Here is a 69626-nt window from a genome sequence, read left to right as displayed (position 1 = left end):
AGAAAAATGTTTAGATGTCCAGAAATAAGCTTTCTTAACCTGTTGCTGCATATCCTTCCAGTCTTCTTTCTAGGAAGGTCTAGTTATTCATACACTGACTAAACTTTTACTGGGACTCTCCTATGTGCAAGATGCTGTAGAGGGACCATGGTCTCTAGTGCAGGGAGGACCAGATTATTAGGCAAGCCATAATGATAGTCTGCTAAGTGCCAATACTGGCAAGTGCTTAGGGCACTCAGAGCAGGGACGTTTCACCCTGTCTGGAAATCAACCAGCTGGAAAAGATGCCCTCCCCCACCCCCTTTCAAGTAGGCTTCATGCCTAGGATGGAACCCAATGCAGGGTTTGAACTCACGATCCTGAGATCAAGACCTGAGCTGAGATCAAGAGTCTGACACTCAAGCGACTGAGCCACCCAGTCTTTTTAACTCTTGTGCAGTTTAGTATTTCATCATACAGAGATATTGTATTTTATTGAACCCACCTCTTAATACTGAACTTCTTTTTTTTTTTTTTTAAGATTTTATTTATTTATTTGACAGACAGAGATCACCAGTAGACAGAGAGGCAGGCAGAGAGAGAGAGAGAGGAGGAAGCAGGCTCCCTGTGGAGCAGAGAGCCCGATGCGGGGCTTGATCCCAGGACCCTGAGATCATGACCTGAGCTGAAGGCAGAGGCTTTAACCCACTGAGCCACCCAGGCGCCCCTTAATACTGAACTTCTATTCTAGATTGTGAATTTTTTTCCCACTATCATCAATAATTCTTCATTAGATACTTCCATAATTCATAATTTATGTTGATTCTTCAGAATAAACTTTGAAAAGCAGAATAGCATAGTTAAAGATTATAGTTATTTGAAAGGAGCTTTTTTTTAAAGTTTTTTTTAAAATTTATTTATTTGGCAGATAGAGATCACAAGTAGGCAGAGAGGCAGGCAGAGGGAGAGGGGGAAGCAGACTCCCCGCTGAGCAGAGAGCCCGATGTGGGGCTCGATCCCAGGACCCTGAGATCATGTCCTGAGCTGAAGGCAGAAGCTTAACCCACTGAAGCCACCCAGGGGCCCCTTGAAAGGCTTTTGATACATACTCAGGCTAAGCTGCAAATTTTACCTACATGTTTTTCTCCAATACTTTGTACAGTTTTTCAGTGTCCTGCAATGATGGCTCTAATGATACAAAGCAAGTCATGTGCTTTAAAATGATTCTGGAGAGCACATGGCAGGGAGCTCTGTCCTCTGATCTCTTTCCCAAGTCAGGATTTTAAAGCTTTCTTGTGCAAGGCCTATGACGCCCTCAGTGCACCTCGTGTAAATAGGAAAAGGTGTCCCTCTCTCAGTGAACCCACAGTGAGACAAGCAGAAGGTACTTGCAGAAACAAGCTCCTTTTCTCCGGGCACCTGGGTGGCTCAGTCAGTTAAGCGTCTGCCTTTGTTCAGGTCATGATGGGTTCAGGTCATGATCTCAGGGTCCTGGGATTGAGCCCCACTTCAGGCTCCCTACTTAGTGGGGACTCTGCTTCTCTCTCTCTTTCTGCCCCCCTCCACTTGTGCTCTCACTCTTTCTCAAATCAATAAATAAAATCTTAAAAAAAAAAAAAGAAGCTCCTTTTCTCTATTAAAAAAGGGGGGAAATGGAGATAGCATACAATTACTAAACATTGTAACTCAGAGTCTTCCATTTTCCCTCTGGGAAAATGAAACTAGGGTGTATGACTTGGCCAGCAAAAACGACTATATTTTCAGCCCTCAGACCTTTTTCAGCAGGTTGCCTTCCACAGTGCACAAACTGTACAACTGTCCACAGCAACCCTGATTTTCCTGTTTCTTCTCTGATCTCGTCCCCCTTGCCTGGAACAAGTATCCTCTCCCATTCTCTCTCAGCCCATCTAGAAAACTTCTACTCATTCTTTAAGACACAGCTCCAAAGTCACCCTGTGCAGCTTCCTGTTTGCTTTCTTAACCCTAGTCGTCCGGGCTGCACCTTGAGAGCAGGAAAGTATCATTATTACTGCTCTCAACACCTTATGTTTTCATAAACTTTTGTTCTGACTTAGAAAGAAAGTTTTTTTGTAAAATATTCATATCGATAGAAAAATTTTAATTCATATTAATATATAATTATGTATGTAGCAAAATATTATATGAAAACATAAAATCATTCATAACCAAGTAGTCCACCAAATATGAACTCCGCTTTAACATTTGGATGTAGATCCTTTTAGATATTTTTGATTTGTCTATAAGTAGTAGTATATTTTATTCTTACAAAAACAGAGTCATAAAACACTTCCTGTTTGTGAGATTCATTTTTAGTTAACAGATCAGAAATAGCCCTCTATAGCCATGTTTATAGATCTGTAATTTTTTTCTCTTGCAGTGGTTTAATAGTTTTCAATCATGTGGTTTTGCTGTAATTTATTTCCTTGATTTTCCCCAAATGCTGGCTATTTAGGTAGTTTGGTTATGTTACCTTTCTGGTGTTTATTACTATTATGGAAATGCAATAATAGTAGGTCCTGTGCGCTTTGTTCATTCAATTTAATATATTCTTAAACAAATTCTTAGAAATGGAACTTCTCAAAGGGTATGCTCATTTACTTATTTATTTTTAAGCTGTATTTATTTATTTGAGTGAGAGCCAAAGAGAGAGCACAAGCAGGGGAAGCAGCAGAGGGAGAGGGAGAAGCAGACTTCCTGCTGAGCAGGGACTCCCCACTTGAGGCTCAATTCCAGGACCCCGAGATCATGACCTGAGCGGAAGGCAGCCACTCAATCACCTTAGCCACCCAGGCACCCCAGGTATGCCCATTTAAATTGCTTTTTATTTATTTTTTTAAGATTTTATTTATTGACCAGAGAGAGAGAGAAAGCTTGCGCACACGCACAAGCGGGGGAGGGGCAGAGGCAGAGAGAGAAGCAGGCTCCCCACTGGGCAAGAAGCCCAACTCAGACTCCATCCCAGAACCCTGCGATCATGACCTGAGCTGAAGGCAGACGCTTAACTCACTGAGCCACCAAGGTGTCCCTTAAATCACTTTTTAATATACATTGCCAAGTTATTTCACAGTACTGTGGACACCTACCTATATGTGCCTCTATCCTCCAGCAGAGTAGGGTTCAGTGAGGGGAGGACTTGTATTTTATTAATCTTTCTATCCCAGTGCCTGGTTCAGTGCTCAACAAATATTAGAGGCTTAGTGTTTGTTGAATGAATACGGAATTGGATTATTCAAATAAGCAGGCCTTTACTACATGGGCAAAATCTTGCTGGTGTGGCCATAGAAGTCTACAGTTGGTACTCTTGTTCTTTTCTGAGTATCTATAGCCTAATTAGTAGTAATATTTTAAATGTTCATTTCTCAGAAGGAATTGTTTTCTATGCCATTTAGAAAACAAGACAAAAAAATTATAGAGTTTTCCTTAAAGCATGGAGGATGATAAGTGATAAAAATACTTATGTTATCAGGCTTAAAACTAGGTTTAAATTTATGTTTATAGGCTTGAAACTAGGGTCAAGGGCAGTGAATGTGTGTGTGTGTGTGTGTGTGTGTGTGTGTGTGTGTGTGTGTGTGGTATTTCAGAAATCTGTATTCTTTAAAAACAAGATAGAACATCTTCCAGCCCTGGTGATTTCTAGGGGAGCCAAGCTAGGCTATGGTTTCATGATTTACACTCTGTAGTTAATTAAACATGTGATAGGGCTGGGCATGAGATATGCCAAAGAAAACAGGGAAGAAAAAATGCAGGGCTAATCAATGGGAACAGAGTTTGAACCTAGAGCCTAAGTAGGGAATTTCCCTTGTGCTGAATTTCTTATTCCTGGTTAACATTTTAGTTTCCTTTTCAGACATAAATGTATAACTGTTTTCTTTTTTAGTATTCATGCTTTCCAGATATATACATAATCCAAATTCTTTCCAATATCATTGCTATTAGCTTTCTACTGAGTATACTGAGGCACAAAATTAGGTGACTCAACTAGATTAGTCAACAGATTGGGAATCATAGAGCAGAATACTATCTCAATCTAATAAAAACAAAAAGAATGCCCCCAGGAATATCTTAAAAAAGAAGAGTGCAATGGTGGGTAACTAGCCTTTCTGGATGTTAAAATATACTGAAATATACTGTTATATATATATATATATAATTATATATATAATCTACTGTAACTAAAATTGCAATGCATAAATCCAGAAGATAGAATGCTTGTGAGAATTTAATATATAATAAAGTTAGCATTCTACATCAGGGAAGACTATAGACTATTCAATGAATGTTTTGAAACAACTGGTTAACCATGTGGGAAAAAATTAAGTTGAAGCTTTAAATTTCAGATGTATTTCATATCTAGTGTAAAGAATTAAAAGAATCCAAAGGAAATATGGCAGATTTTTTTTCAAGTTTTGGGGCAAGGAAGGACTTTATAAGAATAAAACAAGATTCAGAAACCAAAAATAAAAGAATTAAAAATTTGATTGTACAAAAAAGTTAAATTCCATAATGGAAAAATAAAACTCAATAAAAGACAAATGGCAAAACATTGTGTGTGGGGGGGGCACCTGGCTGGCTTAGTCAGTAGAACATGCAACTCTTGATCCCAGGGTTATGAGGTTGAGCCCCACACTGGGGGTAGACATTACTTAAACGAATAAATAAATAAAAATCTTGAAAAAAAAAAAAACGTGTGTGGGAAAGAGGACATTTGTAAGACAAGAGACAACAGACAAAGGGCTGTTATATAAAGAGATCTTGTATATCAATAAGGAAGAGGCAAGTGACCCAATGGGAAAATGGGCTATGATTATGAACATGTAGTTCACAGAAATAAAAAGGCTTATACACATTTTCTTAATGCTTGGCATTATTCAGAATTACTTGGGCACCTGGGTGGCTCAGTGGGTTAAAGCCTCTGCCTTCGGCTCAGGTCATGATTCCAGGGTTCTGGGATCGAGGCCCACATCGGGCTCTCTGCTCAGCGAGGAGCCTGCTTCCTCCTCTCTCTCTGCCTGCCTCTCTGCCTGCTTGTGATCTCTGTCTGTCAAATAAATAAATAAAAATCTTTATAAAAAAAAAAAGAATTACTTAAACACCAATGAAACAACAAAATGAGACACATTTTTCACCTGCCAAGCCTGACAAAGAGAGAAGTGTTTCATATTATGTGGTGTTAGCAGGTACTGACTCATTTGTAGGTAGTAGGAGTGTAAATTGGTGCAAAATCTTAGGACATTAATTTGGCAACACATGTCAATTTAAAATGAAGATATCCTTTGATGTAAGAGTTTCACTACATACACACAACACACAGATGCACACTCATGCTTATATATATGTAGATTTCTGGAATGATGAAACGCAAGTTCTTATTAGTGGTTGCCTCTGTGAAGGGTAAAGGTCCGGGGTGGTAGGCAATCTCCTTTTCATCTTATGTACTTTTTTATGGTTTGAATTTTTATTAAGTACATTAGTTTTCTATTGCTGAATAATAAATTAGTACAAACTTAGTGACTTAAAACAACATGTTTCTTTTTTTTATATGCAGCATTTTTAAAAGTTATTTTTTTTAACATAGAATGTATTATTTGCCCCGGGGGTACAGGTCTGGGAATCATCAGGCTCACATACTTCACAGCACTCACCATAGCACATACCCTCCCCAATGTCCATAACCCAGCTACCCTCTCCCTATCCCCCAGCACCCCTAAAATCTCTGTTTGTTTTGTGAAATTAAGAGTCTCTTATGGTCTGTCTCCCTCCCGATCTCATCTTGAACAACTTTTATTTTTTTATTAGTTCACAGTTTCCATGGGTCGGTCAAGTCTGACCTAACCAGATCATCTGATAAACATCTCACCAGGCTGCAATCAAAGGGTCAACCAGGGCCCCAGTCTCATCTGAGGCTTAGGCTCCTTTCCAGGCCCATGGGGCAGCTGGCATTCATTTCCTGGCAGTTGTTGAACTCATGGTGATTTCTTCTTGGTCAGCAGGAGAATCTCGGATCTCCAGATCACCTGATTAGAACAGGCCCACCCAGGATAATCGCATCTTTGATTCACTTAAAGTCAACTTTAAGGACTTTAATTACATCTGCAAAATTCCTTCTTTGTTGCCACATTCTATTGGTTAGAATCAAATCACAGGTCCAGCCTGCACTTAAGACAAGGGTATCGGACAATGGCGTGGGTGGATACCGGGAAGCACGAGTCCTCAGGCTCTTCTTAGAATTCTGCTTACCACACCCATAGGGCCACGTATAAAACCACTATCACCACCGCACTGGTATCTAATACTTATGTAAAGCTTATTTTGTAGTAGGCACTGTTTCAAACATTTTGTGTATATTATTAGGTCACTTAATGGTCAGGACAAGCCTATGAAGTAGGAACTCTTCCTCCCTTTTACAGGTAAGGAAACAGAGGCACAAGTTAAATCGTTTCCCCAGGATCACAGAGCTTTCCCAAGTGATGGAGCCAGCAATGCAAGCCAAAAGCAGTCTGTGTGCAGAGTTCTGCATTCCATGCCACACGCTGCATACATTTGGCAAATACAGACGGTGGTAAAAAAGAATTTAACGTCCCAATGTCTGAGGCTAAGCAACAAATATACCAACATTTGTAGCTTAAACTACTACAGCATTTGGTTTGCTCATGAGTCTGTTTTTCAGGGAGAGGATGGTTCACATCTGGTCCACTCAGCATCCCCCTGAATGGTTCCAAGCTGGAAGTTAGAATCATCTTGAGGGGCTCACTCACTCTTGGACAGGTAGTTGATGCTGGCTGTTGGCCAGGAACCTTAGTTGTTCCTTACATGCACCCCTCCATGGAATGAGTTTGCCTTCCTCGCAGCATGGTGGTGGGTTTCCCAGGGCAAACGCCCCCTGAGGGAGAGAACGAGCCAGGTAGAAGCTGCATTGCCCTTCATGACCTATCTTGGAATTTATACCGGTTCACTTCTGTGTTGGATTAATCTGGACAGTCAAAAAGTCCTACCGAGGTTGAAAGGCAGGGAAAATAGACTTCACCTCTCAGTGGTGAGTGGTAAGATTCTAGAAGAACATGAGGACCTAAAATACTGCTGTCAATATTCCGCAAATTGTCGATCAATTGACTCTACTATCTCAGAGCTAGTCTGTTCTCAAACCATCCCAATAATTTAGCTATTCTTTTCTTCAAAAGCATCAAGAAAAAGGTCCACAATCTGAAATAATAAAACAGTAATGTCTATCTTTTTTTTTCCTGTTTTTATACTCCTAGCTCACCTTTCCCCCTTACATTTCCCTTAAGGTGGAGAAAAAATGAAATTTTAAGCTCCTATCAGGTCTTTGCTGCTGGCTTTGAACCTGAATAATTTTGTTTTCTTTCTTTTGGCTGATATTTCAGGGAAGATTCCTGAGGTAGAACTATCTAGGACATGTCAGCTCTTATCTTCTAAAAAAATAGGGAAGGATGAAGTAAACATAACCATCCAGTCATTCATTTATTCAACAGAATGTTTGAGTTTCCACCTTGCACTGAGCACAGCCCTACGGAAGAGATGTAGACAATGACCCTGCCCTCAAGAAACCCATGCTGGTGGAGGAATAAAGAAAGAGAAACAACCATTTCAATATTACTTCCTGTGGTAGGGTCGGTCCATCTTGCTCTGTCCCTTAGGATGAGTCCTTTGTTATTCGCTCAAGTGGGGCAAAGTCAAGACAACCCCTTACAGGTCTCCAGCTGGGTCTTGGTCTTGTCAGGGAAGGATGTTTCCCAGCACCACAGCCCTCAGAAAGAAGGCTGCCATTGCATTTAAATTACTAAGAAATCCTAAACTGTGTACCCAGGCACCCCAGGGTGCTAAGGTGAACTCTTAGGGGTGTTGTGGGATATTCTAAATTATTGAGGGAAACTACGGGTGTCTGTTGGACACCACTCAACTATTCTTAAGTGATTTGGATCAAACTAAACAACAGGAGCTGTTTGATATTTCTTTTGGCCTAGTGGTACGGGGGAAAAATCCCGGACATTAAGAACCCCAACTGTAAGCCCAGAAAGTCTAGTAACCTCTGGAGTCACTTGATCTATCAATCTCCCTGGTACTTCCTCACATTCTTCTTCAAAGTGAACACACACCGTGTGAGCCATTCTTTCTCAGGACAAGGCCTTGTTCCCCAAGCCTCCTGTGGGGCCTTCTGCCTGGGTCTTCAGAGGGATCCTCGGGCAGGCGTCATTTGCCATCTTTTCCTGCTTCTGCCTCCCTTTTGGTAACCTTCTCCCCAAAGCATGCCTTCACCCCATGCTCTGCTCTGGCACCTTCCTACAGAAATAATCATGTCTCGAGCCTCACAGGTGCCTTGCGTCCCTGTCCTTGCCTCCCCTGCCCAGGTATTGCTACTCAGCAACCAGTAAGGTTGGGGAAGAATGGTTCAGCACCCGAAGATTAATTCCCATTGGAACTGCTGGGGTGATGAGAAAGTCCCATCCCTTCCATTAACATATCTCTGCACTGGTTGCTCCATAACCAATATCCTGGGGCTACTATCCCAAGCTATCATTTGCCTCAGCTGAGCATTTTACTTTAACTGATTGTAAGTGGTAATTGCCCAAATATGTCCTAATGCATTTTACTTTTTAAGATTCACTTATTTATTTGAGAGACAGAGAACATGCAAGGCAAGGAGCAGAGGGGGAGGGAGAGAGAGAATCTCGAGCAGACTCCCCGCTGAGCAAGGAGTCTGATGTGGGACTCGATTCCAGGACGCTGGGATCATGACCAGAGATGAAAACAGACGCTTTACCCACTGAGCCACCCAGGCAACCAGAACATTACTTTTTAATAAAAGGCCTGCTATTGAGTAGAAACATTAAACACTTGTTCAGGGACCAACTGAACCAGTGTTGTATGAGGGCAAGTACTGTATCCATTTTTCCCAAATGAACTATGGATGCTTAATTGGCCAAGGCTTTTACAAATTTAAATCTTTTTTTTTTTTTTTCATGGAGAATAGAGAGTTTGTACAAAGATTCAAGAGTTCTACATGGAGAAAATGGATGACAAATAGAACCGTAGTGTCAATAGCAAAGGAAAAGGGACATTATTTTCCCAAGAACAAACATAACTCTGGTGAGACAAGTTGGCGGCTATCTCCCCAGAACAGAGGAGCCATTTTTGGGACAAGAAGCTGGGGTTATAGAAGGTTAGAGCAGGAAGAGAGTCTTGGAAGGCATTTGGCCCGTTTCTCATTGGCTCAAAAAGGACATGGGACTTGTCCAAAGACATCAAGGCTAGATTCTGGTCCAGTGCACAGGATTCAGGAGAGCAGTCTTAAGTATGTGAGAGGTGTTCCGCCAGCTCATGTTAAACAAAAGCACCAGCAACAAAACAATAGTTAAAAATCTCTAGGGATAAGCAGAAGAATGGCCCCCAAAGATCTCCACATCTAATCCCTGGGACCTGTGACTAGATTACCCTACATGGCAGCAGAGGCTTTGCAAATGTGATAAAGAACTGTGAGATGGGGTGCATCGCCTGGATTAACCAGCTGGGACCAAGCTAATCACACGCGTCCCTAAACCAGAGAATCATCCCAGCTGTGGCCTGAGAGAGAGGTGACAATGGAAAGATGATCAGAAAGACACACGTGAAGAAGAAAACTGACCTAACATTGATGACTTTAAAGTCGGAATAAGGGGGCCACTAGCCAAGGGCTGTAGGCGGCCATCTAGATGCTGAAGGATCCAAGGTACGGATTCTTCCCTAGGAATTCAGATGGACCTCATCCCTGCTGATGCCTTGATTTTAACCCACGGAGGCCTGTTTTGGATTTCTGACATGCAGGACTGTAGATAATACACTTAGTCACTAAATAAATGGTAATTTGTTACAGCAGCAAGAGTAATTCGAGACACACACAGGCATGCACCCTATAAACCCTGAGCAGGCCGAGTGGACAGGCTTTCCATCTCTCTTCTTCTCACTCTTTTGTAGTATTTTTACCTTTTTGAAGGTTCCCCTGAGGCTTACTTTAATCCCATCTCCCTAGGATCAACAGGTGAAGATGGAAGCAGAGGGCTTGCAAAGGGATTAGCTCTGGGTCTCACACCTGAGAAATGGCAGAGCCTCTTCCAGAAGGATTAGTCTGGGCTCCATGCCACCCTTCATGAAGCCAGACTGACAAAGAGCCGTCCTGTGCCAATCTGCTTAGCATCTAGAGAAACCCTAGAGTCGCTGCTGGCGAGGAGACCAGGCCCAGCACTGAGGAACGATTGTTGCAGACTCTGGGCAAACAGCCGCGGCAGTCCAGGAAGCTAGAAGGGTGGTATTTACACGCAGGTCTCCAAGAAGAGCAGAGCCTCTAGAGCACACAAGGAGGCCCTTATAGCAGGGTCTGTCATGATGACTCTAAGAAGCTCCAAGCATTCCTTGTGACCGCGGGCAAAAGCCAAGGGTAGTAAGGTATGCCCTGTGTCATTTAGGCATGTTATACCTGAGTGCGGTCAGTCTCATAACCACTAGCCCACATATTATACTTGATTTAGCATCACCCAGAGAGCTCGGGAGAATGTTCTCTCTGTCTTCCTTTCCATGTTATGTGCATGGCACCAATGTTGCTGACTTAGGAACCTGGGTGGGGCTTGAATTAAGTCAAAGGAACACTTGAGAAATGATTCTCAAATATTGATAATAATAGATAAATAATGAGAAAGTGTGTGTGAATTCAGATGGGTGTTTTCTTTGAAAGCTCAAAGAGAGTACTGAGGGGGATCGGAATGAATGTTAGAGCTTGAATTTGACATCCCCTTCTTGTTGCCAGATGTTGAATCAACCTTACTTAGCGCTGCTGGGTATGTAAGCCAATAAACTCCTTGCAAGGTCAAAGAGCAAAATGCCTCAGAAACACTTAAATTAGCATCATTATTCCTGGGAAGTAAAGAAATGTCCAGCTCAGTGGAGAGCCTGCTTCTGCCTCTCGCTCTGCCTACCTTTACTCTTTATCTCTGTGTCAAATAAATAAATAAACCTAAAAAAAAAAAAAAAAAAGAAAAGAAAAGAAATGTCAAGGGGACACACGTGGCAATGCCGTGGGTTTATGCAAAGTGCAAATTAACTGTGGAGATTGACTATCAATAGGAATTTCTCAGATCAGTGGAATGCTGTGAGCTTCCTGGCTCGGGCTGGATCTAATAGGGGCAGATATTCTGAGACTCGTCCCTTCTGGTACCATATTTGAAAAAAAAAAATTGTTTGGTAGTGAGCAAAGTATTATTAAATCCACAGCTGAAGTTAGGTAGCAGGCTGAGTCAGCAGGGTTTTGTAACAACTTTAGAGACGTGCAGCCTCAAGTAGAACTAGGGAAAGCAGACTATATGGATTATTCTGGGTAGGCTAATTGGATAGTGCACGAGGACAGCTGGGCATTGGAATGTTGAAACAGTAAACGGTGACCTCCAGCACTGCATAGGTAAGACAGGAAGACAGTTAAATGTACCTAGCACAGGACTGGACGGACCTGGGGGCAAAAGAAGGCTAGGAAAAATGAAAGAAATTGATAAGGCAAAGACTTTGCTCAAGAAAGAGGAGAAACGGAATGAAATTAAAGAAACAGGATGGGGGTGCACCTGGGTGGTTCAGTGGGTTAAAGCCTCTGCCTTCAGCTCGGGTCATGATCTCAGGGTCCTAGGATCGAGCCCCATATAGGGCTCTCTGCTCAGCAGCAGGACTGTTTCTTCCTCTCTCCCTCTCTGCCTACTTGTGATCTGTCAAATAAATAAATAAAATCTTAAAAAAAAAAAAAAGAAAGAAACAGGATGGGTCTAGAGTCATGGTATTTAAAGTGTGGTTCCTGAACAGCAGCATTCTACGGCCAACCTAAAATTGTCAGGAGGCAATAATTAAGAAAGGATGTTTATTTGGGATTAAATAATTACAATTTGAGGTACACAAATTGGGATAGTAACCCAAATAGTGTCCCATTAGAAAGCAAAGTCAGGTTTTTAAAGCAAAAAAGTAAAGTTTGTATAGGTTGTTTACCAAAATTTTTTTATTGGTTTTGAGGGCAGAAAGCTACTCTTGACTCAATATAATTGGTTACTAAGGCTATCACTAAGCAAAGTCTCTAACTATAGCAAGCTGCAGGTGTTCAGGCTGAGTCCTTGGAATATCTGCTGTCTGGCCCAGTTCAAAAGTTCATGGTTCCACCAGTAAGGATGTGCAAAAGGCCTACCTCCTTCATGGACTCCCGGCTGCATTTTAAACCCCCCTGACACAAGGGACCCCATTTCATTTCACCTTCCACAGTATCAACTGGGAACTTGTTAGAAATGCAAGTTCTTGGGACCTATGGAGTCAAAACTCTGGAGGAAGGTTTCAAGAACTCCTGTTCTAACAAGTCTTACAGATGATTCTCATGTATGTTAGAGTTTGAGAACCAGTGACCTAGAAAAAGTCAACATCTGAGATCTCAGAAATTAGCAATGTCCTCCAAAGAGGTATGGAGGACTGTTGTACTGGTGCATGGCTGATGTGATGCGGTGATGAGTCAGTGGTTAGAAGAAGAAGGGAATTTTTAGGTGAGTCATCTGATGACTGAGGGTAAAATCAAGGGTTGGAATAAAAGGAAAAAAGAGATCCAGCTGCTCATATCATCAAAGAAAGTGAAAGTGAGTCTGAGAGAGTAGCCTGTGAGGATAAGATTGAGAATGAGTAATATATTGGGATATCAAATGAAAGAAAACTGATACCTACGGTGGATAAAAGGTTTAGCCATGATAGCAGTGAGCCAGGACCAGAATAGCTCCTATTTCCGCTCCTCTTTAGTTGGGAAAATGGGAAAAACTAAGTAATTGTCAAAAGGAAAAGGAGCTGGGGAGTGTCCGCCTGATTGGAGGTGGTGACGGTAGCTGCCCAGGTTGAAGACAGGAGGTGAGGGAGGATACGTGGGAGTTTCAACTCAGCCCACCACTTAAAGGAAACTAGGCTTGAGGATGAGTGGAAAACAGTTCAATGGGTGAAGTTCTTCTGAGGAGTTAGCGTAACTAACATGCCTCAAGAAAACAGTAGATTGTAAGGGCAGGTCAGTGGACCAGCCTCCATTAAGCGAATGGAGGACATCTAGTGGCTAGAGGAAACACCTACATGCAAACCAGATAGAATCCAATTTTCAATATCATGTTGTATTGACACAAACTTTTTAAATAAGAAAAAAAAAAAAAAAAAAAAAAGGAAAATGGTGGCATGGGAAATTGGCTGTTCTATTTCTAGAGGATACAACCACAGCTTTTATAGACCATTTAGAGGACAAGGAGCATTTCTGACGGTAGAGAAAGGAACACGGATAAACCCACACTTAAAATCTGTAGTTATTGTTTTGAGCAAGGAGTCATGGGCAAAGTGAATTCCCATCTAGTACAAAAAGTTAGAGGACAGTCCCCAAAATGCCAGAGTGACACTCTTAAATAAGGCCCTATATTTTAATGGTATTTCCTGGTTTGATACGGAGAAAGACAAAAGTAGAGTTTTATAACTTAGAAAAGGTGATACAAGATATATGCTTTATTTCCATTGATTTCTGAAATTATATACTTAAAAAATCTCTACCTTATTCAAATTTTCCCCCACTATATAATATTCATTATACCAAACAAACTGACACAATCATTGCTCATGAAAGATCTATTAGATTTACAATCTAATAGATTCTAAAACATAATTGATTGCAACTAATTAGCTAACAACAAAAAGAAAAACTAAAGAGTGTGAACCTTTACAATAATTTACAGAGCTCTGTTTAACTTAATAAATAAGAAAAATATGCTTTGGATAAGGCATTGCTTCAGCATCTCTCGGAGAATAAGGCACACAATCACTAGCATTACAAATCACAAATGTGTAAGAAAATCTAAAGACAGCAAATGGTACATAGGATACTAAAAAAAAAAAAGCAAGTGCTGTTAGGACACTGACTTTTATATCAAAGGAATATTAAACTGAAAATGTAAAATTTTACAGCAACTACATTTCTTTCTCTAATAAAGGTCATCATTTTTAAGAGATCAACCTGCAAGAAGGAAGGCAAAACCAAATTTCCTAAAAATCCTTCATTTTGAAAAACCCATGTTTTGTTTCTCAGTATCAGGCAGGTATTTTAAAAATTATTTAACCGATATACTTTAAAATAGTGTGTAAACAAACTGGCAGCAACGAAAACAATTTTAATGGCACATTCAGGATTTTACATTTGAAGAAACTGGTTAAGTCCTTTTTTGTGTCGGTTCAAATTACATGGTTATAAGCCAAGTATCAATATTTTGTTAGCTTTTAACAAATATTTTGTCAAATTTAGTTACTTTTTCAGAACCGTTAAAACTGTAACACATGAGATTTTTGGACAAAGATACTAAAAAAATAATACTTGAGCAGGATGTTACTACAGTCAACATATTACAATAATTATTTCCTAAAGTGATTCCTGAAAAAATCATCTAGATCTACGGTTCGTTACTATCTCGTATGGGTATTATAATGATTTCTCACAAGTGTGCGGAAAAGGATTCTGCCAGTAATCGCAACGCATTGAAGTATGTGGCCAATCACGCCATCATCAGGACCAATAGACATGAAATACAGAAATGGGAGTGTTCACTCTATATCTTACGCACGATCTCATTTATGTTGGCTGTTGCACTGTTGCAGTATCTCAGGAAAATGTGGCTACAAATGTGACTTTTTGCAAATTAGTAGCCCTATGATTTGATCTGTTCTTCATCCTGAAAGGGACTGCCTCAAATGCATACCGAAAACTTAACAGGATCTGAATCTACTAGGATCTATTAGTAGAGCCAGGTAAACAGAAGAAACAAACAAAATCTCTCATGGGATAAATCAAACTCTAATATTGTACTAATGTGTTACAGAAGAAAGAAGTAGAATTACAACAAATATATAATTTAATATAATTTTTTAAAAAGTGCACATGCCTCCTGAGCAAGAAGATTCAGGAATTATAATAATTAATATAATATATTGTTAAAAATTCACTTGATAGTGATAGCTCCCCTTAATTATCATTATCAGAACCATCTGCTTCTTGAAGCCTGGCATACGGTTAGCTCAGACATCAATATGGATCCCATGTTTTGAAGACATCATTTGTCTGGTCCCTGTGAAATACATAACGAATGAACAGATGTGAGGTAAAGAGGAGGTGATGACAACATAAAGCCAGAATGGCAAAGGAGAGGTTTTTCCAAATGGGCATATCCACAGGCCATGACGAATTCCATCTCGGATATGATGTGATGTCCAGGATATAAATAACATCCAGGGAAGAAAGCACCATGAGTCCTTGAGCTTGAAAAGGTGCATAGTACACCTCAGGGTCAGAACCACAACTGGAATGACAGTAGAGCAGTGAAGAAAAGGTCTTCGTGGAAGAGTCAAAGCAGCCTGCCGGGGAGAGCAGTGGCTAGCATCATTTCCTTCTTGGCAAACAAAATTTGGTAGATGCTTCTTAATATTCTAAAACATTTTCTAGGAGTCTATTAGAAATACAATGGAAACATTTTCTGTGTCGCCTCTGAATACTTATAAAGCAAAGAAAAGTGAGTGGGAAATTCTCTGAAGATCTCAAGAACATGGTGATTAATTTTGTAAAGTTTCCTATTATTTGCTTAGAAAAGTCACAATACAAATGTAATTTATATACCAAATGTATGGTTTGTGTAAATTTGGTTTTAGGGAATTATCTGGGGCCTCTAAACATTGAAAAAAAATCTCACAAGTGAATAAAATATTCTTCTATTAATAAAGACATGAAAGGGAAATGTTTTTGTTGTAACCATTTTATACTAGCCTTGAATATTTTCAGAATGCACTTACAACATTTAGAAAGAGTCTATTATTTTAAAAAATATTATAAAGCGGAGTTAAACTCCAGTAAAAATGTTAAACCATTATAAAAAATGTAATCAATAACTTAACAAATGAAAATTTCAGGGTTAATCCCTGAATGATTCTTGAGTGAGGTTTTGTTCTCATGTACTCTAAAGGCTAATTTTCAATAAGATAATTTTTACATAAAAAGGAAGCTAAGAACATGGGGGGGTTAAGGGGATAGAAGAAGACTAAATGAAACAAGATGGGATTGGGAGGGAGATAAACCATAAGTGACTTTTAATCTCACAAAACAAACTGAGGGCTGCTGGGGGGAGGGGGGTTGAGAGAAGGGGGATGGGGTTATGGACATTGGGGAGGGTATGTGCTTTGGTGAGTGCTGTGGAGTGTGTAAACCTGTATCCTTGGGGATAAAAATATATTATATGTGTATTTAAAAAAAGGAAGCTAAGGGCAGAAGGTTGTCTAAACCAAATCTCCCCATACATCCTCAAAAACATTACAGACAAGGGCAAATAAAACTATACCAAACCCCACTCAGCACAGACACAAGTCAGAGGGTGCCCAAAACTTCAAACACTCTCAAGTATTAAAATACAGACTACATCAGTGCACTTTCTCTCACACTTCCACCACAAGCCAGGAAAGAGGAAGGGACCTAAGACTGATCTATAATTACCACTGGAAAGAGAAACACTGGAAAGGGTCCTAGTTGATCAGAGCACTGGCTACAAAGCAAGGACTTAAAAGTGTGAATAATTCAAGGCTTTAAAAGGCATTGGTTCTGAGGGAGAAGATGGCAAAAACGAAGGGGGAGAAATCATTTGGACACTAGGTGGTAAAGAAGAAAAGGCGGAGAAAAAAAAATCAGTCCTTATTAAAAAAAAAAAAAAACAAACAACAAAAAACTAGAGGCATAACTTCCCACCATTAAAATACAAGGCATCTGTCTATTAAAGAGACTAAATGAAACAAGATGGGATTGGGAGGGAGACAAACCATAAGTGACTCTTAATCTCACAAAACAAACTGAGGGTTGCTGGGGGGAGGGGGGTTGGGAGAAGGTGGTAGGGTTATGGACATTGGGGAGGGTATATGCTATGGTGAGTGCTGTGAAGTGTGTAAACCAGGCAATTCACAGACCTGTACCCCTGGGGATAAAAATATATTATATGTTTATAAAAAGTAAAAAAATTTAAAAAAAAAAGAGAGACTGTACCTTGCCACCATGTGCAGTCACATGATCCTTAAACCAGTGTCTTTAACTCTCACCTACTGACTGAATATCAAAGAGTTTATGCTACATTCTTCTTCTTTCTCCCTATTTTTAGCTGTTTTATTTCTACTTTGGCAGAACACATAACATTTCTGCATTGTTAGTTTTTTTCCCTAAGATTTTATTTATTTATTTGTCAGAGAGAGAGCGAGCACAAACACCTAGCAGCAGAGGGAAAAGCAGGCTCCCCGCTGAGCAAGAAGCCCAATGTGGGGCTCTATCCCCTGACCCCGGGATCATGAACCACACACATTTCTATACGGTTATTCCAACCTTGTCTCCACCTTGGTTTTTCCTTGCACAGCCATACTGAACCAGGCTCCTCAACAGCAGGGTAGGGCGAGGAAGACTGTGGTAAGCCCTAACTTGGAAGAGAGCAACAGTCTGAAGTTACGTTCTGGATGTTTGGAGTTACACTGACTCTTTACACTTTCATTTGTGAAGTCTATTTAAATTAATAGATGCTAAAGAAGAAACAAGAAATTTCTGTTTGTTGTCTGATGTGTAAAATCTCAATCTAGATTTTTCATTCATAGAAAAATAATGAAAAATGAAAGAAGAAGAGGACATGATCATAAAATCAAGGAAGTAAAAATAGATCACTGATAAATGGAAGGAACAATAGACACTTAAAACTTAGTATCATTGGGGCGCCTGGGTGGCTCAGTGGGTTAAAACCTCTGCCTTTGGCTCATGCCCTGATCTCAGGGTCCTGGGATTGAGCCCCACATCAGGCTTTCTGCTCACTGGGGAGCCTGCTTCCCCCTCTCTCTCTCTCTGCCTGCCTCTCCACCTACTTGTGATCTCTCTCTGTCAAATAAATAAATAAAATCTTAACAAAAAAAAAACCTTAGTATAATAAATACTTATTTTAGTTTTGGTATTTATTACTAATGATCACATATAATCTTATGGTTAATGTGAAAAAATGTTTAGATTTCATTAAAAAAAAAAAGGATCAATACCAGCACTGTGCTACCCTAATATGTACTATCTCATTTAATCCCTGTAACAGTTGTATGAGTTAGGAATTATTTCACAGAGGGGGAAGCTGTGGCTCACAGAGGCCAAGTAGCTTCCCCAGGTTGTACAGGGGGTAAGGGGGAGACTGAATTTGTCTCTCTGGCTTATATTCTCAACACTACTGCTTCTAAGTGAATCAAAGAATAAATACAGTATGGAGCCTAAATGTTTTTTTTTTTAAATTACACTAAGTTCTAGATGAATGCATTTATGAACCACACTTTTTATGATGCGTGATAGCTTATCCCAATCTCTACTAACATTGACTGTGAACTATTTGTCGGGGTCTGTCCGTTAACATGCCCATTTAACACACATGAGTGCCCTGTGAGGTAAGCAATGACAGAACCCACACTTTACAGATGAGGACATTGAGACTTAAAGAAGAAAGTACTCTGCTAACACCAAGTACTAGAATTCAAACTCACGTCTTCTGATTCCAATCTCAAATACATGTTATTAATTCGTCTTTAATCAGGAATTACTGATTCCTTACTGATTACGTTCTTTAATAAGTAAGACAACCTCTGAGAAATACCTGGTATGTGACACCTAAAAGGAAGAAATGATCATTTCTCATTCATTCAACAAGTATCTACTGAATGCTTACTAGATGAGCCAGGCACTGTTCCAGGCCAGTGGTGAATAAAGCAAAGTCCTTGCTCTGTGAGTGTTTACAGATCATAAACACAGAAAAGGTAGGAAAATCTGTTGACACTTAGAGAATATTATCTGAACTGTATTTCAGGCTTAGTTCATTTGCAAAGCCAACAGGTCACTGTATAGCTAAACACCTCATTGAAACTCATCAACGTTCTCCACCAGGGACTGTGCCCTAATCAGCCCATGGAAATGCACACCTTTGGCCCCACAAGGGACTGGGGAATGAATCCACTGAAGTCATTCTCCAGGACTAAGAGTCATCTTAAAGCTCTTCTCCTGTTAGGGAACACTAAGAAGCCACATACTAACTGTGAAACATGAAGAATAAGGGGGAAATTATAAGTGTGGTCCTGAAGAAAGAACAGTGAAAAAAGACCCAGGAGAGCCCTGAGAATGATCCCCATTACTTTAAGCTAGTTGATTAATGTGTCCTTTAAGACTTGGCTATGTACCATCCTCTGTAAAGTCAGCACAGAACTTCCCAGGTCCGTTTACTGAGTCCTTAACTCTGTATGCATCCTTGGCACTTGGTGATGCCAGTGACTTGATTAGCAACATGTCTTTGTTTGCCTTCAGGGAAGTACTAAGTGCTCAAAAAAAAAAACAACTGGATGAATGGGCTTCCTTATTTTAAAATAAGGATAATCTTCTCTAGCTCTAAAAGGATGCTATGAATATCAATATAACGGTGCTAAAGAAATTAAAGACCAGAAATATTAAACATATATGTTTCTTACCTTTAAAGATAAAGATCCAGCTAGAAAAAAGTGGTCTACATCAATAACAGAGGCTAAAAATCCAGCTAAAATGATTTCTCCAAAGTCAGTTGTCTTCTTGACGCCAATGACGATTGCCCACAACCACATGCCAATCACACAATGTATGGCGTTATCTGAGAGGGCTCGAAGCCAGTCATTTTGCTGGATTATGGAAAACTGAAGAAGTCTGTCGGCTACTAGGCAAAACATCCCCAGACCAAGGCTGGAAATAAGAGACTCTGTGCTACAAGACTGGAGTAAAGCATGGGTCTTCTCAGCCTCAGACGCCATCACAGACAGTATGTCAGTATATACTAAAAGCCATCAGGAAACAAACAGCTTATTCTTATTTACATTCCCAGTCACCCTAAAATAGAACACAGAAGAAAATGTTAATGCGTATAACATTTCAATAAGCAATAATCACACCTTGGATAAACCTCATTGGCTACGATACCACCACCACGCAAAGCTTAATGCCATGAAACATTTAAACAAAACAGTCTCAGCAATAATTTCACAAATACAAAACCAAGCTGTGGGGTGCCTGGGTGGCTCAGTGGGTTAAGCCTCTGCCTTCGGCTCAGGTCATGATCTCAGGGTCCTGGGACTGATCCCCACATCAGGCTCTCTGTTCAGCGGGGAGCCTGCTTCCCCCACTCTCTCTGCCTGCCTCTCTGCCTACTTGTGATCTCTGTCAAATAAAATAAACAAAATCTTAAAAAAAAAAAAAAAGAAAAGAAAAGAAAAAGGAAACCAAGCTGTAAAAACTGGTATTTCTTTTTTTTAAACAGTTGTCAGTAATCTCACTTTATTTTTCTCAGCTTCACTGAGATATAATTAATAGAGAACACTTACTAAATTTAACATGTACACTGTGATGGTTTCATATACAAACATGTTGTCAAATGATGACCGCAATAAAGTTAGTTAACATTTCCATGATCTTACATAGTTACCTTTTTGTGCATGTGGTGAGAACATCTAAGACTACTCTCCTAGTGCTTTCAAATATAACAAAATTGTACTTTTACATGTTATATACAATATGCCATGCAACCCAAAGAGAATAGGTTAGCTTTATAGGAACAACAACTTTGAGGTCATCAAATAGTTCTATTGCTCAGTAATGTGTGCTACATGGTAGTGGGCAACTATTGTGTTTGTGTACTCAGCAACTATTTTCCAGACTTCTGAAAACAGCATCTCCTTTTTTAAGGAAAACTGCTCATCACAATACCCAAACTCTGGAGCTGGTCGATTAGAATTCTCTGTTTCTCTTATCAGTAGTAGTAATTAGTTAGCAATTACTAATGAGTCATCCTTTTCTAGTAGTGATTAGACTGGTGATAAATAATCTGGTCATTAAGGTGATCCAGGCTGGACTAATCAGATTTCCTTCTAGAATTTTCTCTTCTTACAGAACTGGATTCCACTACGTAGAGCAGCCTAAAAAAAAAAAGAACCTAAGGACATTAATTCCTCAGGTTCAATCTTCAAGTTTCTCAGAGCTGCCTTAGCTCTTACAGCTTACCGTTTACTTCTATGACCTAACCCAGCATTCTTCCAATAAATCCCGTTTTCTTTTGTTGCCTCTAACCACAGAACTTCAATTGGTAAAAAGGTAATCATAATTCTGTGCTGCGTAGTTAACTGGCATAGAATACTGAAATCATTTATCCAGTTAAAGTTATCAATATTATGTGATACCTGAAGTTTTTGTTTTGTACTGTTTTAATTCTGCAACTAAAGAATAACTAAATGATGTATTAAGAATTATTCAATTACCATTTCATAATTAAAAACTACCCATAGCTCATTTTGTAGGGGAACACAAAAAACCTAGAACAGGAAAACAACTTGGAAAAAGATGAACTAAGTTGAAGGACTTACACCATCTGACTTCAAGTCTTACATAGCTGCAGTAATTATGACAATGCAGTGTTGGTATAAGGGCGGACAAATAGAGCAATGGAACAGGATGAAAATGGAAAGTGGGATCAGGGGACTCCTGGGTGGCTCAGTTGGTTAAGCAGCTGCCTTCGGCTCAGGTCATGATCCCAGCATCCTGGGATCGAGTCCCGCATCGGCCTCCTTGCTCGGCAGGGAGCCTGCTTCTCCCTCTGCCTCTGTCTGCCTGTGCTCGCTCTCTCTCTCTGATAAATAAATAAAATCTTAAAAAAAAAAAAAAAAAAAAAGAAAGTAGGATCAGAAATAGATCCTGGGCAGCTCAGTTGGTTGAACACATCTCAGCTCAGGTCTTAATCTCAGGATTGTGAGTTCAAGCCCTGTGTTTGGCTCCACACTGGTTATCAAGCCTATTTAATAATCATAATAATAAATTTTAAAAAGAAATTTAAAAAAAAGAATTAGGTCCACACATGCAAAAGCAAGTAAATAGAGAAAAGATGGTCCTTTCACTAAATGGTGCTGGAACAAGAGGATATCCATATACAAAAATAATGAACCTCAAACCATACTTTACTCCAGTATACATTTATTAAGACAAAATGGATCACAAGTTTTAAAATAAAACATAAAATTATAAAAATTTTGGAAGGAAAGAGAATATTTTTGGGTCCTTAGACTGTGCAGAACTTTCAGAAGCAACATCAAAAGTTCGATCTGTTTTTTAAAAATCGATAAACTGAACTTCATCAAAATTAAGAACATCTGCTCTTTGAAAGACTATGTTAAGAGAATGAAAAGAGGGGCGCCTGGGTGGCTCAGTGTGTTAACGCCTCTGCCTTCTGCACAGGTCATGATCCCAAGGTCCTGGGATCAAACCCCACATCAGGTGCTCTGCTCAGCAGGGAGTCTGCTTCCCCCCACCCCCGCATGCCTCTCTGCCTACTTGTGATCTCTGTCAAATAAATAAATCTTTAAATATATATATGTATGTGTGTGTGTGTGTATACTTTATTATCAATAACAACAGCAGGCTTTCATGTAAAAGGAGCACTCTGAAAACAAGAGTTTATAGAGATCATGCCCCTCTTCACCCAAAAAGGTTATCTGCAAAAACAGCATGTGATTAATACCAAAAATAAATGCCAAAAATACCGTGGGGCAACATTAATAAACCTCTGAAAGAAAAGGATCATGACTCTAGGATTCTACCTAAATTAAATTACGACACCTCTGTGACAGTCATGAATTTCAATAGTTTTGCCTTATAAATTATAACAGCTATATACAATTTCTGGGGGGAAAGGAATGGAGGAACAGACTTCTAAATTACTAGGGAGAAAGAAGAGGAATAAAGAAAACTTGATCAGTACAGCAAAACAGAAAAGGAAAAAAAAAAAGACTTTACTGTCACCCCAACCCTCCCAAAAAAGCAAAAGGGACCAAACATCAAACACAAATACTACAATAAATGTGAACGTATTAAATTTATCTATAAAGAAACAGATTGGGACAAAAGGAAACATCCAAGTTATTGTTCATAAGAAAATATCTCAAACAAAAAGTCTCAACAATATACAAAATCAAGAGATGAAAAAATATGTATCTAGAATATAGAAGCCAAATAAAGCAGCCATGATAATATTAATATCAAATACAAAATTCATGGCAAAAGACTTAGTGGGATAAAAGGGATAAAATATTCAAGTCATAGTAAAGTTAGATGCTTACAGGGCACTTGGGTGGCTCAGTTGGTTAAGCGTCTGACTCCTGATTTCAGCTCAGGTCATGAACTCAGGGTTTTGGGATCGAGCCCTGAGTCAGATTCCATGCTCACAGTGGAGTCTCCTTGAAAATCTTTCTCCCTTTCCCTCTGTCCCTCCCCCTGCACCTGCTCTCTCTTGCACTTTTGTTCTCTCTCTAAAAATAAATAAATAGAACCTTCAAAAAAAGAAGATGCTTACATGACAAACTGCAAAGCAGTAAAATATGTAAAATATACCAAGTAGCCAAAAATAGGTGTAGATAGTCTAAATAATATATAATTACAAGTTTGATTTCATATGCAGGTCTAAAATTACATATTTTACACAGAAAACACATTCCAAATGTCTATAAAACACTTATAAAAGCTAACTACTCATTTACTCATCTGTAAGAAAAACTTTAATACAATCTAAAAACTGGAACTGTTCAGACCAAATTCTCTGACCACAGTGCAATACGATTCATCACTTTTAAACTGGATAAAAAGAAAAATAGAGTGGCCTAGTTGGCTCAAAGAAACTAAGCTTAAATGATGGTTCAAGTAATACCTTTAGAGCCAAAAGACTTGGTTCAAGTATTTATGCTCTATACACATTTTAGGAAGGAAAACAAAAGTTCAGAGAGCAAGGACTCAGTCAAGTTTGTTCACTACTATACCTTTTATGCAAACTAAGTGCTCAATAAGTGTTGAATGACTTCATGAAAAATCTTCATACACTGGATCTGTTATCCAGCAGGAACTGCATATTAAATACTTTGAAAGGTATTCAGCAAAATGTAATGTCCATTCCTGGGATCTGCATTTTTAGCAAGTATGAATACCAAGTAATTTCTATATTCACTAAACATTGAGGAAACACTAGTTTACTAGAAACTAAAATGATGAAAACCAAGAGACAATTACCTTAAATTTAGAAATAGTATAGCTATTAGGGCACCTGGGTGGCTCAGTGGGTTAAGCCGCTGCCTTCGGCTCAGGTCATGATCTCAGGGTCCTGGGATCGGGTCCCGCATAGGGCTCTTTGCTCGGCAGTGAGCCTGCTTCCCTCTTTCTCTCTCTGCCTGCCTCTCTGTCTACTTGTGATCTCTGTCTGTCAAATAAACAAAATCTTTAAAAAAAAAAAAAGAAAAGAAATCGTATAGCTATTAGAATATTGTTCTGGCAGTTTCATTCCATGTAAGGAAGCAAGGAAAAAAAGAGGGAGGGGGAAAGAAAATGTATCATTACCTTTCCAGCAACAAAAAGATAATTACATTAGTTTGCAAGTGAAAATGACTGCTTATTCAAGAGAATCCATTGAAAATCATTAGAATTTAAGTTGTGAATGGTGGCTAATTCAAGATAAATACTAAACTAATCTTTATAACAGACAAGCCATCATCGCTTCTCGGCCTTTTGGCTAAGATCAAGTGCAGACAAGCCATCATCAATGGAAAAGAATATTCACAATGGTAATAAAAACCCAAATACCAAGGGATAAACTAAACAAGAAATATTTATGAAGAAAACAATAAACCTGTATTAAAGGACAGAAAGATCAATCAATTGTACTATGTCAGCTCAGCTTAGCTAAAAGCACAGATTCCAAAATTCCCTTCCTTGTGAAGTTCCTGTCTTATTGCATGTGGAGCTTGCATATGATCTGTTAGCTCACCTTGTTGGCACGGGAAGTGGGCTGGCCTGCAGCTCCTTCAACTTCTCCAAATCCTGGGTCTGCATGTGCAATCCCAGGGTCAAGAGTGCTAGCCTCTCCTGTAGATCACCCCCAGTATCAAAACCGAAGTTGGTGAGAAGCCAATGCAGATTCCATTTGGTCCTTGCTCTTCTCCACATCCACTTTCCCTTCTCAACTGTGTCTGTCTACCTGTCTACCTGTCTATAACTACTTCAGGCTCAACAACGGACTCAGAGGCAGGAGTCTGCCCAGACTGCTTTCTCAGCCCCCGCAATTATAGAATGTCTAATCCCTGTATAAATCCCACACTCTTTGGCAGGAAAAGTAGTTCTGCTTCTTTAATGGAACTTAACTAGCACAAGACAGCCAGACCATTTTACTGACTAAGAAGACAACATTGATGGTGCTATTCTCCTCAAATGGAATCTATAAATTTAATATCATTCTAAATAAAATCATACTGGGATTTTTCTTTTAGAAACTTAACAAGGTGTTTCTAAACTTCATTGAGGAAAGTTAATGACAATAAACTTGGAAAAGCAGAGTAACATAAGTATTGAAAGGTGAATACCAGAAATCGAATCAGTGTGTGTGTTGGGGGGGGTGGGGAATGTGTATATAATACTAAACGATTAGAGGAACAATTATTATTTAATTCCAATCCTGTATCAGTTAGGATTCTTAAGTGCATGGAAAACAAAACACTTGGACAGTACATGCAAAAACACTTTATTAAAAGGAAATTGGGAGGGATGCCTGGGTGGCTCATTCAGTTAAGCCACTGCCTTCAGCTTAGGTCATGATCCTGGGGTGCTGGGATCGAGTCCTCCATCAGGCTACTTGCTTGGCAGGAAGCCTGCTTCTCTCTCTGCTACTGCCTGCCACTCTGCCTGCCTGTGTGCTCTCTCTGACAAATAAATAAATGAAATCTTAAGAAAAAAAAAAAAGGAAATTGGGAAATCACAGATTTGCCAGGCTTCAGTGCTATGCCTCAAGCGCCTCAGTGAAAATGACATCAACAACTTGTCCCATGAAGACCTCCCCACCATTGAGCCCAGCTTCCACTGCCTAACCTGTCACCAGATATTACCACTGGCACTGCACCAGTGCAGACAGGGCTATCTGCTGCTGCCTTGGAAGACTGTTGGCAGTATTTGCTTATTTTGGGGCACCTGGTGGCTCACTGGGTTAAAGCTTCTGCCTTTGTCTCAGGTCAGGATTCCAGGGTCCTGGAATAGAGCCCTGCATCACATTGGGCTCTCTGCTCAGCAGGAAGCCTGCTTCCCTTCCTCTTTCTCTGCCTGCCTCTCTGCCTACTTGTGATCTCTGTCTGTCAAATAAATAAATAAAATCTCAAGTATTTGCTTATTTGATTTCATATAATATTTAGAGGGGGGCAGGGTATGTGTCCAACTGGCTGAGCCTACATCAAATGACCAGCTGCAAGGGAGGTTGGAAAAGAGTATTTGGCCTTCTCGGCACATATTGTAGAAAGTGGGATCTGTTTCTTTCAGTCACATAAGAACAGCATACTCACAAATATACTATGCTGGACAGGAAGAGGAGTGCATGCTAGTAGTTAATCTGCTAGGCTTTAATTGCTAAGTAGTACTGGAGAGAGTCAATCCTCAGATGAAAACTGAGATTGGATCATGGGTTCAACCTGCAATGCATAGTTTAATACAGTAGAGCTGTTTAATCAAACTCTAGGTTTGGGGTTCCTGGGTGGCTCAGTGGGTTGAAGCCTCTGCCTTCAGCTTGGGTCGTGATCCCAGAGTCCTGGGATGGAGCCCCACATCGGGCTCTCTGCTCAGCAGGGAGCCTGCTTCCCTCTCTTTCTCTCTCTCTCTCTCTCTGCCTGCCTCTCTGCCTACTTGTGATCTCTCTCTGTCAAATAAATAAAATCTTAAAAAAAAGAAAACAACAACTCTAGGTTTTAAAATGTCACATCCACATGGATCAGAGTTTTGCAATATAATAGAACATTTCCCTAATTAAATTAAGTACGGGAATCAGTTTTGTTGACTAGCTGCCTGGAAAATGTCTATGATTTGATAGCTTTGGTAATCAGTATAGTTATCAAGTTTGGGATATTTACATGAATTTGTAAACAAACTTTTATATAGTTCAGCTAGGTTGATTTTTAGAGAGGAGGTCAAAATTATCCTCAGTTTATTTTCTGGAAAAAGTTTTAAAACCTATTTATTTGTCAGATAGAGAGGAAGAGAGAGCACAAGCATGGGGAGCAGCAGGCAGAGGGAGAAGCAGGCTCCCCGCTGAGCAAGGATCCTGATGTGGTGCCCGATCCCAGGAGCCTGGGATCCCCACAGGAGCAGAAGGCAGCTGCCTAACTGACTGAGCTACCCAGGCAACCCCAAAATAGGCAGATTTAAATACAAAAAAAAAAAAAAAAAGTTATATATGGCTATTTAGCATGGCATTATTATAAGGAAAAATTAGAAACTGTTATGTACAAAGTCACTAGTGATGAGACTAGTGAAATAAATGCCACAAAATTATGCAACCATTAAAAAGTAACTATAATAACTATTCCCATCTTTACTGGCATGGAAAGATACTCAACATATTAAAATTTAAAAGGAAGTCTATAAAATATGTAAAATGTTAATTTTTGTTAAAAATATGTACATATACTGCACATTTTAAAAATACAGAAAACAACAGACTTGGTTTATATTTCACCCATGAGCTTACATATGATTAGTACTTTCCCCCCCTTTCTTGGATTCCCTAAACATTTTCTTTTCTTTTCTTTTCTTTTTTCTTCAAGAGAGAGAGTGCTTGAGCAAGAGAACACCTGAGTTGATGGGTGAGGGGGAGGGCAAGGGTGAAGGTGGCAGATGGAGAGGGAGAGAGAAAATCTTAAGTCGCTCCAAGCCCAGTGTGGAGCCAGATGCTGGGCTCCAAAGCAGGGCTGGATCTCACGACCCTGAGATCACAACCTGAGCAAAAACCAAGAGCCAGATACTTACAACTGAGCCACTCAGGTGCCCATAATTCCCTAAACATTTCCAATGTCTTCCTATTATGACCACAAAGCAAATAGAGCTACTCTGAAATTAGTAAGAAGTCATTAAATAACTCAGACCAGGATGCCAAAGTCAGTCCCTTAAAGGTGTAATTTTTGAAAAGTAGAAATATACTTATAACATTATAAATATCTATTAATAAAAATAATACATAACATCAATAAAATAAAAATTTTATATAATTCTTATAAGTCAAATTGATAATATAAAAATAATTTTTTATATTTATGTATTAGTTGACATAGGCAAAGTCTGTACCAAAGATTTCTCTATCTGCAGGTGAAATAAACTTATAGATTCCTTTAATTCTTTCATATAAAGACTTGCTTTGCACAGAACAACAGTTTTATTAATGATAACGGAGTCTACAACAATCCTCAAATTCTTGGCCATTTGCAATAATGAAAATTGTTCTGAAAAGCACTAAGATTAGGCTAAAGTGTACAGATTCTTCTAGGATGAGGAAACGAGTTACTTCAATGTACTTTCAAACAAGACCAAAATGAAAAAATGCAAAAGATACCTCCAAGTCATGAAACCTTTCTATAAACCTCAGGATTTACAGTTCCATAAATTATGAATCATTTGCTTCTACTTTACAAAATAAACTCTTGAAACTTGCATGGATTTAGTCAACCAGTTTAAAGGTTCAGTGCATATAATTTTAAGTTTTATAAAATATCCCTTTGCACCAAGGATAGATGCCAGTATCCACTTAGCTGGATGGGAACTGGGACATACAAACCTCACTTAATGACCACGCTAGAGAGGTGCTACACTAGTAGCAACATTCCCCTCCTTCAGTAAGCTGTGGCCTACAATTTAGCCCAAAGAAGAAAGAAGGCCATTCAGGTGGATGGGTCTAAGAATGTAGGCTGGACACACTTACACAAAAGCCCAACAGAAAACTATTCAAACTATGCTCAAATCTGTATTTATTACAAATTTATGTTCAAATCTTATCCCAGAAAGGAACAAATATTAAGAGGTCATTATCCACTTAACTGCAAATTGCATGATGTCACGCTAAAGCCGCTGCATGACATCCACCTTCTTTTACTCTTGGAACAATTTTTATCACCCCAAAATATATTTAAATGTTACTAACCTTGTGTTTAACATAAGTTCAGATTCTAAAAGAATGAGGTAGCTTATGATATGTTACGAGCAAAGTGAAACATCAAAAGATCACTTCAAGTACTTAAGTGGTGATCCCAATTTAGTGACCTGAAAAAGAAAACCTTATTGTTTATAAAAATATATCACGCTTTGTGAAAAGGAACACATACACCTAATGGGGCAACACAAAATGCATCTTATAAATGGAAAGTATAAAGCAGTTTGCTTGACGAGAGAGAAACAAAAAGCTAATGAGTGAACATGGAAGTAGATCCTTCAACCACAGTCAAGTTTTTAGGTGCCCAGAGCCCTGCAAACATCTGGATGCCAACTGCATGGGCCTTTGGGCTGGAAACACCCAGCTAAGCCCTTGCAAAGTCTGAGCCAACAGAAACAATGAGATAATGTTCGTTAAATGCTTTAAGCCTCTAAGTTTTGGGGTGACTTGTTATATAGTAGTAGGTATCTAACACAATACTCTTTCCATTTTTATAAAGGTATAATTGTGGTTCCAGAAACACAATTCTGACATCTATTCCACTCTATTAGTGCATAGATTTAACATCTTTGGCTTAGATTCTGAGGATAAGAAAAAAACACATTTGAGGGGGGGAGAAAGAATATTAATAATTGTATTGTCTTTATTGTCTCTAAGACACCCAAGTACACCCATTTTTCTTCATACCTTTTTCTTCTTTTTGCCACTTCCTTCCCTCCCCTACAAACAGAATGGACCCTGAAACCTCAAAAACTGTAAAATAACTTTGTTTAGTCTACATACTTACTTTGGTTGGGTAGTTCCCTCAAGAGTAATTATAATTTTCTTTTAAGCCTCTCGTGCATAAAATCTAATGTGCTAAAGGTATTTAATAAATATTTCATTGCATTAAAACAGGGGGTAAGCCGGTAAGCAACCCTCAGCTTATGAACTAAAACTACTTTGGGGATGACATCTTATCTCATAATAGCATAACAGGTCCTTATGACATGCAGCCACTTTCTACAACGGTCAAAGTGCTACACTGCATTCCATTATAGTAGAATGTCATCAACTATGAGGTCTTTTAAGTATACATAGTAGTGATGTTCAATTCCACAAACATAATTAGCCAGTTACTTTAACTATACACGACTGTGCACTTTGTTAATAATCTTAGACAAATATTTCTGTCAAAACAAACAAATTCCCCCCAAATTCCCCTGCTTCACTCGCCCCTCACACAAATATTTACAAAAACCTGAGGTAAAAGCACTTCAAAATCTCATTAACTACCTACAGTATTGCTTTACCTGTCTTTTTCAATGCCAGTGCTGTAGAAGTTAATATATTTAATTTTTAAAATTTTAATTTTTAAAAGTAATCTCTACACCGAATGCGGGGCTTGAACTCACAACCCCAAGATCAAGGGTCACCCACACCACTGCCTGAGCCAGCCAGGCGCCCCTAATATATTCAAATTTTTAATTCTATAATGCCCAGAGCAGGTGCCAAATATAACGCAGTAATTTGCAAAGGACAGAAACACAAATCCTGCTCAGTTTCACAGAAACTTTTTACAGCCGGAATATAAGATGTTTAGTTCCTACATGTACCATTAGGAATAAAACATACAATTCTCAATTTAAACATATATCAAGTCTCAGCAAATTTCCCAAATCATTCTTGCCCAAGGCTGGTGTGATGCAATAATTTTAAAATGCCGATTAAGAAAAGAGGGCAGGAAGCCCTGGCGTCAGAGGAACCCCGCATTTCCCATGCAAGCAAGGTACTACTCTGTCACACTTAGAGTATTCACGCCTCCAGGGACCCGGGGCGCGTGGGACTCTCGTGCCTGTTAGAGGGCAATGGGCAACTCCTGCAAGACCCCCGTCACCCCTCTCTGGGCCAGGGACACGCCAGGGACACAGAGCCTAGGCGAGGACTGGGTGCCTGTGGAATCTCGAAGGCTCCACGAAGCCCAAGGAAGACGCCGGGGCTTCGCGCACATCCCGGCATCGCCGGACAGTGCCGAACGTCCAGCACACCCCGGCTGGCTCTCGGGCCCCGCGCGTTCGCCGCCCCTGACGCCCTCCCCATCCGGAACCAGGAGCTACGGCTTCCCACCTCAGGACGCAGCTTCGCGGAGTCCGCTCAGTCCCCCTCCCGCCCGGGCCCTCCCGGAGCTCTGCCGCGCCCACCTTCGGCTTTCCACCCGGCAGCCCGCAGCGCGAACGGCGGCTCCGCCCCTTTACCCGCCCCTCGGCCGACACCATAGAGACGCCGGCCTCCGGCCAGAGCGGCTCCAGCCCCCACGCGTCGGCCGAGAGGACGCCGGGATACTGGCTCCATTCCTAACGGACGGGAACCGATAGGTCGGTGTTCTTTGTAGCTGGTGATGGCTGCTACGAGTTCTTCCCCGTTGTGCTCCATAAGGAAAACTTTGGGACAGTGGAATAAGGCAGAGTGCCTTGTTGGCTTTCTCTATCAAACCTGGGCATTTCTTCTTGGCTTTGCCGGCGCCGTGCCCAAGACTTAGCCGCCGACATATCCACAACCCATCTTACTGGCGGCTGGGGACGGAGAAGTAACCTCACCTAATGTCGCATGCTCGGGCCCTATACCCAGACGCTAGAGCTAGGAGCCAAGGGCCATCTTGGGTCTGGAACGGGGAGAGGAATTTCCGGCTTCCTGTACTGGGTCTTTGAGGTTGGGCGCCGGAGTTTTTCACGAGACGGAGGGATCCCGCGGTCTTGCAGATCCGCCGCTCCTTAGCATCGCTCCAACGCCGCCTTGGGGATTTCTTGATAATTATTCTTTGCCAGTTTGTGGGCGGACGGTGGGGGCTACACTTTATTGCGGCGGCAGTGACAGGGCTGGACCATTTAATCATGACTACTAAATGCACAGGAGTTGGGGAAAAGAAAAAAAAAAAAAACTGCATAAAAGGTAACTTGGCCTATTAGCCGGCCTCAAAATGCAGCTTAAAAAAAAAAAATGTTTTGTTTATTTGACAGAGATCACAAGTAGGCAGAGAGGGAAGCAGAGATTAAGAGGAGGAAGCAGGCTCCCTGCCTAGCAGAGCCTGATACAGGACTCGATCCCAGGACCCTGAGATCATGACCTGAGTTGAAGACAGAGGCTTAACCCATTGAGCCACCCACGCAGCCTGAAGTGCAGCTTCTTAATGGGAGTATGGCCAGGTCCCACCTGCCTTCCTGCCTGAGTGCACCAAGACGTCTAGCTTGGCCTTGGCTCTAGAAAGCACTGGTGCAAAAGAATAGTTTCTAAAATGTGCATTGCTTTTCTTCTTCCTACTTACGGTTTTTCAAAATAAGGGTGAGAGGGAAAGCAAGGGCAGTAGTGAGAATATATTTTACAGTTGAAAGACAATTTTGTAGTAAAAAGTGAGATACTCATTTCAAGCACACTCCTAGGCCTGCCTCTCAGAACCCTAAAGTATGGCTCAGTTTCTCAGTGATAGAACTTTTCATTGCTTGTCACACCCTTGGCCTTTAGCCAGTGGAAAAGACTCAACTGAGATGGAAAATGATAGATATTTTAACCTAAATTGTTTAAAAGCTAATTAAAAAGAATACATTAACTACAATATGGGGTGCTTTTAGTCATGTTAGGGACAGTTTGTCTGTCTGAATGCTGTAACAATTTCACATTACCTTTTTGGCAGCATTGTACATGTCTTAAACTCTAAGCTTTCTAGAACTATTGAAGAAAACATGGATGGCTTCCTTCAGCCAAAACAACGAAATTGTCACAATTTTCTCTGTAGTCACCCTAAAGCCCAAAGGCACTGATTGATTTATACAACACATACTGAATGTTCTGTGTGCCAAACACTATGCTTGGTAAGAGGCTACAGAATGACTTTATGGAGCTCAAGTTCTAGTGGAGAATCTAGACCACAAAGAACAGTTGGATGGCTATAGTATGTGCTGTAAAGGTAATAAATAGGGTGATGTAATAGAGACTAAGTAGGGGAGGCCCTTCTGAAGAAACGGTAATTTGTGCTGAAACCTGAAGGTAGCAAGAAGCCCGGAGTGAGAAAGCTAACATGAGAACATTGTGCCCATTCAAATCATTGACATTATCACTCCTAATCTATGCTCTGCTTGCTTGCTTCTTCTTCTCCTTGCTTCCTGTTGTTTCTTTCATGTCAAGAAACAGGTCTTTTCTAGAAATCGGAAGTTAATTAGAACATTTCTGCTATATTGGTCTAATCTTGAAGTCCCTTTAGATGTGTGGTTTTGTGTTTTCCCAATAAACAGCACTAGGTTGCAATAAACAGCATTTCTGATGAGCTATTTTAGTTTCACACACTTGTATAGCATAAAATTTTTTCAGATGTTCAAAAGAAATGAAAATATGAGACAATTCAGACAAAATTTAGTCTTTGCTGAAGAGCTCGATTCTTAGCTTGAAGCAATATTGTGTATACATATGTAAAGATCAAATTCTTTTGGTAGTTCTGTTGAATAGCAAATGACCAAATGCACACGATTCTGCATATTTAAAAAGAAAAAAAAAACCTTGAGGATTAATAGTAAATGTTCCATAAGATAAAACAGCAACTATAATTTTATAAAATGTTCTCATAAATCTGAAATCGGAAATTGTTCAAAATTCTAAAACACAGTTCTTTATTAATAAAGTACATTATAGATATTTTAAAATTTACAAGTTAGGTAACCTCCAAAGTTAAATATCATTTTTCATATAATCATTGCAAAGAAATAATATATACAATTGCAAAATATATAACATCGCAAAAAAGTAATACATATAATTTCTTGGCTTACTAATAATTTTATACTAGTCACTTGAAACAACATCCTTAAGGTATATAATAATTATTTTTCATCTTTTAGAACTTGATAGAAGACAGTCAATATCCTGAAGGATTTCAGAGGTTTTTTTCAATGCCACTGATACTCTCTTTTCATTAACTTCTTCCAGCAAGGTTTCTGGAGATTTTGATTCATAATGATCAGAAGACTGTTTGTTTTTTTTGTTAGATATCTGGTTTAGGATACCACTGTTCTCCAATAGCACTTAAGTTAAGCACTTAGTTAAGGAGTTTTCCCCTACATTTTTCTTATATAAGTACATTTAATTTCAGAAAGACTGGTCTTCATATTAAAATATTATTTCTCTGTGTGGAAGATCTCTAGGATCATAATAGATCTGGTACTTCAGAACTTATCAAGATCTACCCCTTAAAGATCATATGTAAGAGAGGAAGAAAGGAAAGAGAGTACATGTATTTGAATAAAGGTTTGGTGATAGGAGATAAAAGAACTAAATCTCAACATTTCTTTAGGTGAAGAGTGATACGGGAATAAAAGAATAAAAGTAACAGTGAGGAATATAAATAATCCGTGCAGTGTATTCTTAAAAAATTTTTAAGAGAGGGATGTGGGGGAGGGGCACAGGGAAAGAGAATCTTAAGCAGACTCCATGCCAGCACAGATCCTGATACAGGGATCAATCTCATAACCTGGAGATTATGACCTGAGGCGAAATCAAGAGCCAGACGCTTAACTGACTGACCCGCCCCACTCCCCAGCCCTGGCCCAGGCACTGATAGTGGGCATGGAACCTGCTTAAGATTCTCTCTCTCCCTCTGCCCCTCACCAGCATGAATGAATGAATGAATGAATGATACAGAGTGGAAAGAAACCTGTCCTCTGATGCAGAGCTACTTTATTATTTGAATAGAAATACAGAAATATCACAAGATAAAAGAAATTAGATGAATGGGGTAGGAATGTACAGAACAAAAGATTTCATAAGAAAAATGAGTCAAATTATATTCCAACAAATTGGACAACCTAGAAGAAACAGATTCCTAGAAACATACAACCTACCAAGACTGAATCTTAAGGGCGCCTGGGTGGCTCAGTTGGTTAAGCAACTGCCTTCGGCTCAGGTCACGGTCCCGGAGTCCTGGGATCAAGTCCCACATCGGACTCCCAGCTCCATGGGGAGTCTGCTTCTCCCTCTGACCTTCTCGCCTCTCATGCTCTCTCTCACTGTCTCTCTCTCAAATAAATAAATAAAATCTTTAAAAAAAAAAAAAAGACTGAATCTTAAAATAGAAAATCTGAACAGGCCAATCACTAATAAGGAAATTGAATCAGTAATCTAAAACCTCCCAACAAATAAGAGCCCAGTTGGTTTCACAGGTGAATTCCAACAAACATTTTTTTTTTTAAAGACTTTTATTTATTTATTTGACAGAGATCACAAGTAGGCAGAGAGGCAGGCAGAGAGAGAGGAAGGGAAGCAGGCCCCCTGCTGAGCAGAGAGCCCAATGTGGGACTCAATCCCAGGACCCTGAGATCATGACCTGAGCCGAAGGCAGCAGCTTAACCCACTGAGCCACCCAGGCGGCCCCCAACAAATATTTAATAAGAATATTAATCCCTCTCAAAGTCTTCCAAAAATACAAGAGGAAGGGATATGTCCAAACTCATTTTACAAATCCAGCATTACCCTAACAACCAAAACCAGATAAAAACACTACAAGAAAAAATTACAGGGGTGCCTGGCTGACTCAGAAAAGTATACGATCTTGGGGCGCCTGGGTGGCTCAGTGGGTTAAAGCCTCTGCTTTCAGCTCAGGTCATGATCCCAGGGTCCTGGGACCGAGCCCCACATCGGGCTCTCTGCTCAGCAGGGAGCCTGCTTCCTCCTCTCTCTCTGTCTGCCTCTCTGCCTACTTGTGATCTCTGTCTGTCAAATAAATAAATAAATCTTAAAAAAAAAAAAAAGAAAAGTATACGATCTTGATCTCAGGGTCATGTATTCAAGCCCCACACTGGGTGTAGAGGTTACTTTAAAAATAATTTTTAAAAAATGACAGGCCAATATCTCTGCTGAATATAGATGCAAAAGTCCTCAATAAAATATTAGCAAATGGTGGGACGCCTGGGTGGCTCAGTTGGTTAAGCAGCTGCCTTCGGCTCAGGTCATGATCCCAGCGTCCTGGGATCGAGTCCCACATCGGGCTCCTTGCTCCGCAGGGAGCCTGCTTCTCCCTCTGACTCTGCCTTCCACTCTGTCTGCCTGTGCTCACTTTCGCTCGCACTCTCTCTCTGACAAATAAATAAAATCTTAAAAAAAAAAAAAAACTTAAAAAAAAAATTAGCAAATGGAATGCAACAATACCTTAAAATGATCATACACCATGATCAAGTGAGATTTATTCTAGGAATGTAAGGATGGTTCAGCATATGAAAATCAATGTGATACACCATATTAACAAAATGGATAAAAATTATCTGATTATCTCAATAGATGCAGAAAAGTTCTCAACAAACTGGGTATAGAGGGGACTTACCTCATGATAATAAAGGCCATGTATGACTAGCCTAGAGCTAACATACTCAGTGGTAAAAAACTGAAAACTTTTCCTCTAAGATCAGGAATCAGATAAGGATGCCCACTATCGCCACTCTTATTCAACATACTGTCCTAACCTGAGCAATTAGGCAAAAAAAGAAAGAAAAGGCATCCAAATCAGAAAAGTAAAACTGTTTCTATTTGTAGATGCCATGATAATATACACAAAAGATCCTGAAGACGCCACCAAAAAAAACTCTCAGAACTAATAAATTCAGGGGCACCTGAATGGCTCAGTCAGTTAAGCGTCTGACTCTTGATTTTGGCTCAGGTCATGATCTCAGGGTTGTGAGATCGAGTCTTGTGTTGGGCTCCATGTGGGTGTGGAGCCTGCTTTAAATTCTCTCTCTCTCAGGGCACCTCAGGTCATGACCTTGGGATCAAGTCCTGCATTGAGCTTCCTGCTCAGTGGGAAGCCTACTTCTCCCTCTCCACCACTTGTCCTCTCATGCTCTCTCTCCTTCAAATAAAAAATTCTAAAATAAAATTCTCTCTCTCCCTCTTCCCTGCCCCTTCTCTCTCCCTCTTAAAAAAAAAAAACAAACCGGGACTCCTGGGTGGCTTAGTTGGTTAAGCAGCTGCCTTCAGCTCAGGTCAGGATCCCAGCATCCTGGGATAGAGTCCCACATCGGGCTCCTTGCTGGGCAGGGAGCCTGCTTCTACCTCTGCCTCTGCCTCTGCTCATTCTCTCTGACAAACAAATAAAATCTTAAAAAAAAGAAAACCAAACCCTAATAAATTCAGTAAAGTTTCAGGATATAAAATCAATTTATAAAAATCAATTGTATTTCTATAACTAATAACAAACTATCAAATTAAGAAAATAATCTCATTTATAATTATATCAGAATAAAACAACTAGGAATACATTTAAGCAAGGAGGTGAAAGATCTGTATACTGAAGACATTTATGATGAAAACTGAAGAAGACACAAATAAATGGAAAGATATTTTGTATTCATGAATTAGAAGAATTAATATTGTAAAAATGTCCATGCTAACCAAAGCAATCTACAAATTCAAAGCAATCCCTATTAAATTCCAAAAGCATTTTACAAAGAAATAGAACAATCCTAAAATTTCTGTGTAACCATAATAGAACCCAAATAGCTAGAACAACCTCTTTTTTTTTTTTTGGATTATTTATTTATTTATTTGACAGACATAGATCACAAGTAGGCAGAGAGGCAGGCGTGGGGAGAGGGGAAGCAGGCTCCCTACTGAGCAGAGAGCCTGATGTGGGGCTTGATCCCAGGACCCCAGGATCATGAGCTGAGCCAAAGGCAGAGGCTTTAACCCACTGAGCCACCCAGGTGGCCCTAGCCAGAACAGTCTCAAGAAAAACAAAGTTGGAGGCATCATGCTTCCTGATTTCAAACTATATCATGAAGTTACAGTAATCAAAACAGTATGGCATGGGCATAAAAAAAGATATAGAGATCAATGGACCATAATAGAGAGTCTAGAAATAAACCCACGGAGGCACTTGGGTGGCTCAGTCAGTTGAGCATCTGACTCTTGATTTTGGCTTAGGTCATGATCTCTGGGTCATGAGATCGAGCCCCACCACTGGGCTCTGTGCTCAGTATGGAGTTCTACTTGTCCCTCTCCTTCTGCTTCTCTCCCAGCCCGCATGCTCTCTTTCTCTGTGTCTCAATTAAAATCTTAAAAAAAAAAAGGAACCCAAGCATACATGGCCAATTAATTTACAACAAAGGAGCCAAGAATATACAATGGGGAAAAGATGGTCTTTTCAATAAGAGAAGTTGGGAAAACTGGATCCCTATCTTCCATCATACACAAAAATCAACTCAAAATGGACTGAAGACTTGAACATATGACCTGAAGTCATAAAACCCCTAGAAGAAAATGGGGGATAATCTCTTTGACATCTGTCTTGGCAGTGATTTTTTGGTTCTGATACCTAAAGCAAAGGCAAAAAAAGCAAAAATAAACAAATGGAAATGCATCAAACTAAAAAGCTTCTGCACATCGAAGGACACCATCAACAAAATGAAAAGACAATGTATGGAATCAGAGAATATATTTGAAATCATATATCTGATAAGAGGTTAATATGCAAAATACATAAAAAGCTCATACAATTAAACAGCAAAAAATTCTGATTAAAAAATGGTCAGAAAAACTAAATGGATATTTTCCCAAAGACCTACAAATTGTCAACAGGTATATGGAAGGGTGTTTATTATCACTAATCATTATGGAAATGCAAATCAAAACCACAGTGAGGTACTACCTTATACTTATTAGAACGGCTATTATCCAAAAGACAATAGATAATAAGCATTGGTGAGGATATGGAGAAAATTATATATAAGTGAAAAAGTCTCCGTAGGAGACCTAACCCTAGTTCATTGCCCTTTGCCCTATTTAAAATCATTCAAAAGTATAAATATTGAGGGGCCCCTGGGTGGCTCAGTGGGTTAAAGCCTCTGCCTTCTGCTCGGGTCATGATCTCAGGGTCCTGGGATCGAGCCCCACATCGGGCTCTCTGCTCAGCAGGGAGCCTGCTTCCTCCGCTCTCTCTGCCTGCCTCTCTGACTACTTGTAATCTTTATCAAATAAATAAATAAAATCTATAAAAAAAGTATAAATATTGACATGATGCACCTTCTATAGCTAAGATATATCTTAAATGTTATTCAAGAAAACTTCAGAATATATAATATAAAGCACAGACTCATGAATTAAGCCTAGAATGGAAAGGGAGTAATTATGCAGGACAATAAATTTAGTTTAAAGGATACAGTTAAACTTCTTTATTTTTTCAAGCTCAGAGGCCACAGACCTGTGCAAAAAGAAAAAGTAAGTTCATGATAGTTGTCTGATTCTTTTATAGCTACAATATTTCAAATAATCATACTTGATTTTTTTCATAAAGTTTAGAATTGTAGATAGAAGAGCCCAGAAGTTAAGAATTCTCTTTATAGGGACACCTGGCTGGCTCAGTCAGTAGAGTGTGTGACTCTTGATCTTGGGGCTGTAAGTTCAAGCCCCATGTGGGTGTAATTACTTAAAAATAAAATCTTAAAAAAAAAAAAAGAATTCTCTTTATATTGGCTTTATTTAGCAACACATCAACTTGACTCAACCGATACTTACTTGAGTGCTTTTAATGAATAAGGAAAACGAATAAAAGTCCCCACCTCGAGGACTTTTAAATTAAGTACTGACATTTGAAGGTAATGGGCATTCTTGCTAAAACTCTTTTTTTTTTTTTTAATAACCCATTTTTTCTATTTATCTGAAACAGTAAAAAAAAAAAAAGGTACACTTTGGAAATTCAGTGGTACAAGGTACACTACCATAACCTGAGGGACATTGCATAGTTAATAAAGAAAGGAAATAAAAAGGGGGAAAAGTTTCCTGGTTTGAGACACTGTATTACCTAATTTTACCTGCTCAAACAGACCATTGGCAAATATTAGGTCAAAAACTGCTAACATCCATAAAAAGGTAGCTTTCTCACTAAAATGCAAGAATTTAAAAGATCGGTATCTAACCAAAGAAAAGAGAAAAGCAAACTAGAATGAAATCCTAGATATCACATCAAAAAATAAAATAAATACAATAAGCATAAAATAAAATCAGAGCTTTTTGTTTGGGCCTTCATATTCTGCTCCCTCTCCCATATGCTGCTGGAGTGCCAGGCCCCATTCCTTTAGGAACCTGTCCACCCACAGGTCCTGTTGGCTATAACTTTTTAATACTAACCTGGCATAACCTCTGCTTTGCTCCTCAAAGTTTAGTCAAACTTTAAAAACCTACTAAAATTAGGAGTGCCTGGGTGGCTCAGTCAGTTAAGCAGCCAACCCTTGATTTCGGCTCAGGTCATGATCTCAGGGTTGGGGGGTTGGAGCCCTGCATCAGGCTCCATGCTCAGTAGGGGGTCTGCTTGTTCCTCTCCCTCCTCCTCTGCCCCCTTCCCACACTTGCACATGTGTACATGGACGTACTCTCTCCCCTCTCTCTCACATAAATAAATACATCTAAAAAAAAAACTAGTAAAATCCTATCACTTCTATGAAAGGAGTGCTCCCTCCTTTGAATTCCTATAGCCTTATGTTAACTAATCACATACTGATTTGCCAATACCTTCTCTTGAACTCTTTAATTTTCTGATCTTCATACCTAGATTGTCTTTTCCAGGAGAAAAGATGTTTTTGTTCTTCTTCTGTACTTTGCACATATAATGAGACCTCATTTATATGGAACTCTTCAGAAAGAGATAATTTTGGAGAGCTAAGCTTTTACACAGTTGAATTAAGTGTCAAAACACAGTAAGTCTTTCCTTCCTTCCTCCCTCCCTCTCTCCCTTCCTCCCTTCTTTCCTTCCTTTCTTCCTTTCTCTTTCCCTCCTTCTTTCCCTTTTCTTTCCTCTCTTCTCTTCCTCCTTCCCTCCCTCCCTTCCTCCCTTCCTTTAGAGAAGGAGAAGGTGGGTGGCAGAGGGAGAGAAAGAATCTTAAGCAGGCTCCATGCCTAACACGGAGTCCCATACGGGGCTCGATCTCAGAACCCTAAGATCATGATCTGAGCCAAAATCAAGAGTTAAATACTTAACTGACTGAGCCACCCAGGTGCCCCAAAAACATAGTAAATAGTTCTTATTAAATTTATTCTGGAATAGACTACTTACTGTTTTCTTAAACACAATATACTAAACATACTAAACATTCTCTTCTCCTTGATTGGAATGGTTAACACGATGAACATTAACCCTTAAACCATGTTCCACAGAAACAGACATTGGAGCAAATGGTGCAGGGCAGAGGGCTAAATTTGTACAACTTCAGAAGACTCTTTTACGTGTGTGGTCTTTCTTTTTCCTCATTAAGCTAGAAGGAAATATGAGTAGTGGACACAACCAGGAAATAGTGTAACTCAACTAGCTCTCTGCAAAATTAATGAGGACTTTAATATCTAAAAGACCTGTCTATTCGAGTCTCTAGAATAGTCTTCACAGTTCACAAAGGGGTACAGAACTTATCTTCTTACTGGCTTTACTACAGAGGGACACATACACCTCCTTGTCAACTTGCTCTCATTCCTTGTACTCCAGCCTATGGATGGAGAATGAAAGAGATCTCGCAACACTTTAAGCATCTGTGGTGAAGACTTGGATATGATTTACTCCAAAGCCTGCTGATTCTTCATCATTGCAAAACACTTTTCTCCCCCTACACAGGACATATTTTCCTGGCCATAAGCAAACAATACAAACTACCTTTAATGCTGTTGCTCATATGATGAACCAACTTCTTGTGAACTATCTGCTGTTCAATGTTTTGACTAGCATCCCTATTAAAAAGTTGAATCAGTAAATTAATAATAGGAGATGAGTTGGGAAACAAATACTGAAATGAATTCTGGTAGCTCTTCATTGCGCAATCCATTCTCTGCCTTCAGCCCCCCTTCCTTGACAAGAAAACAAATCACAGTGGAGATGTCTTGGGCTTTGCGAGGGAAATGGAGCTAGCTACTGTCAGGGGCTGCTTCTCCTCTCTCTACTCTTCCTCGGTTCCTCTGTTTTTCTGCTGCTCCTCGCTGCTTCCCCCCAGAGCTACTATCACCAGTATGCACTTCCCTCAAGCCCTCACTTTGCATCTGTCCCAACAGTTACCCTCTTCAAAGCCTTCCTATGAAAAGGCTAGCATCTTGAAACCTTGCAAGCTGAGCAATGATGAAGTGACCAATCTTATAGTCATACACAATTTCCCTTTCATCCCAACTACATTTTTTGGCCAGCTACTTGGGCAACTCTTCTGCTCCCAAATGGGCTGTAGCTGAAGAATGGAAGATCTGGAAAGCTGAATCCTTAGGATACCTAAGTCATTCCAATAACATCTACTGATTTGATTTGTATCTCTTTCTCTAAGTAATGTAGGAAAAGGTGATAAGAATCAGGCTTAATGTTTATATTTTTTTCACCATGCAATGCTAAGATACCTTACAAACTACCTTAAAGCTTCCTAAATTATTCCTGGTATCCCTCTTTTCCAACACAGGCTTCCTCCACTATCCAAAAGTACAGAGTTCCTAAGAAAACTATCATACACTGAAATGGCATAAAGTTGAAAAACAATTACCACTAATATTTATGGACAATTTTTTTACCTTTCCCACACCCAAAAAATAACCTCTCTTGGGCCTTTTTTTGAGACCTGAGGACTTACCTTGCTGATGGATGCACAAAATAAATTGAGAGAAAGCACAGAGGCTCCCAGGCACAATGAAAGCTCTGGTGGCTTGAAGCTGAGCGGCTGAGTGTAGTTCTCAGGGAAGGAGCTCAGAGTTGCCACTCTCCCGGCTCGGGGTACAAGCTGCCTCTATAAGAGCTTGCGGCAAAATACTGAATGCTATTTTCACTTTTTGCCTTTTTTCTTAAAACCGAAAATCATTTTCGGATTTCTTTTGGTCGGCAAAAAATACCCCCATCCAAGTACTAACAGGGCCCCACCCTGCTTAGCTTCTGAGATCAGACAAGCTCAGGCGTGTTCAGCGTGGTGGATCTGGAGAAAACCGGGAACAAACTGATGGAGGTCTTTCGTAAAAGTGCAGAGGTGTAATAACACAAACTTTCGAAAAGCGGGGGTACCTGTGTACTCAGATTATCTGCTCACTGATACTAACCTTCCTAATGACATTTCTGCCATTCGTTCTACTTAGGAACTAGTAATTCCATCAAGTCTGAGATCCTCTACTGATCACAAGATCCATTCCTATCCATCGAACAGATTGCATCTGCTCCATAAAAACTGTTTTCTTCCTGTCTTCACAGGACAAAATATGTTTTTTACCTCTGCCCTTGCTCCCTCCCTGAAATGTCTTAACTTCCCTAAATATTCCTTTGAAGCCCAATCCCCTGCACACTGAAAGGCACACAAGAGGGACTAAAATACTTTATTTGTTGATTTTCCAATTAATATGGGAGAGGTAATTAATACGATAGAAATGATTTCAAAATCAACTTTTTCTGAAAGTTTATTATGTTAGTCAACATTTTACTTCTCTTAATATTACTAAAATTTTTTAAAACACCTTTAAATTTTTCCATCAAGTTTTCAGGATGAATTTATCACATTAAAGGAGTCACACATTTTGATATGAAATTTTTAATGCAATTTTCTGACCTTCAGATAAAATATGATGAAATGTAACAAATATCTGACTAAAGATAAATTATTTTCAAGCTTAAGTTATCAGGAAGTCTTAGAGTTTACCATTTGATGTTTTTAATTTTTGTGTCTCTCCTACACAGATGAAATTTAAAAATTTAAAATTTATACATACCAGTTTTCTTCAACAAGAGAAGATGAAGGATGTGTGGGCATCTCTCTCTGACTAGTCTTGGTCAATCTTCTGCACCATGATATAACTGCTGTCACATATCTAGGTTGAAAACATTAAAAGAAATATTTGAAAAATGAGCATGTGTAATGTTATAAAAGCATTTTTTAGAAAGGAAAAATTATTAAGACAATTTGGGGGAAAAGGATAAATTCCCAAGTGGGCAATTTTTTGAATCTTTTTAAAACGAAATGGAAAAGGCAAGTTTTTTTCATTATTCATCAAGGATAAAATGATTTACTCATAGTTATGATTAATAAAGATGAGATTTAAGAATAAGAACAAAGTGATACTTGGATTTCACTCAAAATTCAAATTTAAATGTCTAAAGTCTCCTTTTAGTTTTACAAAGTAAAATGAGTTTCATTATGTTTTATAATGAAAATGTCTTTACACATTAAGACAAGTGAGCATTTGCTTTCTAAAATTAAAAAAAAATAAAGAAACCCACCAAAAATAAAAAAATAAAATTTAAACCAGAACACACCCATTAATATATAATTTATACATTATAAATGTATAATTATAATTACATATTTTATATAAATTTATTAAAATTATTTAAAGTAAATATAATTATATTTATATATAAATAAATATATATTTATTTATATTTATATATTTATATATATAATTATATTTACTTTAAATATAAAAATATAATTATATTTATATATAAATATAATTTATATATAATATATATATATATAATTATAACCAAAACACACCCATAAATTTATAATTTATACATTCTAAATGTTTAATTATATATAACTCACTGAATATACAAAACAAGTATCAAGGTTAATAAAATGATCTGAAGTGATGAGCTGAAACAAATAGTAATGTTTGCCAAATGCTGTAGTTTTTTTAAAAAGATTTCTTTATTTTAGACAGAGAGAGTATATACTTGGGTGCGCATGCAACCAGAGGGAGGGGAAGGGCTGAGGGAGAGGAAGAGAATTTCAAGCAGACTTGGGGCTTGATCCCACAACCCCAAGATCATGACCTTCGCCAAAATCAAGAGTCAGACGCTTCACCAACTGAACCACATAGGGGCCCTAAGACACTAAATTTTTGATGCAAATTACTTAAGCCAGCAATAAATACTGGAGCATTTAGACCAAAATGCAATAAATCCCAACAGAAAAATAAATTCGTGAGGTAAAGAAAGCAATTCTTTTGTGAATATTCTCAAGTAAAATCAGTAACATGTCTAGAATGTTCAAGTTGACTGATTATAACAAATTACATAAACCAAAAGCAAAAAAAAATTCATAAAAAGCTGATTTCAAGAGTCTTCTCCATCTTCAGCATCAGCGAATTAATTTTATTCCACTTTATAGAAATATACTTAAGTTTAGTTATTTGTGTAAACCTTACCTCAAATTGGCTAAGGGGTTAATTAATTGGTAACACAGTTTTCCACAGTCCAATTTCCACAGCAAGTCAGTTATACTGAAAACATTTATTTTGACAAACCACTTGAATACAAATGGAAATGATTAAAGCTGACTTGATTTATTTAGTTATGCTAGATGCCAGTATTATTGTAAGTTCTGAAACCTGCTGGAATAACATCATGCACATTATCTACCTGGAAAAACTAAAAATATCTATAACATTTAAATAATGTTTATATGCTTCCCCTCTAAGAGGAAAAGTTATTACTATCATAAAAATAATTTTTAGGGGCACTTGGGTGGCTCAGTAGGTTAAGCCTCTGCCTTCGGCTCAGGTCATGATCCCAGGGTCCTGGGATCAAGCCCCGAGTAGGGCTCTTTGCTCAGCAGGGGGCCTGCTTTCCCCTCTTTCTCTCCCTGCCACTCCCCCTGCTTGTTCTCTCTCATTCTCTCTGTCTCTGTCAAATAAATAAAATCTTTTTTAAAAAAAGGGGAGGGTGGGGAGAATTTTTAAAACTGCTTTTCAGTACCTTTCATATGGTCCAGGATGTTCAATCTGAATTAACTGATCTTGTCCATCAGGAAAAGTTAACCTACCCCAACCTAAGTTGAGACCTTGATCTACCTTAAGAAACAAGGAGGAAAGGTAAATTTTATAATTTCAAAACTGAAACAAACATAAAACGCAACAAAAGCCTCTCTAATTTATCAACTTAAAAAATAGTAAGTAGATGAATCATTAAAACTTTATTTTAATTAATTTAAAATTATCTTTTACAAGGATTTTGGTATTATTTAACCACTCCTCTATACCAGTCCTTCTCTATATAATCAGTTACCTTTATAAGAATGATTATTTGTCATCCTTTCTGGTTTTTGCTAGGAAATCCAATGAGATTACTAAAACATCTTAATGGATTTTACACTTCAAAAAATAAATTGAAATAGTATGGTACTTTATTTTCTTTGTTCTATTTTCACAGGTTAAAAAAATGAAAAATAGATTTCAGTCTGAAATATAATCACCTGTCTCTTTTCAATAAAAGAGCTGAAATTCCAATTTAGGGTTAGAGTAATGCCATCTAAAAAGAGAGCATGTACTTTGTCGTCGGAGTATGCAAGAAATCTTCCCACGCTGGGTATGAGTGATTCTCTCAAAATCAAAGGCAGTATATTGTTATCCTTTATCCCAGGTACCTAAAACCAAGTTAATAAAAATAGCAGGAAAGAGAGTTATCCATTATTAACTTAAATAATTACAAAACTCTGAAGTAACTTTATTCAGAAGTTGGATACTATAGAATCCTTACATATATTTTCACTTTTCCAGAAGTGGATACCCAAATTAGTCTAGGACAAGCAGATTAAGTTCTATTATCTTTGGAAAGTCACGGTTCTGCTGAATTTTACGTAGAACACAGAAAACCATTAGGAACTACAGCAACATATATAGTTTTGTAACTAAATTAGTACAGATACAGAGATCAAAGTCTGAGAATCATTTCCTTTAGGTCAATGTTAAAGAATTTACTTTTACAGTTATGCAAAAACAATAGAATACTGTAATATCATAATTTAAAATAACTACGTTTCCACATACTTCAAATCCAATCAAGTCGCCTGCCCTCTTTCTCCACTAAGAAAAAAGAAACACAAATTACAAAGTATAACATAAAAGCTGGACTTTGCAGAGTTTTTCTAGTAAGTGGATATTTTTCTTAATAAAGCAATATTAATGTTACAAAGAATTTCTCACTTGACTTAGATGAAAGTAACTTGAACTTAGAGGTATGTATGCAAGCAATAAAACAATTTTTAAAATCTTGCTTTTAAAATAATTTTAAGGGGCCCCTGGCTGTCTCAGTCAGTGGAGCATGTGACCACTTGATCTCAGGATTGTGAGTTCAGGCCCTAAACTGGGTATAGAGATTACTTAAAAATAAAAATATTTAAAATAGTACTAAGAATAATAATTTTAGATACCATTTTCCAGCAGCATATATGATAATTATGGCTTAAAGAAAGTCTTGTCTTGGTACAATGTTGAAGAATTCTGTGAACATGAAAAACAGTTCTTAAACATTTGCAAATAATGGCATTTTCCAATTCTAGCAATGCATTCTCAATACTCTATGACATGTTAGGCAAGTAAATTTCCATTTCCACTAAATTTCATTTCCACAAAAATATGTTCAGAACACTTTTCGTCCAGAAATCCTCTATTCCCCTGGAAGGGGGTTGCTTTCTTTTGTGTTAATCTTACATAGTTAAGGTTACTCCTCTGATTTTTTTTTTAGCAATGAAATGACTCCAAATGGAGAGAATTTTCAGGTGTTCCTTTCTATTGTCTCAGAGTGCTAGGGAGGTGGATCAACTGTCTGTGGGAAATCAAATTACCAATCTTGCTCTTTCAAATCTAGCTTGGAAGTTGCTTAGACATTTGTGAAAATAATGGGTGGCTCAGTGGGTTAAAGCCTCTGCCTTTGGCTCAGGTCATGATTGCAGGGTCCTGTTACTGAGCCCCACATCAGGCTCTCTGCTCAGTGGGGAACCTGCTTCCTCCTCTCTCTCTCTCTCTCTGCCTGCCTCTCTGCCTACTTGTGATCTCTGTCTGTCTAATAAATAAATAAAATCTTTAAAAAAATAATTTAATCCAACAATACACTTTCATGGTTCTAACTGCCACAGGTTAGTTAGTAGAATTTTAAAAACATATGAGCCAAAGTACCAAACTACACTTCATTTTCAGACTCTCTATTACTCTGAAGATAAAAAAGCATGAAAATGCAAAAGGCACCATGAAATCCTCAGCTGATTCCAAGGCACAATGACGATGCACTCACTGCACTCACCCAGAGAAAAGGCACCATTTCCTACTACCACTTGTTTGCCATATTTGGATGTTTCTCCATATTTAATTTCAAATTTCAAAGCCAGAAGTACTCTCAAAATGATGTGATTACCTTACTTTATAAATGAAGAGACCAGAAAAACTGACCAATTTCACCAAAACACTTACTTCCACTGTATCTACAAATTCTTAATCAACCCTAACCACCAGAAAATGTATCAGGATTCTCAAACACAAAACACATGAGTCAGTTGAATGTGAAGAACCTACCTGGTTGCCTGTTTAATTAGAGAACACACAGAGAACAGACTTCCTGGTCTATCAGGAGGAAGGTTATTTACTGAATAAGTTTTCTCTTCTCTCTGAAAATTAATTTAAAATCAAATAGCTCAATAATAAATCCTGGCCATTATTAATTAACTATTTTTTTTCAGTTTTATATTTTTTTGTGACAAGACAAGCAGTTATTTTAACTTCATCAAAAGCCCTTAAAAGGTATATTTTTAAAGGTATTTTATGCTTTTCCTTTTTTCTCCATTTTTTAAAGTCTAGCTTTCATCCTGGAGAGTTACAAAAGTTGCATTCTAATGCCCTATAATTTACTGCACACTTTAAATTTTGACTTAATATGACAACCACATTAATTTTGCTACACATTAGCAGAAAACTTATCATATAAGTTACCCCTTTACCCCTCAGAACAAAAGGGGGAAAAAAAGCCTATACAGGTTTTAAAAAACTATTTTAGTTGAACAAATAAATAATTTTATTATATTTTATTAATGGAAGAACTATTGCTACAATTTGTGGAAGACAATTTGTGTATTCCTTATAAGTTCAGCTTCTTGAATTGAAAAAAAAATTTTGTTATTTCCTCTGAATTCCCTCTTTCTCAGACTCATTAATATTTGTGTTTTCCCGGGGTTCTGTATTCAGCCTTGTTTTCTGATTTCCTGACTCTTCCTGGGTAATCCCAGCAGAGTCCAAAGTTGTGTGCATAATAAATATAATATCAACAGCTAACATTTATTAAACATATACTATATGCTAGGTGCTATGCTATGTAATGTACATGGTTTATTTCATTTACTCCTCAACAACTCTGAGATAAGAACTATTAATACCTATTTTTTTTTTTTTTTTTAGATAAGGAAACTGAAATATGAGGGCTAAGAAGTAGCGCAGATCATGGGGCACCAGGGTGGCTCAGTGGGTTAAAGCCTCTGCCTTCCGCTCGGGTCATGATCTCAGGGTCCTGGGATTGAGCCCCGCATCGAGCCCCGCATCAGGCTCTCTGCTCAGCAGGGAGCCTGCTTCCTCCTTTCTGTCTCTGCCTGCCTCTCTGCTTACTTGTGATCTCTATCTGTCAAATAAATAAATTAAAAAAAAAAAAAAAGAAGTAGCACAGATCTAATTTGAACCACAAAAGAATATAGCCCATCCATACTTTACCATCAGTGAGAGAAGATGGGCTTTGAAGTTAAAACAAAGCTGAATTCAAATCACAGGTATGTCTCTTACTAACTGTAATGACAGGCAGGTTTATGTAACTTTTTTTTTTAAGATTTTATCCATTAATTCATTTAAGAGAAAGAGAGTGCACGGAGCAGGGACTGGCGGCGGGCATTGTTGGGAGAAGGAGGAGGAAGAATCTGGAGCAGACTCCACAGTAAGTAGGAGCCCCACACAGGCAGGTTCAATCTCACAACCAGGAGAGAAGACTACCACCCCAGCTGAAACCAAGAGTTGGAGGCCCAACTGATTGAGCCACTCAGGTGCCCCTTATGCAGACTTTTATAAACCAGGACGCCTATAACCTATGAAATGAGGATACTACCTACCATCTGGACTGAGGATCAATGATATAATTCATAGATAAAGCACCCAGGGCAGAATTTAGTATATAGTAGATAGTCAAAAAATAGTCCCTCCTCTTTTATCCTGGACAGTAGACTGGAGTGTCTAAACCTCTACTAAGCCTCTCCACTGGATATCTCACTTTGACATGTAAAAAATGGAATGAACTTCATTTCAAAATCCGCATTTTCTCCTTCTATACTTCATAGATACCTGTGGTGTATTCTCTCTACCTGGAACTCGTTCTCTCCTCCATCATTTCCCTTAATCTAACTCCTACTTTCCCTTCCTCTCAGGGAAGCCATTACTGAGGTCCACAGACTAGGTGAAACCTAGTTATGTCCACAAGCACAGTACCCTCCACTCTAGCTTCTTGGTTTTCATTATGATTTCAACTTAATACAGTTTTACTTAATGTCTTTCCTGCTAGGATAGAACTTCATGAAGCTAGAGGCTGTGTCTGTTTTGCTGACCTCTGTATCCCCAGCAATGTGCTAAGGCACATGATAGACACTCAAACTATTGGATTTTAACTATTTATATCTTTCTCTATTGGATACTGAGTTCCTTGAGAGTTCTTGTTTTGTTTTTGTTTTTTATGATTTTATGTATTTATTTGTCAGAGACAGAGAGAGGAAGAAAGAGCACAAGCAGGGTAAGAAGTAGAAGGAGAGGGAGAAGCAGGCTCCCTGCTGAGCAAGAAGCCTGATACAGGACTCTATCCCAGAACCCTGGGATCATGACCAGAGCCAAAGGCAGACACTTAATGGACTGAGCCACCCAAGCATCCCAAGAGTTCTTGTCTTTTCTACTCCTCTATTTCCTCAATTCTAAGATGCTCATTTTTCATAATTTAACAACTCTGAAATCTGGATACACCTTATAATTAAGAGTATCTTACTCTTAGGCAAATGGAGTTGAGATCTAATAGAATTTAAATGTTTTATTGATATCTCCTGGTAAGATCGAAAAGCAGCCATCATCAAAACAACTTAGATTTGATAAAATTTTGGCTTAATAATGTGCTTGGCACCACCACTCACTGATTTATTCAATAATCTGTCATCATTTTTAACTCCTTCCTCATCCCCGCTATCCAGTCAGTCATCAGTTCTGTTTCCTTAATATTTCTTGTGTCCATTCCCATTACCATCATTCTCATTACCACTGCCTAGTCCTCATACTTTCTTCCCTGAACTGCTAAACATATCTCCTACCTGGTCTACCTCTTCCCCACCCCAGTTTATCTTCCTCTGAAACGACCTAACAAAAATAGGATGCCATTTCCCAACTTAAATCCTTCAGTGGCTCTGCAAAAACAATATGGTTTCCCATGCCCCACTTATGAGCTGGCCCAACTTCGTGGTTTAGTCTTTTCCCTGGACATTCCCCCCAACATTAGATCTCTCTAGCATTCTGTCTATGTATAGCATTTTCATTTCCTTCAGCACTCCCCACTCGCCCCAGCCTCTAGTTAGGTGACGTTTATCTATCTTTTTCATGCTCTAGCAGTAAAGGTGTGTTGAACAAGACAGGGCTTACTTCTAGTGTGGGCTAGTTAGCAAATGAACATTAATCAGTTAGAAAATGTCACATAGTATTAATTGCTGGGAAGAAAAAAAAAAGAGGAGGGAACCATGACAGTGTCATAGGTAGTTTCTCTAATTTGGATAGTCAAAAGTGCTTGCTTCGGCAGCACATATACTAAAATTGGAACGATACAGAGAAGATTAGCATGGCCCCTGCGCAAGGATGACACGCAAATTCGTGGATAGTCAAAAAAAGCCTCCTTGAGGAGGTGACACGTAAATAGCAATTTTACCAACAAGAAACCAGCCATGCAAGGAGTTAAGCAAGTATGTTCCCTCAGCTATATACTCCTCCAACCTCTATTCTTCTTCTGTGTAACTCCTTCTTTAAAATTATAGGTCTAGGGATACCTTCCTGGTACAGAGTAGAGCATCTAACTCTTGCTCCAACTCTTGACTTGGGGTTGTGAGTCTGAGTGCCATATTGGGTGTGGAGATTACTTCAAAAATAAAATAAAATAAAATGTAATTATAGATCCTAGCTCAGCCATATCTTCCTCCAGAAGATTTTTCCCGCATTCTGGGTCAGGTGCCCCTCCTAATGTGGTTCCAGAGCACCAAGTTCTTATCTCTACAGAAGTAATTATATCTTTCCTATTTAAAAATTTAAGTATACAAGTAGCAATATATCACTAATATTTTGGGGGGGGGACGCGCAAAAAAAATTACAAGATTTAAGTCCCTCCCTACTCTCCCTTCCCCACAAAATCCCACGCTCCTCCCCAAAGTAACCAGTTCATTTTTTTTCTTAAAAATTTATCTATTTATTTGAAAGAGAAAGAGAGAGCCATGAGTGGAAGAGGCAGAAAGAGAGGGAGAGAGAGAATCTCAAGCAGACGCCCTGCTGAGCACAGAGCCTGATGCCAGCTCATTCTCACAACCCTGAGGTCATGACCTGAGCCAAAAATCAAGAGTCAGATGCTTCATCAACTGAGCCACCCAGGTGTCCCTTCAGTTTGGTTTTTATCTGCCCAGATCTTCCCCTGTGCATTTACATGTGTACAGTCATATATTTGGGTTTGGGGTTTTTGTTCTTTACAAAAGATATCACTGTACATGTTCTTCTGCAACTTTCCTTTTTCACAGTGCCTTGGAGATTTTCAATCTCTCTCTCTCTCTCTGCAACTACATCTTCCTCATTCCTTTAAACTGCTGCACAGCGTCCCCATAATCTGACCACACAGCTCATTTCACCATTTCTCTACTGATGCATTTCGACTGCCTCCAGTTTTTTGTTACTACAGGCAATGCTACAATCCACATCCCTGGCCGTATTTCTACGGTATACGTGCTAATATTCTGCTAGGATAGATACTAAGAGGCAGGATTTCTAGCCAATTTAACTTGATATTATCACATTGTCTTTCCTAAAGGAAAGAATCAATTTATACTGAATCAATTTATACTCCAACCAGTACTATGAAAGCACCCTTTTCACCACACCCTTGCCCACAGTAGACACTATCAACCTTTCAACAATTCCATGAGTGAAAAATACGTTATTTTAATTTGCATTTCTTTGATGCAAGCAGTAAACCTTAATGTTTCCACATACTAGGAGTTATTTATATTGTCTTTTCTATGGCTTAACCATTCTTACTGTTCACTCATTTTTCTATGAGAAGTTTTTTGGTTTTGGTCTTTTTATTCTGATTTGTAATGCAGAATATTTTCTTCTAGGCCTTTGCCTTTCTTTTTGGCTTTATCTCATTTAACAGAAGTTAAATATTTAAAATTTAACATAAGTTTAAAAAATAAATAAATAAATAAATAAAATTTAACATAAGTTGAAAACTTCACAGTTGCCAAGCTTTTATTTTATGCCTTCCAGTGTTTTGTGTTGTACTTCAGAAGACCTCCCCTCTCCCAAGATTATAAGCCCCGTTCTTCCATATTTTTTCCTGACCATGAGAAAGTTTGCTTTCTTACATTTAGCCCTTTAATCCATCTGGAATTTATTTTTGAGTATGGGTTAAAGTAAGGAGCCAACAATTATCCCGAAAAGACAGGATTTCTAAATCTCTTCACTCCAGTGGACAGAGGTGAAGTGAAGTGTTGCTCACAGAGGTCTGAGAGTGAAGCCCGCCCAAAGCGGTCCACCACAAAAGCACAATTCATCTGGACCTTCTGTTTTATCCCCAAAGCTCATATTTCTCCTCCCTGATATATTTGCTTCAGTATAAAAATTATCATCCCAGAGGCACCTGGGTGGCTCAGTTGGTTAAACGTCTACCTTCAGCTCAGGTTGTGGTCTCAGGGTCCTGGATTCAAGCACTGTGTCAGGCTCCTTGCTTGGCAGGGAGTCTGTTTCTCCCTCTCCCTCTCCCCCTTCCCCCAACTCGTGCTTTCCTGCTCTCAATAAATAAAATCTTAAAAAAAAAAAAAAAGATCATCCCTCTCCTTTATGTCTTTGAGTAAAACTGAAGCTCCAGGAAGATGTACTGTATTTATCTTGTACATTTTCAAACTCCCAGCACATAGCAGTCAGCAGTAGAGATACACATACCTACTCTACTTGCCTGTTTACTTGATTGTCTCATGCGCTACACACACACACACACACACACACTCTCTCTCTCTCTCTCTACTGGTCACACTTTCATTTCATTTCATTTACTCATTTGCCTATCTGACTACTCGGTTATGAACCCTTCAGGGTAGGAGCTCTTCATTGTACCCAGTGCTTGACAGAGTGTCTGCCTAGGAGTATTCAAATAACATGTACTGAATAAATGAATACTTTCCTACAAATAGACCCAGTGGGAAATCTGTTCCTATATATAGGTTATATATATAAAAATATTAATGAATGGAAAGATAGTTGGGATTTACTTAAAATATAAATAGGGAGTGGAGGGGACAGTGGGAAGTATAGATGGAAAAACTGACAAATTTATCACTCCAATTTCCCCTCTGTAATATGGAAAGAAAACATATTCATTATGCTCTGTCCTGCAAAGCAAAGCCAGGTGATCCTATGGTGATCCTTACATAGCGGTGGATGTCACATGTCAGATTGGGACAAGCAAATTTAGACAATTAACAATATAGCCATATGATTACATTTTGGTCTGATAGATTAAATATATCATGTTATGTTTCACTGTTTTCAAAACAGAGGACAATCTTGTTTTTTTTCTTTTTTTAAAGAGAGTGGCGAGGGACTGAGGGAGAGGCAATCCCAAGCAGACTCCACGCTCAGCATGGGGTTCTATCCCACAACCCTGAGATCACAACACAAGCCAAAACCAAGAGTTGGAGGCCCAACCAACTGGGCTGGTCAGGTGCCCCTTGTTCAACTTTCTAGTTGTATATAAAGACTTAGAAGCTGAGAGGTATTTTAAATATGCAAACAGCTACCTGGTAGGAAAAAAAAGAATGTGCTTTTAATGTGCATATTTTAATTAAAAAAAGATTACTGATTCAAAGTGTTGCTGCTGGTTTTAGTGTTTCCTTATGGATAAATTCTATGACATGAGATGTTTAAATTTAACTTCTGATTTAAACATAAATTGGGGCACCCACATGGCTCGGTCAGTAGAATGTGTGACTCTTGATCTCAAGGTTGTAAGCTCGAGCCCTACCTTGGGTGTGGAGCTTACTTAAGAAGAAAGTCTTTAAAAAAATTAACACAAATTACTTAGGCAAATGACTGGCAGAACAGAGGATAAGAATGCAGTAAAAATAAGGTGGTTAGTAATCATTGTGATAATGCTGGCAAAAGATTGTATGAATTCTCCAGAATGTGTAGGCAAGCAATGTTATGTAAAGGTCAGATTTCCTACATATATTCAAAATTATTTAGAAACAGCTATATACAAATTCTTAAGCTGAGACCTAATTGTCAGCTTACCTCTTCTGATCCTTCTTGAATGGAATAATACGTAAAATACTTCCCAAAATAAGCTCCCTCTGACTTGAAAACAGATCCATCTCCAGGATAAATCTCTATTGAGTTCACATTTTTATGGTTTAGTCTAAGGAAGAAAAATAATCATTAAATTTTTTCCCAATTGGGACTAAAACATAAATGAGAACAAACAAACAAACAAACAAAGTAGTATGGGATTTTGCCTATCCAACAAAAGGGATAACTTCATACTCTGCACCCAACCAGCTAAATTAACTTTTTTGCAAACGATAAATAGAACACATAGAACTGGTTAATGTACCTATTTCAACAACTGAGCCTAGTTTTTGGAAGTCAGGCATCTTATCATCCTGGTATCCCCACTGCCAATCACTGTAGCCAGCATATATTGATCACCACCAAAGAAATGCCCACTGCAAAGAAGTTAAATATGACAACTTCAGAACCTAAAAATAGGATTATTTTTCAGTAATGAAACTAGCAGACTCAGTACCTGATGAATGACATTAGCCAAGTGTGAAAGGCGCCACCTCTAAGAGAAGGTGACTGATCACATCTGAGGCAGCCAACTACACTCAAGGTATTGGGTATATAATGTGTAGAAACTTCAGCCAAGTCCATTTAAAAAAAAAATATGAAGAATATGTTGTCAGATGAATGGATAAAGAAGATGTGGTATATATACACAATGGAATACTATGCAGCCATCAAAAGAAATGAAATCTTGCCATTTGCGATGATGTGGATGGAACTAGAGGGTATCATGCTTAGCAAAATAAGTCAATCGGAGAAAGACAACTATCATATAATCTCCCTGATATGAGGAAGTGGAGATGCAACATGGGGGGGTAAGTGGGTAGGAGAAGAATGAATGAAACAAGATGGGACTGGGAGGGAGACAAACCATAAAGTGACTCTTAATCTCACGAAACAAACTGAGGGTTGCTGGGAGGAGGGGGTTTGGGAGACGGGGGTGGGGTTATGACATTGGGGAGGGTATATGCTATGGTGAGTGCTGCGAAGTGTATAAACCTGGCGATTCACGGACCTGTACCCCTGGGGATGAAAATACATTATATGTTTATAAAAAATTTTAAAAAAATTTTTAAAAATCTATTAAAAAAGACAAAAGAATATGTTGTCAGGAGGGAGTGGGCTTTCATCTAAAAAAGAAGAGCCCAAAGAACAAAATTGTGCAGGGCTCTTCTAGCATTATTTATGGTAGTAAAATCCTGAATCTAGCCAATATTAGCATTCTAGTCACCAGAGAGGTATACTTTGTGGTGCGGTAGGAATAATTCAGTGGAATAAAGCAGACACAGAGGAGCCTCTAATCTTCTCTAATTCCACGCTTAATAGGCAATATTTTGATGTGACTAATTCAGACAACTAGATCCCCTAATGCTGGGAAGTGGTATCCTAATTAACGTGAGTATTTCATTCACCAGCAAAACTAATCCTCTCTGGCTCTGAAGTTGTCACAAAAATCCTGTGAATATGGTTAATGTGAATCAGTCACAGGACCCCTATGTGCACTCATAAAACGACGTTTTGAGACCTATAAAATTTAGGACCAAACAGAAGAATGATGGCCCTGGCCCAAGTGTCCTTTTGTGGGAATCTGTCTGCCTCCCTCCCCTCTGACATCGCTAAAGAGCTCCCATCCAACACAGGTGCCTTACCGGTAAGTTACACCTTTGTACCAAACCACTTTCACCAGCTCGGGATAGGAATATTCTTCATCCAACTGTCTTTGTGAAAGTGAGTCACAAAAATTCCACCTGTGAAGGACAAAATACAAGCTTGCAATTCTGGTCACTCAACATAATTACCTTTAGAAGTCAACAAAATAGTGCTACTGTAACAAGATGTATTTCTTGTTTAACTTGTTAGGTCAAAGAAAAGTAAAAATTAATATAAAAGCGTAGGAAGGAAATTGAAAACTTTTCTTACTTTTCCATGTATTGTCTTCAGAATTTTTAACAATCTCCCTATTCAATCTTAGTACAATTTTATAAATTAACAGTTTCACTAACCTCTAAAATTTAGGATTCGAACAACATATATTTACTGCATTATCTATGTCATTCACACTAGGGATATAATACCCAAAAAAGTAGACACAGTCACTGCCCTCAGTGAAGATGCCTATCAAGTAGGGATGTTAAACAGTAGACACAGAACACAAAGAAAGGAGAGTTACTGGATGCGATGGGATTGCAGAAGAACCTAATCCTGTCTGGGGACTTTAAGACAACCACCCGAAGGATAAAAGGCTTCCGCTGAGACCTGCAAATGTGCACAAGTCAGCGAGCTGAGAAAGAGAAAGCAGTGTTCCTGGCTGAAAAAAGAGCAGGTGCAGCGGTGAAACAAAGCTTGGACAGGCATTCTAGAAATTCTAAAAAGTCCAGTTGAGCAAGAGTAGAAAGAGCAAGGGAAATGATGAGGATTACAGATGTAGGGAGGGATCAGAAAATGGAAGGCCTGTTTAGACGGGTTTAAAGAAAATGGATTTTAATCTGAGGTTAGTGGCAAGTTATTGAAAACTGTTCATTCAGAAGCCTAAATCTCTTTCAGTGTGTACTTAAAATACTAGATTCCAGTTTTAACTAGATAATCATGATAAGCCTGAAGAATCACTCCCGTTTTGCTTTAAATAACAAATATATCCTAAGAGACAATCTGGATCAAAGCCCAATTCTGCACACGCTAGCTATGTCACTCTGCTAGGGTGACTTAACCTTCCTGTGTCTCAAGTTCCTCTATAAATTGGGGTGATAACAGTACTTACCTCATGCAATTCCTATGCTAGCCCAACAGGTGCAGTGCCAGGGTGCCTGGCACGTAGGCACCTCGTGTCAGCTATTACCATCCCTACTGCACTCCTTAGAGAGGATATTGACCTCTTAGTTGATGGAACATTCACTGCTTTTTTCAAAAATGTTCAATGAATTGATTTATAGTTAGCTCACCAAAGACAGGCGTGGGCTCTGAGACTAGGCATGAAAGAATGAACCCAGGATCACAAACCGTCAGCTCCGGGCTCCAGCCCCCCATGTGATGGGCTCCACAGAGCAGCAGCTGATGTTCCTCTGTGCTCACCACCAGAGCCCTGTGCCATCACCACACTTTCATCATCTTTTCAGTGACGGTGACCTTCATAGAGTCTAAGCTCCCAGAGAAGCAGGGACTGTGTCTTGGTCATCTCCAGTCTGTGCGTCACAGAGGATGCAGTGTACAGTCAGCCTTGCACAAACTCAACGCATGGGCAGACAGTAAGGGACTTACAAAACGCATGGGCTAGGGAAATGATTTACTATCGATTATGAGCAAAGTTTTGGACCCCTGAATGAACTTCCCTTATGAATGGCAGCAGATGACTGAGGAAGAAAAATTATCTTTAGTTAAGGACAGGCTCTGACAAGAGCTTGATGACAAAAGAGCCATTCTCCCATTACCTGTGCAGGTGGGGGACAGGACAGCTGAGAAGCAGGGCCCTGGGAAGAACAGAAACCTCTTTTCCTCTTTCCTCTGAAATCTCAGAAGTGAATGTTCTACTCTGGGTGGTGTCTGCCTCACTTCTCGACATACTGCTGATTTTATTATGAAAATGAAGTGCTAAAGACAAAGGATATTTCCATTCCTCTGGACAGGAGGCCACAGGCCAGCGCTGCTTCACCCACGTGTACACACACGTGTGTCGGGTACCAGGCGGAGGTGGCTCCTCCTTCCTCACTTCAGCTCCGTCTGCACAGCTCTCCTTCTCTAAAGTTTCCTTGGATTTCGTGAGCGGACAATAAAGTTCATTCTCTTTATTCTTCAGTTGCTGTCTTGGTACAGACCTTCCATAGGTACAGATTTTGCCTGCTTTTTCAACTAGCTTGTCCTTTCTGGCTTGATTCTTCTTTTCTGACAATACTATAGACGAATCTGGCTTCTGGCTTACTTTACACAAAAAATGTACTGTAAATTCATGCTGCAATCTGGGCAGGCAAAGGTATGCATGTCCATCCAACGATGCTATCTTTACGCTGCCGCTCTGTGTAAGTATCATGCCATCATCGGTGTCAGGCCTGGGCCACCTCACTTCTGAGAAGTCAACGAAGATAAGCTGAGTGGAGGAGAGAAAGAGAGATGGGGAGTATTTTGTCAACAGTCCAATGTTTCCATACATTTGATGCTTACGTATTGGGCAAGAAATCTCTTGAAGTTGGGTTTGTGTTTTACTACCTAGAGAGAATGAAAAATGGAGAGCCACGTGTCGGTCTATATGCATTTTTCCACAGAATATTTGATATTGTTAAGATTATCTTGCTTAGAGAGATGTAAAATAAACACACACATACATATAAAAAATGAAAGAGAGGAAAAAGAAGAAAATGATCCTGACTATATTTAGTGTTAGACATATTTTTGTTTGAAATGTATGATGATCAATAAACCTTGCTTTGCTGCTCACCAAAAAAATAAAAATAAAAAAAGGATCAGAGATAGATTTTCAGCCCTTCCCAAAAGTCTACCCTGAAAAAGAATATTAATGAGGGAAGACTAGCACTACAATGTACAAACAACACAATGTACTACATTAAAAGCAATCACAACTTAAATGGTGTAGAACTAGTATAAAAATCATTGACAGAGCAACTCAGATAATAAGGAAACAGAATCAAGCATAACTTAAGATGTTACATGTAACAACATAAACTTTTCAAAACAAGGGGGGAAGGGGAGAATGACTTAATGAATTGTACTGGAATTACTGAATAGCATGTGGGAAAAGTTATCTCAAAGGGCTATCAAATAGACTAAGATAACGTGTATAAAGTACCTATCCTAAGTAGCACCTGTCATACCATACCTTAAAATAAATTCTGGGTAGTTTAAAGAGCAATGTTTTTTTAAAAATTGACTTACTAGGGGCGCCTGGGTGGCTCAGTCAGTTGAGCATTGGGTTCTTGGGTTTGGCTCAGGTCACCATCTCATGTGTCATGAGATCGAGCCCTGTGTGGGGCTGTGCACTCAGTACGGAGTCTGCTTGGGGGTTCTCACCTTCTCCCCCTCCCCCATTTGCATGCACCCTCTCTTCCTCTCAAATAAATAAATAAATCTAAAAACAAAAAAACCCTGAATTACTCAAAGGTAAACTGATCCTGACCAATAGCAAACAGACTTGTAATTGGTGCCAGTGCCTACAGCATCTCTTCATATAAGATAAAAACAGTAGGTGTCATGTAACAGTCTTTTAATCAATTAATCTTGGCAACAGTTAAACATTTCAGCTTCCATTTATATAAAACCTTAAATTCACAAAAACTAGTATCAAGAAAGCCTCTTAAACTTATATGCTATTTATGTGTACAGATGTTCGTACAGTGTTCACTGATGGCAAAGCTGGGTTGTAAGGATGGTCAGTTCAGAAAGTTCACCCTTCAGGGGGCCTGGGTAGCTCAGTGGGTTGAGCCTCTGCCCGGGTCATGGTCTCAGGGTTCTAGGATCGAGCCCCGCATTGGGCTCTCTGCTCAGCAGGGAGCCTGCTTCCCCCTCTCCCTCTGCCTGCCTCTCTGCCTAATTGTCATCTCTCTCTCTCTCTGTCAAATAAATAAACAATAAAAAATAAATCTTTAAAAAAATAAATAAATGAAAGTTCTCTCTTTGGGGAGCCTGGGTGGCTCAGCTGATTAAGTGTCTGAATTCAGCTTAGGTGATAGTCCAAGGGTCCTGGGATGGAGCCCCACATTGAGCCCCACATCAGGCTTCCTGCTCGGCAGGGAGTCAGTCAGTTTCTCCCTTTCCCTCTGCCTCTCCCCTCACTCATGCTCTGTCTCTCTCTCTCTCTCTCATATAAATGAATGAATCTTAAAAAAAAATTCTCTAGGGGCGCCTGGGTGGCTCAGTGGGTTAAGCCTCTGCCTTTGGCTCAGGTCATGATCCCAGGGTCCTGGGATCCAGCCCCGCATCGGGCTCTCTGCTCAGCAGGGAGCCTGCTTCCGCCTCTCTCTCTGCCTGCATCTCCGCCTACTTATGATCTCTGTCTGTCAAATAAATAAATAAAATCTTTAAAAAAAAATTCTCTCTTCTAGAATTAGATTATCTAATAATCCTACTACAGCAAACTATACAGTTTCAATGAAAAAAAGTTACTCAAAAGTTAGTAGTACTAACTTATAGGCTAAGTTACATCTTACAGTTTTTCTCGACTCTTTTGCCATCACGACAACAGTGGAAAGTGATTAAAAGACAGTCTTCAGAGTCAGATACACTGGATTCAAATCCTGACTGCCTTTTAGAAAATGTCCATGAACAAGATTAGGTAAACTCTCTGAGATTTAATTCTCTCACCTGTAAAAAGGGGCTGAATATACCTGTTCTGACTGGCTGGACATCCATTTCGATGATAGGAACCCGTGCCATACTGATTGGTCTTATTAAATATTTTATTTTATTTATTTATTTTTTATTTTTTATTTTTTTTTTAAGATTTTTATTTATTTATTTGACAGACAGAGATCACAAGCAGGCAGAGACGCAGGCAGAGAGAGAGAGGAGGAAGCAGGCTCCCTGCTGAGCAGAGAGCCCGATGTGGGACTCGATCCCAGGACCCTGAGATCATGACCTGAGCCGAAGGCAGCGGCTTAACCCACTGGGCCACCCAGGCGCCCAAATATTTTAAATATCATTCCTAGTTCTTGGAACATAGTAAATCCTCAATAAATGATAGCTATAGTATTATTCATAAAAGTTCAAAATAGAATACAAGCAAAAAAAATAAAATGTGTATACCTATAAATTATACATCTCTACTGCACATGAACTGCACATAAACTATTAAAAATGGCCACATAATTTCTTACTTTTGAATACCTCTGAGAATCAAAAAGTCATCAATAAAAAAAGTTCTGAGTAGAATCTTTGGCTACAAAGAAAAAGGCAGGAAGATGAACTATGTACCTTCAGAGTCTCAATCAGTATTTAACATACCAGAACATCCTAGTCTAGTGAAAAATATAAGCCTACACATTTTATAGCAAGGTGTGTATTCCCAAGTCTCATGAAGAAAAAGATTAAATATGAAACTACCTGTTTCTATTTGCTTGCCCTCAAATATTACTTATTAAAAAAGCTTTAAAAAATTACCTTTTTTCTTTCAGAAGGTATGATGCTTTCAGATAAAAAAGGGCAAACAGCAAAAGAATTTCGAAAATCTAGGGCTCGCTGTAGTTGCTCCTACAAAAAGAAATACAAAACGTAATCTTCAAAAATGTAAAATAACTTGAACATCAATTTAGAGTGACTGTAATCTGGAATACTAACTACTTTCCATATTCCGACCACCTCAACAATATTCTGATATCAGAAAGAGCCGTTTTTGTATCATCTTTACTCACTCGATAAGTGCTAATAACAAAGTGTGTCCTTTGCCGAATTCTTTCTGGTTGTTCTAAAGGATGTGCTGAAATAGGAGGTGGCTTTTCAAATAAAAATTCGGAGCCACACGGAGAAAGCTGCAGTCTGGAACCATCAACATATTGCACTTGCACTGAATCATCTTCATAAAGTACCATCCGCACTTCAGCTGCCATTACTAGGACTCGGGATAAAACGTCCTTACAAGGTGAAGACTGAAAGAAATAGGAAATAGGGTAGCACAAATAGTTCTTTTAAGGTACAAAAGTTCTATCATAAAAAATTGGATGCATTTTCCAAGAACATAAGCAAAATGTATTTCCCTTGCGTTTATTTTTGTTGGGGGAAAGGTGATTATTGGGGCACCCAGGTGGCTCAGTTGGTTAGGCATCTGACTCTTGGTTTTGGCTTGGGTCCTGTGTGACATCGAGCCCCACATTGGGCTCTGCACTCAGCCCAGGGTCAGCTTGAAATTCTTGCCCCCCTCCATTTCCTCCTCTCCCTCTGCTCCTACCCCCCAACTCCCTTTCTCTCTAAAATAAAATTTTAAGAAGTGATTATTTTACTACATACTTCTAAATGATCTGAAATTAACAACCTGAACAGAATGCCTTGATTAACCCCTAGGGCTTTATTCCAATGTGGGAAGATAAACTAGAGGGAGAAAAAAGCCCACCAAGTTATAACTACCTTTATAATTTTAATAGCTTTAGTTCTCCTGAGGTTTAACTTTTGTAAATTTTATGCTCAGTAAGTCATTTCATATAGCAAGCAAATTCCCTCTTTGCAAATATTTATTTGCAAATATAGCAAATCCTTTGTAATATATGCAAAAGGCAGGCCAAAAGTAACTATTACGCCTAAGAAAAAAGAACACTGAAAAAGTGTTCCTGGATTTTTGTTCCTAGTCTGAAATTAAAGAAGTAGTTCCATGTCACTACTGAGCAAGCTAATTAACCTTCTAGTGTCTTAGACTTACTTTTATTTCAGTGAATTCAATTTTCTCTTCCCTGTCTCTAAAATGACTGTCATCACCTGTGTTTTCCATATAGGTTTGACCGAAAGGGAATTAGAGGTTGGATTCCATTCACACTCCCCCATTTACTAGCTAAAGCTTCAGGCTGTTTGTTTGTTTCCTTATTTGTAAAATGGGGCACAGAAACAAGATTATTGCAAGGATCAAACCAGACAACACATATCTCAGTACCAGAATTCCAATGTTTCTTTATAGGAGCCCAATCTTTTTTTAAAAAGATTTTATTCATTTGTCTGTTTGTCAGAGAGAGAGAGAGAGCACAAGCAGGGGGAGTGGCAGGCAAGGGAGAAGCAGGCTCCCTGCCAAACAAGGAGCCCAATGAGGACCCGACCCCAGCATGCAGGGATCATGACCTGAGTCAATGGCAGATTCTTTTTTTTAAAAAAGATTTTATTTATTTATTTATTTGACAGAGAGAAATCACAAGTAGACGGAGAGGCAGGCAGAGAGAGAGAGAGAGAGAGAGGGAAGCAGGCTCCCTGCTGAGCAGAGAGCCCGATGCGGGACTCGATCCCAGGACCCTGAGATCATGACCTGAGCCGAAGGCAGCGGCTTAACCCACTGAGCCACCCAGGCGCAACTCAATGGCAGATTCTTAACTGACTGAACCACCCAGGCATCCCATGAGCCACCCAGGCATCCTGCAGCTCAGTAAATCTTATGATTCCTTTCTAACACCATCGCCACCTTCTCTGACACTTATCCATCTCCCTTTAGAACACCATCCTTTTTTGTTTTAAAATATATTCATTTATCAGAGAGAGAAAGAGAGAGAGAGAGGAAAAGAGGGAGGGTGGGGAGAGCAGAGGGAGAAAATATTTAAGCAGACTCCTCACTGCTCGTGGAGCCCAACGCCGGGCTCCATCTCAGGACCCTGAGATCATGACCTGACCTGAAACCAAGAGTTGGAAGCTCTACCACCTGAGCCACCCAGGTGCCCTTAGGACATCATCCTTTTAAAGACTTTCCTTTCTAAACACTAACTTATCTTCTTCTAGGACATTATCTCCTATTACTCAGGTGATCAACTTTCACCTGACAGAAAAAAGTAACTTCCCCCAGTATGCTCTTTTTGCCTACCAAAAAACTTGGATATGATATCCACTCATTGTCTACTTTCTCTCCCATTTGTCTTCAGTCCATTGTAATCCAGCTTTCCTCCACCTTTCTACTGAAATTTTTCATTATGGTCACCAAAATCTTCCTACATCCAGTAACTTCAGTTTTCATCCTACTAAATTGATGACTCTGTGACAATGTTTTCTACCTTCCCCTGCACCAAATTCTCTTTTCCTTTGCCTTTTAATTGTCTTAAAAAAGGAGGGAGTGCCATGGTTTCTCCCACTACATCTACCTCTGCCTTTAGTTTAATTTTTTTAAATTTTAAGTAGACTCCACCCAAACTGGGGCTTGAACTCATGATCCTGAGATTAGGAGTCACGGTCTACCAACTAAGCCAGCCAGGGACCCCTACCTCTGTTTTTAGTGTAATCATTTCCTTTCACCATTCTCTTAAATCAAGGATTTAGGACCTTAGTCTCATTTCGTCTCTTCTTACTATAACCACTCATGTTGCTTTTATGCCCACTCTTGCTTTTTTAAAAAAATCTTACCCCCTTTCAATGTATGTAATCAGGTGCATATGATTATAATCTTTTGTAAAATATGTTGGAATAGAAGTACACATTAAAGCATATGGTTTCTCCGGAGGACATTCACACAATTTTATTAATTTCCCCTCTCTAGAAAACTTCCAAATCCACCTGACTTCTCCTGAACTTCAAGCTGCCTGCTAGACCTCTCTTCATGTCCTTGTGCCAGAGATAAACCAAACTTAATCAATATGACTAAAATGGAACATCATCACTCCCACCAAAGCAGACTTCTATAGCGTTTCCTAATTTCACTTTCACTATTAAGTCCCTCAAGTCCAGTCTACATACAGTAGCCAGAGGGATCTTTCAAAATTAAAATGAGATCTAGCACATCCTGGCTCACAATCTACCACTTTGCACTTAAAAAAAATTATAACAGCCACACAATCTGGCTTCATCTTCCTCTCCAAATGTTATCTCCAACTGTTATAAAACTGAACTTTTTAATGTTTTCAAAACAAGCTGTTTCCTATCTCAGAACCTTTGCAATGTTCTTACTGCCTAATTCGCCCTTTCCCTGGCTTATCACATGGCTGGATCTTTGTCTTTTAAGCTTAAATATCACTTCCTCAAAGGCCTGACTTGTTCATCTCAATTAAAGTTGTTTCCAACCATCTCCCAATCACTTTTTTTCTTTTAAAGATTTTATTTATTTGTCAGAGAGAAAGAGAAGGAGAGACTGCACAAGCAGTGGGAACAGCAGGCAGAGGGAAAAGCAGGTTGCCCGCAGAGCAGGGAGTGGGATGCAGGACTCAAAAACCCTGGGATCATGACCAGAGCCAAAGGCAGAAGCTTAATAGACTGAGCCACCCAGGCGCCCCTCCCAGTCCCATTTTAATTCATTTCATCTGTTTTATTCATACCATCTATCACTATCAAAACTGATTCTAGGGACGCCTGGGTGGCTCAGTTGGTTAAGCAGCTGCCTTCGGCTCAGGTCATGATCCCAGCGCCCTGGGATCGAGTCCCATATCGGGCTCCTTGCTCGGCAGGGAGCCTGCTTCTCCCTCTGCCTCTGCCTGCCTCTCTGTCTGCCTGTGCTCACTTGCTCTCTCTCCCTCTATCTCTGACAAATAAATAAATAAAATCTTTAAAAAAAAAAACTGATTCTATTAATTTCTCCGCTTTTTGTCTTTTTCCACTAGGATACAAACTCAAATCAGACCAGAGACCTCATCTGTCTTATTCACAGTAGTATCACTGGCATTTAAAACAACAGTTAGCTGAGGCGCCTGGGTGGCTCAGTGGGTTGGGCTGCTACCTTCAGCTCAGGTCATGATCCCAGCATCCTGGGATGGAGCCCCGCATCAGGCTCTCTGCTCAGCAGGAAGCCTGCTTCCCTCTCTCTCACTCTCTGCCTACTTGTGACCTCTCTCTGTCAAATAAATAAAGTTAAAAAAAAACAAAAACAGTTAGCAAATAATAAGGGTGCAATAAATATTTATTTAATGATGAAAGATTAAGTAAGTGAATTTCAAAATTCCTGCTCCTCCTGAATTTGCAATTTGAGTTAATGGCATCTCAATGTTAGCAATATTTAACTTTTCACTGTTTTTCTCCACATCCCTATAACATATCTTGCTGATTTGGCAGGTTTCTTTTATGAAACTGGCTCCTTTTCCATTTCAGTCCGTCAACCCTCCCCTCCATTTCTGCAGCTATCTTGCACCTTCTTCAGTTTTTTCCCTCTCCATTTCCAGTACTGCTGTTACAGATAACTTTCCACAATGCAGACCATACCAAGTTCACATCACTTGTTCAGGTGCTTGTTCTTTTCACAAACAATAAATATTCATAGCAATAAATGTATTTATACATAGTAATAAAAGCATACACACACATATACATATAAACTCAGATATCCACTTGCTATTTCAGGAAAAAAAAAAAAAACAGGCTGGAAAACTTGTGTTTTCTGATTGCCAACTGGGAAAAGGTCTCTACCTTTGGCCAAGTTTTTAATTTAAAAAAAAAAAAAAAAGGCTACTGAGATAGAATTGTTATTTTGAATAACAAGCAGACACAAGAAACAGCGGAAAATCTAAAGTTCCCGGCATATTATAAGAAAACATAATCCAGCTCCAACTCACAGCCTCATCTCTACCATCTTATCCCTGCTTGTTTTTCACCACCCGGTACATTACGTCTAAGTGTTTAACGATCAAAAAAAAAAAGCCACAAGTCTGCACTTGCTATCAACGGCAAGTTAGTGAAAAGGCCTCACCAAAACAACCAACGTCTTGGACTCACACGGCGGTTCTGAGATGAAAAGTCGTGGAAAGGAGGCCAGAGGCCCCTTTGCTTTGCCAAAATGCTTGAAGCCCGCCCACGACTGTTTCTCCAGGGTTGTTTCTTGAATTTGACAAATTACCAACAAGTGATGTTTCTCGATGAGAGAAAACAATCACGGCCGCAAGGGAATAAGGCCACAGAGAGAGTGTTTTGGTCGAGACGTCCGTCCTGTTTGGGTAGCGGGGGAGATGCGGCAGCGGCAACTATGAACCCGTAAAAAACAAAAAACAAAAAAACAAAACAAAACACAGGAAAGCAACAGCAGTTCAAATCTTCCCGCAACCCGGGGAAGCGGCCTCCCTCTCCGGAAAAAGACAGGAAGTCCCGCCCCGTCCGCGCCCTCCGCTCCGGCGGCCGGTCCCCGCGCGCTCCTAGCGAAAGGCGGGACCGGAAGTAGGGAGGCGGGCTTTCCCAGTCCTGAACGTGGTTGCTTCCCGCTTGGTTTTTACTTTCCGTATCGAGTTGGGACCGGTCCCACCAGGTTGTGATTCGTCCTGTAGCGCCGTTCGGCCAAATGCTAACTACATGAGTGGATTTTAGTGGAGTAATGCTTATAAAATAACCCAAACAAGCTGTAAAAAAAAACAGACAAACAGAAACTTGGCCAAAGATAGAGTCCTCTTCCTAATTTGGTACGAAGTCTGTACCTGCACTTCTTTTCTAAAATAGCAAGCAGCGTGTCTGCTAAATTTATTATCATCCGATGTTTATGGGGAACCTACTATGTGCTGGGCACCGAGGGTATAAAGCAGGAAATGCGATCTAGGGTCGAGGGGTGGGGGTTGGAGATTATATGGAATGAAAGGAGTAGACACTAATTTGATCACAGTAGTGGCTAACTGCTTCTAAACTAAAATACAGAGGTCTGTGAGACTGTGTAGTGCACAGACCTGAGGCTGAGGAAGTATTTACACTGAAACCCAAAGGGCAAGTAGGTGTTAGCCAAGTACAATGTGGGGAAAGTGTTTCAAGCAGTGGTAGCAGTCTGTGTTAAGACCCTAAGGCCCAAAGGAAAGATCTTGCCCCCTCAAAAGGCTAGTTTGATTTAAGAATGGTTAAAGAGGGCGCCTGGGTGGCTCAGTGGGTTAAGCCTCTGCCTTCAGCTCAGGTCATGATCCCGGGGTCCTGGGATCGAGCCCTGCATCGGGCTCTCTGCTCATCAGAGAGCCTGCTTCCCCCTCTCTCTCTGCCTGCCTACTTGTGATTTCTGTGTGTCAAATAAATAAATAAAATCTTTAAAAACTAAAAAAATTAAAAGAATGGTTAAAGAGGGGGTTTAGGAAAGAGAAGCCTGAATGGGGACTCAGAGATAGGCAAGGGCCAGATTATGGACTTCTGAATTATGGGCTTTGTCTTAAAAAGTGATGGCAGTCTATTACAAGGGCTTTTTAGAATTTTTTACTTAGTTATCATACAGTGCAATATTGGTTCTCGAGTGGAATTAAGTGATTCACCACTTATATACAACACCCAACACTCACCACAGTTGCCCTCTTTAGTACCCATCACCCATCCAGCCCATCCCCCACCCACCTCCCTCCATCAACCCTCAATTTGTTCTCTATCCTTAAAACTATCTTGGGGCTTGTTTCCCTCTCTCTTTTTTTTTTCTATTCCCACTTCCCATATGTTCATCTGCTTTCTGTCTTAAATTCACGAGTGAGAGCATGTGGTAATTTCTTTCCCTGACTGCCTTATTTCACTTAGCATAATATACTCTAGCTCCATCCACACTGTTGCAAATGGCAAGATTTTTTTGATGGCTGAGTAGCATTGTATTGTGTATAC

At 39.3% G+C, this 69626-nt stretch overlaps 2 protein-coding genes across 8 annotated transcripts; both read right to left on the bottom strand.

Annotated features, from left to right (window-relative positions):
• Positions 1–13496: 13496 nt before the first annotated feature.
• Positions 13497–31990, bottom strand: TMEM267 (transmembrane protein 267). 4 transcript variants are annotated; one of them, XM_082724193.1, is made up of 4 exons: positions 31688–31990; positions 29103–29221; positions 19573–19960; positions 13497–15426 (listed from the first exon to the last, which is right to left on the bottom strand). In XM_082724193.1, the coding sequence occupies exons 3-4, from the start codon at positions 19882–19884 to the stop codon at positions 15091–15093; spliced, it is 648 nt and encodes a 215-aa protein (XP_082580319.1). In that variant the 5' UTR covers positions 19885–19960; positions 29103–29221; positions 31688–31990; the 3' UTR covers positions 13497–15090. The 4 variants fall into 4 exon arrangements, with proteins under 4 accessions (XP_082580319.1, XP_082580318.1, XP_082580317.1 ...); XM_082724192.1 differs by lacking the exon at positions 31688–31990 and adding an exon at positions 31292–31353; XM_082724191.1 differs by lacking the exon at positions 31688–31990 and adding an exon at positions 31218–31319.
• A 1734-nt stretch (positions 31991–33724) lies between these two features.
• LOC309861359 (uncharacterized protein C5orf34) lies at positions 33725–68168 on the bottom strand. Of its 4 annotated transcripts, none has more exons than XM_082724169.1 (14): positions 67771–68168; positions 62837–63070; positions 62586–62675; positions 58910–59562; positions 57134–57232; positions 55434–55557; positions 48405–48496; positions 47267–47336; positions 46884–46919; positions 46310–46480; positions 45814–45908; positions 43824–43922; positions 39281–39321; positions 33725–34159 (listed from the first exon to the last, which is right to left on the bottom strand). In XM_082724169.1, the coding sequence occupies exons 2-14, from the start codon at positions 63029–63031 to the stop codon at positions 33966–33968; spliced, it is 1959 nt and encodes a 652-aa protein (XP_082580295.1). In that variant the 5' UTR covers positions 63032–63070; positions 67771–68168; the 3' UTR covers positions 33725–33965. The 4 variants fall into 4 exon arrangements, with proteins under 4 accessions (XP_082580295.1, XP_082580296.1, XP_082580297.1 ...); XM_082724170.1 differs by having other exon boundaries at positions 67797–68152; XM_082724171.1 differs by lacking the exon at positions 46884–46919.
• Positions 68169–69626: the final 1458 nt, after the last annotated feature.

This window comes from Mustela nivalis, assembly GCF_964662115.1.
Source record: "Mustela nivalis genome assembly, chromosome: 3".
In the NCBI taxonomy this organism is placed as follows: Eukaryota; Metazoa; Chordata; class Mammalia; order Carnivora; family Mustelidae; genus Mustela; species Mustela nivalis.
The sequence above is the reverse complement of the archived record's forward strand: the minus strand, read 5'-3'. Positions and strand labels throughout refer to the sequence as shown.

Excerpts from the sequence above, each read along its gene's own strand:
- LOC309861359 (XM_082724169.1), bottom strand. The coding sequence starts at position 63,031 with ATGGCAGCTGAAGTGCGGATGGTACTTTATGAAGATGATTCAGTGCAA. Across the intron at positions 45,909-46,309 it reads CTTTTATTGAAAAGAGACAG|GTAGATCAAGGTCTCAACTT; the intron begins GTGATTATATTT and ends TTGTTTCTTAAG. Across the intron at positions 43,923-45,813 it reads CATCCTGGACCATATGAAAG|ATATGTGACAGCAGTTATAT; the intron begins GTACTGAAAAGC and ends TTTTCAACCTAG.
- TMEM267 (XM_082724193.1), bottom strand. The coding sequence starts at position 19,884 with ATGGCGTCTGAGGCTGAGAAGACCCATGCTTTACTCCAGTCTTGTAGC. Across the intron at positions 15,427-19,572 it reads CTGGATCTTTATCTTTAAAG|GCTGCTTTGACTCTTCCACG; the intron begins GTAAGAAACATA and ends TCTCCCCGGCAG.